Source organism: Carya illinoinensis, chromosome 8 (assembly GCF_018687715.1).
Source record: "Carya illinoinensis cultivar Pawnee chromosome 8, C.illinoinensisPawnee_v1, whole genome shotgun sequence".
NCBI classification, from domain to species: domain Eukaryota; kingdom Viridiplantae; phylum Streptophyta; class Magnoliopsida; order Fagales; family Juglandaceae; genus Carya; species Carya illinoinensis.
This window is the reverse complement of record NC_056759.1, coordinates 29,904,751-29,976,839: the sequence shown is the minus strand read 5'-3', so window position 1 is coordinate 29,976,839 and position 72,089 is coordinate 29,904,751. Positions and strand designations below refer to the sequence as shown.

The 72,089-nt window shown below is 36.0% G+C and overlaps 1 protein-coding gene, 2 long non-coding RNA genes and 1 other non-coding gene across 5 annotated transcripts; 3 read left to right on the top strand and 1 right to left on the bottom strand.

Moving 5' to 3' along the window:
- Positions 1 to 5,196: 5,196 nt before the first annotated feature.
- On the top strand, positions 5,197 to 5,304 carry LOC122274918. Its single transcript, XR_006228454.1, has one exon. It is a non-coding gene; the product is annotated as a small nucleolar RNA R71 (small nucleolar RNA).
- A 31,310-nt stretch (positions 5,305 to 36,614) lies between these two features.
- Positions 36,615 to 37,210, top strand: LOC122317767. Its single transcript, XR_006244638.1, has 3 exons — positions 36,615 to 36,878; positions 37,012 to 37,052; positions 37,171 to 37,210. It is a non-coding gene; the product is annotated as an uncharacterized LOC122317767 (long non-coding RNA).
- Positions 37,211 to 43,273: 6,063 nt separating this feature from the next.
- Positions 43,274 to 44,415, top strand: LOC122317766. Its single transcript, XR_006244637.1, has 3 exons — positions 43,274 to 43,641; positions 44,039 to 44,148; positions 44,274 to 44,415. It is a non-coding gene; the product is annotated as an uncharacterized LOC122317766 (long non-coding RNA).
- Positions 44,416 to 44,513: 98 nt separating this feature from the next.
- Positions 44,514 to 52,018, bottom strand: LOC122317765 (metal transporter Nramp1-like). Of its 2 annotated transcripts, none has more exons than XM_043134760.1 (10): positions 51,702 to 52,018; positions 51,528 to 51,568; positions 51,331 to 51,409; positions 50,072 to 50,176; positions 49,569 to 49,678; positions 46,684 to 46,865; positions 45,453 to 45,522; positions 45,177 to 45,350; positions 44,769 to 44,873; positions 44,514 to 44,640 (listed from the first exon to the last, which is right to left on the bottom strand). In XM_043134760.1, the coding sequence occupies exons 1-10, from the start codon at positions 51,805 to 51,807 to the stop codon at positions 44,545 to 44,547; spliced, it is 1,068 nt and encodes a 355-aa protein (XP_042990694.1). In that variant the 5' UTR covers positions 51,808 to 52,018; the 3' UTR covers positions 44,514 to 44,544. The 2 variants fall into 2 exon arrangements, with proteins under 2 accessions (XP_042990694.1, XP_042990695.1); XM_043134761.1 differs by having other exon boundaries at positions 51,341 to 51,409; positions 51,702 to 51,805.
- Positions 52,019 to 72,089: the final 20,071 nt, after the last annotated feature.

Below are 72,089 nucleotides of genomic sequence, written 5' to 3'. Positions count from 1 at the left end.
TTTTTTTAAATTGAAAATGATAAAACAAAATAAAGAAAATGCAAATTCAAATTCCACACCTAGTATACACTTGGAAGTAAAAAGGGTAGAAAAATCAATATATAGGCTATACTCTAAGGTGGAGAGGTATGGATGATATGGGCATATGAAAAGAAAAAGCTACATGTGTTTATTGGCTCAAAGTTGGCTACCATGGGTCTATGATGGAAATTGTTAGCTTGAAAGGCTCAACGTTGATCCTAAGTTGACCTTCATCATATCCAAAGTATATCCACCATCTTACTATAAACCATGTAATGATACTCTCAAAAGAAGTGCTCAATTCAACCGATCAATAAATGCTTATCACAATTTACTGCATTTGTAGGTTCTCAATCCTCTCCAAACTCACATGAATACTTAGTAAAAGAACTCTGTAGAATGTCTTTTACTTCCAAAACTTACCCATCAATTAATACTTCAAGGTGTTGACCATTTACTTTAAAGATCCAACCATCCTTAGGATCTTCTATTTCTATCGCTCCATTTGCAAAAATATTTTTCACTACAAAAGGGCTAGTCCACCTAGACCAAAGTTTTCCTGGGTGCTTATGGAGTCTAGAATCATATAAGAATACTCGATCATTAGGTTTAAACGTTTTTCTCAAAAAATTTTATCATGAAATGCTTTCATTTTAGCCTTATATATTCTAGAGTTCTCATAAGCATCATTTCTCAAATCCTCTAACTCGATCACTTGAAATTTTCTAGGCTTACCTGCTTCTCTCAGGTCAAAATTGAAATGCTTAATGGCCTAATAAACTCAATGCTCGAGCTCCACAGGTAAGTGGCAAGGTTTTTCAAAAACAAGCCTATAAAGTGACATGCCTAAGGGAGTTTTGAAAGCTGTATGTAGGCCCAAAGTGCATCAACTAGTCTTAAAGGCCAATTTTGCGATTTGGATTGACTGTTTTTTCTAAAATTTACTTAATTTTCCTGTTTACAAGTTCTACCTGTCCACTTGTTTGGGGGTGGTAGGAAGTAGACATATTATGTACCACCTAATAGTTTTCATCAAAGCCTCAAAAGAACGGTTGCAAAAATATGTACCCCGGTCATTAATGATAGCACATAGTATTCCAAATTGAGGTAACACATTATCTTTGAGAAATAGTATTCCAAATCGAGATAACACATTATCTTTGAGAAATTTAATTACTATCCTATTATTATTGCTCCTCCAAGCTGCTGTCTCTACCCATTTTAACACATAATCTATTGCCACAAGAATATATTGATATCCAAAAGAAGGAGGAAATGGTCCAATAAAATCAATACCCCAACAATAAAAAATTTCAATAACAAAAATTGGATTTAAGAGCATCATATTATGACGGGATATAACACCTGACTTTTGACACTTTTCACATGAGCGACAATAGATGTTTGCATCCTTAAACAACGTGGGCCAATAAAATCCACACTGTAAAATTTTTGCTGCGGTTTTCTTTATTGAAAAGTGGCCCCCACAAGCTTGGGGGTAACAAAATTTCAAGACGCTAGCAATTTCTTCATTAGGGATGCAATGCCTTAAAATTTGGTCAAGACAGTATTTGAAAAGAAAAGGGTCATCTCAATAGAAATTATGTATCTCAGTCATGAACTTCCTCTTATCCTGAGTACTCCAATCCACCGGTATCTCATTTGTAGCCAAATAATTCACAATATGAGCAAACCATGGCAGAGAAGTAATAGATAGTAAATGCTCATTGGGAAAATCATCCCTAATTGACAGGTAGTCAGAGGTGTCCTCAAATGTGAGCCTCGAGAGATGGTTAGCCACTACATTCTCCACTCATTTATTGTCCTTGATGGTGATGTCAAATTCCTAGAAAAGTAAAATCCATCATATTAGTCGTGCCTTAGCATCCTTTTTTCTAAGAAGGTACTTAAGGGCTGCATGATTTGTGAAAATAGTAATAGGAGAACCAATCAAGTAAGCACGAAACTTATCCAAAGCAAACACTACTACTATCCAAAGCAAACACTACTACTAGCAACTCTTTTTCAGTGGTGGAGTAATTCATTTGAGCACTATTTAGAGTTCTACTAGCATAGTAAATGACAAAAGACTTTCACTCCTTTCGCTGTCCAAGTATAGCATCTACAGCAAAATCACTATCATTACAAATAATCTCAAAAGGTAAAGTCCAATCAGGTGGCTGCATTATGGGTGTTGAGGTAAGCTTGCCAATTAGTATTTTAAAGGCCTCTTGACAATCTTGTGTCCACTCAAATGGGGCATCTTTAGCTAGAAAGTCACATAGTGGTCTAGATATGGTGGAAAAATTATGTATGAACTTCCTATAAAACCACGCATGACCAATAAATGATCTCACATTCTTTACTGTCCTAGGTGTAGGCAATTTAGAGATTAATTCAATCTTAGATTGATCAATCTCTATCCCCCTAGAAGAAATAATATGCCCTAAGACAATAGCTGAAGGTACCATAAAGTGGCATTTTTCCCAATTTAAAACCAATTCATTCTCCTCACAATGAGTTAACACCCTCTCTAAATTCAATAAGCATGCATCAAAAGATAAAAAAATAGTCAAGTCATCCATAAAAACTTCCATGTAATTTTCAACCATATCACTAAAAATACTCATCATGCAATGTTGAAAAGTAGCAGGTGCATTACACAATCCAAATGGCATTTTATGAAAAGCATAAGTACCAAAAGGACAAGTGAAAGTGGTTTTATCTTAGTTTTCTAATATAATTTCAATTTGATAATAACTAGAATAACCATCCAAAAAACAATAAAAAGGATGACCAGCCACATGCTCAAGAATTTGATCAATAAAAGGAAGAGGAAAATGGTCTTTCCGGGTGATAGGATTCAATTTTCTGTAATCAATGCACATCCACCACCCAGTCACAAGTTTTGTAGGGACTAACTCGCACAAGTCATTTTTTACCACAGTAACACCTGGCTTTTTTGGAACAACCTGCGTGGGACCTCCCCATTTACTATCAGCAATAGGATATATGATTATAGCATTTAATAGTTTCAATACTTCATTCTTCACCCCTTCTTTCATAGTGGAATTAAGCCTACGTTGGGGGTCTCTACGAGGGCTAGTTCCTTCCTCCAAATTAATTTTACGAGAACAGACTAGGGGACTAACACCTTTTATATCAGCAATGCTCCAACCTTAGGCTTATGCTCACTTAGGTTTCGAATTAATTTCTCACCTTGAGACTCAGACAATTCAGATGAGATAATAAATGGACAAGTACACTTGAACCAAGGAAAGCATGCTTTGAACCCTTAGGCAGAGGCTTCAATTCAACTTTAGGTGCTTCCACACTTGAAGGAATTTATTTTTCACTTTTCTCAAGCAACTCCTCAAACTTCGGTTGCCATGCCCGAGTGCCATAATTTAGAGTTCTATAAAAAATAGCACAAATATCAACTACATCAGATGGATCACTGATAGAATCAAACTCAGAATTAACTAGAAAATACTCAAGGGGATCAAAATCATGAGCTAAAGAAACTCCCCTATCCATGAGTGAGCCAATCAGGTATGTCTTTTGGCTCTCGTCATCGTCTTCTGGCTGTTTTGTAATATGAAAGATATTCACCTCGAGAGTTAATTTTCTGAAAGAAAGCTTCATGAGCTCATTTCTGCAATTAATAAGAGCATTAGCAGTAGTAAGGAAATGCCTACCTAAAATCACAGGAATATTTGAAGTAGTGTCAACAACAGAGTTAGTGTCAAGGATTAGGAAATCAATAGGATAATAAAATTTGTCAACTTGAATTAGAACATCCTCTACCACACTCTGGGGTAATTTGACTAAACAGTTAGCCAATTGCAATACCACAGTGGTTGGTTTAATTTCTCCCAAACCCAACTGCAAATAAATAAAATATGGCATTAGATTCACTTTAGCTCCTAAATCTAGCAAAGCTTGCCCAAACTCATGATTTCCAATGTTGCATGCAATAGTTAGGCAACTAGGATCCTTGTACTTTGGAGGAATCTGCTACTCAATTAGAGCACTAACTTGCTCTGTCAAGAATGTTGTCTTCTTCACATGGTGTTTTCTCTTAACTGTACACAAATCTTTAATAACTTTTGTATAAGTAGGAACTTGTTTAATAACATGCAAAAAATGAAGGTTAATTTTTACTTTCTTGAGGTTCTCCATTAGTTCATTATTAGGATTCAAAGTGCGCTTATTCAGTTTTAAAGCTTGAGGAAATGGTACCTTAACTGGGCTCTTTATTACCTCGGCTTCTTTGGGCAGCTCGGCACCACTATTGCTTTGATCCTCTTCCACATCCTTTGATTTGTTCATTGTTGAGATGTGTAATGACTTACAACTTCATGTCACAATGACATTCACATTATTCAAATTCTCTTATGCCATGTGTTGACCATGGGGTATAGACTGAGCTTGAGAAGGGAACTTTCCTCGCTCATTCACTATCAAGGAGCTCATTAATTTGGACATATGACTCTTTATCTCTTTGTTTTCTTCAACAACCTGCGTAATCAAATATTCAAACTTTTGGTTAGTTTTACCCTGTGCCTCAATAAAAGCATGGAAAGTGTCTTCTAAAGGACTCCTAGAAGATAAAGGTGCAAGATATAATCTAGGGGGTTGTGTAGGCAGTTTGTTTTCAGACTTCCAGCTAAAATTGGGGTGATTGCACCACCTCGAATTATAGGTGTCAGAGAAAGGTGTAAAAGGTACCTAAGGCATTACATTGTTCCTCATACATTCCTCTCATCTTAGCAAGTGTGGGACACTCTTGGGCGAGGTGATCTATCCTGTCACACTCGAAACATGATCTAAAAGACTCTGCATGATTAGCCACGTGTGTTGGCTTTAAGTCTTTATTCTTCAACACCTCTAACTCCCTAGTGAGCATTTTAACTTTAGCCTTTAAGTTATCCTCTTTCTTGAGGTGGTAAATACCACCACCATCTAGGTTTCTTGTAGGTTGTGACCTATTTGTACTCTCAATAGCAATAGGTCTAGTCTAAGTGTGAGCTTTTTTCAACAAGCTCATTGAGGTATTCTATGGTCTCATCAGGATCTTTATGTAAGAACTCACCATTACACATTGTTTCCACAAATTGGAGCTCTCTAGGTGTAAGTCCCTCATAAAAATAGCTCACTAAGTGCCAATTCTCATACCCATGGTGAGGACACATGCTTAATAACTCCTTAAATCTCTCCCAAGACTAATATAAAGTCTCACTATCCTTTTGTGCAAAGGTGGAGATTTACCTTTTTAAAGCATTGATCTTATGTTGGGAAAAGTATTTATTAAAGAAGACTTGAGTCATCTCATTCCATGACCTAATAGATTGTGGTTTCAGTAAGTATAGCCAACTCTTAGCTCTATCATTCGAAGAGAAAGGAAAGAACTTAAGTCTCACAATGTCATCAATTGCATTTTGACTATGAAAAGTCGCAAATACTTCCTCAAACTCCCTAATGCGTACATATGGATTTTCATTTTCCAAACCATGAAAAGTAGGGAGTAATTATATCATCCTTGTTTTAAAATTCAGTTGGCGAGTATTAGCTAGAAACATGATACATGATGGTGTGGCTGTGCATGTAGGGTGGAGGTAATCTTGAAAGATCCTAGGGGGTTGATCTCCATGTTCACTCATTTCCTCAGAGTTAGAAAAATTATCAAACAAATGATTAGAAAAATTAAACTTTGACTCTGACTCTAACACAGGTCTACAAGCAAACCGACCTTAGTCGTCTCTATACCTGTGAATGCAAGGTAGAGAAAAACGCAACACTAAAAAAAATAAACTATAAAAAAAATAAAGATGCAGCAGCCTAAAAGAGGCAACGACACCAAAATTTGATTACGCCCAAAGAATAATGCTGTAGTTATAGCACAACTTTTAGGTGTCGATTACACAAGGAGACAAATTAAAAAAATAGCAAAAGAAATAAAGAAACTAAAGAAAAATGTTAAATGATTAATGGAGAATAAAGATTAATTTTACATGCAAATTGAAGTGAAGCAAAGTTATTAACAGAAGAAGTACTCAAATTTGACGAACAGTAAAGCATTGGAAATCCCTTGCACAAATCTGATATTTTAATTATTATTAATTCATTGAATAACTCAATTGAGAACTCAATTTCTGAAATTTCCAATCGGAAGGTATAGATTTATAAACCAAATGTAACCCTTTTGAAAAATTATTCACCACTTTTAAAATACATAAATTATTATCGCTATTGAGAAAATCCAACGACGACAAGATATTCAGGGAACGATATTGTAGCAAAGAATTAAATCAATATAGATAAATAATTGATCCAAACATAATCAATGAACTAATCCATTCAATAGAAAAAGCATGACTGAATCTATAAACAGAATAAATTATATGATTATTAGGAGAAGAAAATATCAACAATGAATTGAGAATGATAAAACAAAAGAGTTTTAGTAATTAAAAATCAAATACATAAATTAAAAATAAATTAAAAATACTATCTAATATGCAAGTTCATCCCTAACCCTACTTGAGAATTTAGTTACTCATAAATATAATTGACAACAAAAATCTCCAGAGAAAAATAAAGCAAATGGCGGCCATAAAAGTGATTTTCTCCTCTCTTCAAATCTGTCTCTTGTGCCTCTCCTCCCCTCCTATTTTGTGCTAATGATATGCTTATATAGGGTAGGAAAGAAACCCTAATGTCTTCATAATTCTCGCATAAAAAAATCACCTAAATTTTAGGACTAATATTCGCAGCCATGTACGTGCTTCAGGAATTTGAATTTGGGAATCCTTATTAGAGACAAATTTATATCCCTTTAAGATAGCTTTCTAATGTATCAATAATTGCATCAATCTGATATGTGAATAGAAAGTTACGGTCAAAATACTAAAATATGTCGAGACTGTCTTCTAGCAAATTTCATATTTGGACTTCTTGCAGTTTCCCTTTGTAATTTTTTTTTCTTTTTTTCCTTGATCCAAATTGCTCTTAGACCCCATGAAAGTCCTCCTTTGAATTTGATTGGGTTTTGACTTGCTCTTTTATAAACTCTGAAATTAAATATAAAAAACTTCTTAGAAGTATCCCAACATAAATAGAAACTCAATTCAAGAATACACATTAATTCCTATGATTTCTATTCACATTTTAGCATCTTAATCCAATAATAGGATATTTAGAGTGCACTTTTACACACTCATTACCTGCCTTGTACAAGAGATATGTAGTCTTATGTTACATGTCCCGGTACTTCAGTCACCGTTCAATCCCAAACTGGGGCTGAGGGATGGGGACACCACACTAAAGAAGTGTAGGATATGTTTATTGAAATGAATTGGTAGATATTTTCGTTTACATACAAGGTTACTTGGGTAATTTCATGAACTATTACAGATAGAATGCCTAATAAGAGATCATTTTCCTATTTTTGTGCTTCCTCTATATTGCACCTTCCACTTTTAGTTGGTGAACATTGATAAATTTATTTTTTCTAGTTGGTGAGTAATGATAATAACATACCCAAAAAGGCATCTAACAAAGATTTTTAAGTTGTACCCTTGATATGCATCTATCTTCTCATAGTATCCAAGGGATAGTATTTGATTGTGTCAAGAGAAGCTAACACCACAGTAGTTAGTAGAGTTGTTTCCATTCTCTTTTGATGTTTCTATGGCAAAGCCTTTTGCACTCTAGAATCTAGAGAAAATGAGAATGTCTAACATATAAAATTCAACTGCATTTTCCTAAAATATATAGAAAAAGGAACTAACAATAGACTCACAAATAAAAAACACAAAAGTTCACTGCATGTAATATAAGGAGATATTCTAGTAAGAGAAGGTCCAAGACTATAATGCAACGAAGCAAGTTCTTCCTCTCTCAGCATGTTTAATGCTACTTGGAGACAACATATCAAAATTCATATTTGTGAGGAAAGTTCATCTTGTCATACAAGCAATTAAAAACTAACCATACCTCAGACATAGTTCAATATTGCACCTGTGGCGCCCTCGACTCTTGCTTGTGATTTGGTAGAAGTCGTGATACTGGGATGCTAGCCTTAAGGTCCATACATCCTCAGCGCATATTGACATCAATTGTGTGCATACATGTAATACTATAGTGTGTAGTTAATTCGTAGAGGAAAAATAAAGGATAGTCATTAAATCTAACAGTACCAAAATCTAAAGCTACATCCCTAAACAAGAATCCATAAGCCGTAGGTTTTCACATACCGGCATTTAAATATTGCAATCATCTAAATAAAATTAAACCAACCAATGATATTTAAAAAGAAAAAAAAAAAGATAAAGAAAAAGAAAAAAGGTCCCCAGATATTCACTCTTCAAGCAGAATTAGACCTCCATGCTCATAACTTCATTTGCATCAAAGTCTATAGTTTCACAGAGTGGAATCACGGGTAGGGATACCATAGTGAGATTTCACAAAATCTCAACAAGTGAAACCAAAACTAATGATCAAAATAAAATTGGTGCGTACGTGACCAGACCAGGCATCCTCTAGCCTTCACTAGGAGAGAGGCAATGGAGTTGACTTGATAGCATTATCGTCTCGCCTAAGCCATTGTCACCTAGCGACAACCCAATGTACGTCACTCAATTTTATGCTCTACTGAGATAATACCCTATCTTAGCTCGGGGTCATGTTATGCACGCACCCATAAAATCATTTGATTCCAAAAACCACCTGTTACATATATCAGTTTACATATAATCAGAGCACAATTATAGAATATTAATGACAAGTAAACAAGTATAATGGAGACAATCACTGCCACCATTTGCTTCACCAATACCTCTAAGCCCTTCCCTAGCCATCCCAAGTTTTAGTTTGTTCCCATTCAAAATTTGGCCTTTTGAGACCCATGGCCATAGTCCAAAATACACTATTACGTTGTTGTGCCACCACCTCTTGCACCTCCTTGATCCTTCAAAAATTATATTTCATCACTGTAAGTAATTTTTCAAAGGGTTTCTTGAGATTTAAATATATTTTTACACTAATATATTTTTTACAGTTTGTTTGGTTGTACTGAACTTTGAGTCCAATGAGTATCGGGGTTGGGCTGGATTTGAGGATGGGTTTGTTTATTGAGATGAATTATGCTTGCATGTATTATGCTGTGTTTTGGTGTCATGATATTTTATTGCATTATGGCATGCATATTCATGTGTTGTAAACGTAAACTGGGTTTTTATGTGAGAAGGCTTTTGGGTAGTTTCATGATGAATGATTGGAAAGGATTGAGAGAGAGAGGAAAAATAAATTGTAGGGATGGTGATAAGCAAGGACGCTGGAAGAGTCCCGCCAACAATTCTCACCTACAGCACTTTGATAGGTACCCATTGTATGGAAAGGAACTATAGGGCTGGTAGTAAGTTGGGATGATGGTAGAATTCCACCTATGATTCCTACCTACGGTGCACGCGGTAGGGATATTGGTAGTCCTGCCTACGATTCCCGCTTATAGTAGAAGTTGTAGAATGGTGGTAAGAAAAGATAGTGGTAGTCCTGCCTATGATTCTTGCTTACAGTGCATGCGGTAGGGATGATGGTAAATAAGGATGGTGGTAGAGTCCTGCCTACGATTCCCTCCTACAGTGCTAATTAGTTAATAGGCCATTTCCTAGAAAAATGATGGTATATGATTAAATGGATACGAGCACCATTTTCTTGAAAAATTGTGGATCTTATGATTGGGCCATTTTCTGGGAAAATGGCAAGTAGTTCTTTTTTGGGGAATAGTTTTGGGTCACATTCATGTTTCATCATGTGAACACATGTTTGTTGGTTGCATAAATGTATTTTTATCTCTTGGATTGTTTTAGTTGATTACTTACTTAGACTCATAATCTCAAGCAGTCGATACCTTGTTATATCGTTTTATGTTACCATAGATTTTGTTACAGAGGAAGATTTTGAGCCAGAGGGATAGGCTTTGCTGGAGGAGTGGCATGTGGTCACTTTGGATCACGGGTTGTGTATCACTTTTTGGCTATGTAAATAACGGTTTTTACTTTACTTTCACTGGATAACTGTATAATATTTGAAATACTTTTATTTTAATATGCGTGTATTTAAATTTTTGGTACTTAGATGACTTCTTTATTTATCTACTACGTTTTTATTGTACACATTTGCATGTTGCATATACCTTGAGCACTTATCGTTGGGATGTGTGACCCGTGTTGTCATCATCTCAACATCATGATTCTCGCATTTCTGTATGTGAGAGTCAAAGTGTCATAGATGGTATCAGAGCAGTTTAGCTCTAGGTAAAACCACATGTCCCGTAGGTGCAATACCAGAAAATTTTAGAGGTTTAATTTGAAATTATTCATATTTAATCTGAATTTATTTTATTTTATTTGATTTATTTTTTAAATTGAAATTATGTTATTTCATTTATGGAATTTATTTTATTTTATTTTATTTTGTTTTGTTTTGTCCAGAGTTGAAAAGTGGGTTAAGGGTTAAGTTATGGTAGGAAGATAGTATGACCAAAAATGCCATTGATAGGTATGAATATTTAGTGAAGTAGGTCTGAACTCTTATCGACTTGGGTTGCTTTTATAATATCAAGGCTTGAAACGAACAACATGGTTTGGGTGTGATACCCTTTATTTACATGTATTTTAATTAAGTAATTATTGCATTTCTTAGGATTATGGCCTTTTTTGTTTTAAATTTTAGATGTTTTATGTGGTATTATTTTACGACTTTTAACTATGAAATTTAATTCAATATGCTTTATTGTTATTAATTATTCATCATTATTTGCAATGCTCTTTATTTTATATTAGTTTATTATTGATTTTTTATTTTATTTTATTTTACTTAGTCACTGTGTCTAAATTAGATTTATTTATATTCCAATTTGAATTTATTTTCGTTGAATCAATTTTTAGACCCAAGATGAAAAGGCTAGATCATTTCTTTCCATTTCTTTTTCTTTTTTCCCCTTTCTCTTTTTTTTTTTTTCCTTTCTTTTTCCCCCTGTCTCCTAGCCCGTCTGCAACCTCCCTCTGTTCTTTCTCTCTGGTGTGTTCTCTCCACCAGCTTGCCACCGTAAGTCGCCTTTTGGCGTCAACGCCCACCTCGCCAGCTCCACCTCACTCCAGCGACCACTCCCCTCCAATCGCAGCAGTTGCCTCGCCGCCATCTTCCCCCACTCCCACCTCAAAGTCGTGGCCCCGATTTAACCCAACGTCGTCGTCTGTCATTTTTAGGCCACTGCACCACTGCCAATCACCTCCTTCCTCACCGGCGACCTCCCCCACTAGCGACCTCCCCCTAGCCTCCCCATGTCACCCTGAAGCCCCTAGACACCACACTTTCCCTCACTCTCTCACAGTTTTCCTCTCTCTAGTGAGGCTGAGATCAGCCAATAGGCTTGCCGTGGACCGCCATCTCGAGCCACCATCAGCTCCACCGAACCAGCTTCAGCCACCTCTATGCCTAACCATGGTCTCCCACACCTTTCCCTCTCTCAACCCGAAATGGGTTTTTGTGCACGGGTCCGCCATGACCCATAGCCAAGCTCTGTCACCCACGGCTCCAAGCCACCACCATGAACTCCACTGACCTTCATAAGCCCTTCCATGGCCAACCCAAACCTCCCGTAGCTCCCCTTTGAATTTCTCTATTTTTGACCCATGACCAACACCGGTAAAATCACTGTCTGCTGCTGCTTTGCCTCTTTTGGCATGACTTTTGATCTTCCAAAATGCCTTTCATCATTGTAAGTAACTTTTCAAATAACTTTTTGAGATTTAAATATATTTTTGCACGAACGCATATTTACTAGTGCCGGACTGAGTCCAAGGAATAAGGGGGTCGGTTTGATAGGAGGATTGAGTTGTTTGTGAGATTGAATTATGCTTGGATTGTTGGTTGTTGAATATTTGTGTCGTGTCATATACATTGCATAATTACATGCATGTTCATGTGTATATTTGAAAATTGGGTTTTCATGTGAGAAATTATTTTTGGTGCTTGTGTATCACGACCCCAAGCCAAGATGAGGCATTATCTCAGTAGAGCTCCTCTGGTTACTCGAGAGCGTAATATACTGAGTGACATTCCCTGGGTTTCCATTGGGTGACAACAAGATTGGACGGGATGATAATGCTCTCGTGCTGACTCCGTGGCGTATATTCTGGCGAGGGCTAGAGGATGCATGACCACGAACGCACTGGGCAGGAAACTAGGCATCGCTCGTTATGAAGTCACACGCACAGTCATTACCCGTAGTGTGACGAAAGGAGCCAAAGTGTGCGGATGGTCCCTAAGGGAGATCATGATACATACGATAAATGGATATTGGGCCATTTACTGTGAAAATGGTGGGTTTTTTTATAAATGGATCTGTGGACTAGTTTCTGGACAAATTGGTGATTTCTACGTGGGCTGTTTTAGGAGAAAATGGCGGGAAATGTTTTAATGGAATATTTTGGGCCAAAATGAGATTTTGGCATGCATTGGAAAATGTTCATTTTTGGGAAAAATGATGTTTTAGGTGTAATACATATTTCATCATATGCATGCATATTTGTTCGTTGTATTAATTCATTTTTATCTCTTGGGCTGTTTGAATTGTTACTTACTGAGATTCATATCTCATGTGGTATTCTTACCCTGTGGTACAATTTTATGGTATTGTAGATTTTGACATAGATGAGGATGTGGAGCCTAAGGAATTGACTCCACCGGAGGAGTGACATGTGGTAACTTGGGATTATGTGATTTATGTTCCCGCTCATTTATGTGTTTTGGTCTTTGTATTATATTTTTTGGGATAATTGTATAACTCTTTTTAAATGTTTTATTTAAATAAATCTATCATTAAAATCCTAGTACTTAGTTAATTGACTTTAATTTAACCGCTGCATTCTTGCTGTACACTTTCTGCATGTACACACACTTGGCACTTATTGTTGGAATGCGTGACCCATGTTGTCATCATTCCAACGTCACGAGTCCCTCATTTCCATATGTGGGAGTCGGGGCATTACACTGGGTGATCTCTTTGGGGAGTAGGATAATTGAGGTCTTAGGTTCCATGATGAAATAGTCTATAGTGTAGGAGGTTGTAAGTTCAATGAAATTCAAGGATAGATTTATGAGAATTTCACCAAAGGTTTAAGGTTTTGTAAACTTTAGGAAATGATTTTTCATCATTTAATGTTTTACATTTTGAAAGCTTCTATCATTGGTTGTCGATTGTTTTATTATTGGATATAAGTTCATTGATCTTACAGATTTTGGAAAAATGATTCTTATATAATTTAAGGTTTTAGAATTGCAGATTTGAATGACTGATTTGTAATAAGATTTGAGTTTTTAATTCTGCAGGCTTGGTATGTTAGCTTGATCTGTTCTGGAGGTTGATTAGTTTGTAACCATTAGAGTTGAGCTATTGATATGAAAATTTTTCAGGAGAGTATTTCTTTTGGGATTGAAGGTAATGATTTAGTTTATGTATTTTTCTAAGGATTGAAGATGTTGATCTAGATAGGAAAATGATTGTTTTTAACTCGAGGTTATAGTGGTAGGTTTAGGATCTGATTTATATCAATTTTAAAGATAATAAATGGTGCGGATTTAGAAAATGATTCTTGTTGAATTTAGGGATATGGGTCCAGGTGATGGAAACGGTAGGAATGGATCACTTGTACATTAGAGGAGTATTGGTTTTGAATAAGGATGCACGAGATTGACGCGTAATAGTTGTGAGTGTATGGATTTGGAGAGTATAGGTCCTTGTTCCATTTTGGCTTGGAAGAAGTGGTTTCGGTAGGTGTTAATCTATGAGGACATAATTTTATGCATGCGGCAAATTATAAGAGTGGCAAGTGTAAGCATGATATTTTGTGTTAGTTGGGGGTTCAAATTTGTACCCATTTTGAGGAATTAGTGGCGATTTGAAATTTTAGTGGGAGATTAAACATTTGGTTGTGCAAATTATGCTCATTGATGGTTAACTTTAGAAGTGGTTAACAGGTTACCAACTTGTAGAATACAATGAAGGTTTGTAAGTTTTGGCATAGGAGTCGATTGAGGTTAGCACAGTTGTGGTATGAAAATAATAATCGAAATTTATTGAGTGTTGTATTAATATTTTTGTGAACATAGAGATTTCGGATTACATGATCGCCCTAGAAGTACTACACATGATGTGCCACTGGGAGATTAATGCGAGTATGATGGAATTGCCTATGGGGGTAGACTTGAGAGCGCAATACCTATATTTGTTTGGACGTCAATGATGGTGTTTGTCTTAAGCGTGTGCTAGGTTGTATCTTGTAATTGCCTTAGCATTGATGTTTGACCTTGCAAATTTCGAGGACAAAATTTTATTTTAAGGGCGGGAGGATATAATACCCTGTATTTACGTATATTTTAAGTAAATAATTATAGAAATGATTTTATTATTGGTCCTCTTATTTTAAAATTTATGAGTTTTGTTATACTATTTTATGATATTTTAAGTTGTGAAATTTATTTCAATGTGTCTTTCTTGTTATTAATTATTTTTTATTATTTACATTGCTCTTTATTTTAAATTATTTTATTTTTAGATTTACTATTTTATTTTATTTGGTTACTATGTTTTTAATTTAAGTTATCGTTTTAAAACCTTTTCATTCAATCAGTTTTGAGACCCAAAATGAAAAGATTGGATCTCAATTTTATCATTTTTTTCTCTTTTTCCCTTTTTCTTTTTCTCATCTATTTCTTTTCTCTTTTTTTTTTTTTCTTTCCCTACTTTCCTTTTTCTCCTTTTTCCCATGTTTTTCTTCCTCTCGGGTGTGACGACCCGCTTTTACGTGTATTTTTCCTGAAGGGTTGTTTTTAATTTAATTAATATATTGATTTAATTTTAAATTATTGCGTTTAAATTGGTTTTTATTTATTTTCTGTTGTGTTTTATTTATTTAGTCATTTTACGGTTTTTAATCTCGTTTTCGGCGGATCTGTTTTGATTTCCGGAGTGAGGATTGGACCTCATTTCTTTCCTCCATCTTTTCTTTTCTCTTTTTCCTTTTTCTCTTTTTTCTCTTTTCTTTCTTTTTTCTTTTTCTTTTTCCTTCTTTTTTTTCCCTTCCCTCCCGCGCGACCCCCTCCCCTGTCCGTCTCTCTCTCTCTCTCTCTCTCTCTCTCTCTCTCTCTCTCTCTCTCTCTCTCTCTCTCTCTCTCCTCTCCTTCACGCCGAATGCACCATCAATAGGATGATGACCCATGATGTCATCATCCAGACGTCTCGATTTCCCCGTGTCCGTGCATGGGGATTTGGGGGCGTTACAGGTGGTATCAGAGCGGTTTGGCACTGGGTAAAACCACATGTCCCGTAGGTAGTACCAAAATGTTTTTAAGGTTGTGTTTTAAAAATTATGTTAAGTAAAGTTGTTATTTGATTTGTTTTATTTGTTTGAACTTTGTTACTTGTTTTTATTTATTTAGTTATGTTTTTGCAAGCTGGTTTCTTTTTGTTTCTTGTTATGTGGTGTTGGTTTTTTTTTGGGTTTTGTTTTTTTTGTTGTTGGTTTTATTTGTTTTTGTTTTCTTAAAGGGGGTCAAAGGTTGTGGTGGCAGGAAAAATGGTGAGACCAAGGAAATCTACTCAGGAGTCACGGGACAATACATCAAGAGATGACTCCATAGCCCAAGCAATACGACAGATGACAGAGTTTATGCAACAGAATTTTAAGCCACAGCAGACAGGGCCTTGGCCACAACAAGGAGGGCCTTGGCCACAAAAAGGGGGTCCCTGGCCATAGCAAGGAGGGCCTTGTCCACAATAAGGAGGGCTGTGGCCACAACCAGGAGGTCCTTGGCCACATCAGGGAGGGCCTTGGCTATACCCAGGAAGATCTAGTAGCATGGTGCAAGCCGAATGCACCTATGAGCGCTTTCTGGCGCATAGAACTCCACACTTCACTGGAGAAGAGGATCCACTTTAAGCTGGAAAGTGAATCAAAGACTTGGAAAGAACTTTTGAGGTGTGTGGTTGCACCGAGGCACAATAAGTACTCTACGCCAGCTATCTGTTGCAAGGCACCGCTTCTAATTGGTGGGATACCAAGAGGGTGATGCTGGAATCAGAATTGAGATCTTTCGCCGCTGTGACCTGGCAGCGCTTCAAGAAAGAGTTTAATGATCACTTCTTTCCCGCTTTAGTAAGGAAGCAAAAGGCAAGAGAGTTCTCAAATTTGGTCCAAGGGAGCACGACAGTGGAACAGTATGCCCGAAAATTTATAGAACTTGGGCGATTTGCTCCCCACCTCATCGCCACAGAGGAGATACTAGCTGAGCGTTTCCAGGATGGACTACGCCCTGATATATGCCGTATGGTAGTCAGTCATCGGATATCCACTTTTCAGGACTTAGTGGATGTGGCCACGCTTATAGAGCAAGAGAATAATCTGAGTATGGGCTCCCCTCCGGGTCATAAGAGGCGGAGTTTTTTTGGTGAAGGAGGCAGCTCGGGTTCGCCTCAGAAATTTATTCAGCGGACCAGAACTCGACCTCAAGCGTTCTCAAGTGTTCGTATGGGAGGACGAGTGCCAATTTGTGGAGCATGTAATAGAGCTCATGAGGGCGAGTGTCGGCTGAGTGGTGGACCCAAGTGTTACTGATGTGGCCAAGTGGGACATATTGCTCGTGAGTGCCCCGTCAGAGTTCAAGGAAGCCTTGGAGGTAGACGCGGTGGAAGAACAAATCCAAGACAAGCAGTGCAAGCCCAGGTTTATGCTATCACATCTCCGGAGATGTGAATGATGAGGCACCAGCGACCCATGATGCTTGAGTAATTACATATATGGATTTAATTTAATTTTATGTTGAATTTAATTTTTGGTGTATTTGGTTTCTCCTTTGTTTTTTGGATTTCATGGGTTAATGTGTTGGGTTCAGGAAGAATCTGTTTATATGAGTTTTATGCTTGCACTTTATTTGATTCTGGTACGTCACAGTCGTTTGTATCTTCCACGTTTACGCTGATGTGTAATTTGGTCATGGAACCTTTGCCAAAGTCATTGGTAGTGGCTCTACCCAATGGAGAAATGGTGTGGTGTTCCAAGGTTGCTTTGGGATGCCCGTTAAATTTTGATGGAAGGTTCTTGGATGCTGATTTGGTGGTGTTTAAGCTGTTGGGTTTTGAAATTGGATTCTTTGCTTTGTGGGATGAGAAGGCTCCTTATTGAAAGTTCACAGCAAGAAGAGATTTTATCTTCAGTTCTTGATATTCAGGTAACTGATTTTGAAGAATTGAAGACTCTTCAAAGGAAGGATCCGAAGCTGCTGAATATCAGAAAAAGAGTCAGAAAATCTCGAGGGCTGTTGCACTATAGTATGGATAAATATGGAATACTTCAGTTCCGAGATCCCAGAGTGGTCCCCAAAGATTCAGAATTCAAGGAGCGGATCATGGCAGAAGCTCATGCGGCCCCTTATTCAGTTCATCCCAGCAGTACAAAGATGTACAGGGACTTGAAGAAAAATTATTGGTGGGATGGAATGAAGAGGGATATTGCCTTGTATGTTGAGAAATGCCACACATGCCGTCAAGTCAAGGCTGAGCATCAAAGACCCGTAGGTATGCTTCAAACCCTCCCTATTCCTGAGTGGAAATGGGATGACATGACGATGAACTTTGTAGTGGGCTTGCCTAGGACGCCTAGTGGAAAAAATTCTGTCTGGGTGATTGTTGACCGGTTAACGAAGATTGCTCATTTCTTGCCTGTTAATAACACTGATTCCTTGGGTAAGTTGACACACTTGTACGTGAAAGAAATAGTGCGGCCGCACGGCGTACCAAAGAGTATAGTGTCGGATCGAGACCCAAGGTTCACGTCGCAGTTCTAAAAGAGTTTGTAGGCAGCTTTGGGTACTAAGTTGAAGTTCAGTACTGCATATCACTTGCAGACAGACGGCCAATCAGAGCGCACCATTCAGACCCTTGAAGACATGTTGCGAGCATGTGTCATGGAATTTCAAGGGAGTTGGGAAAACCATTTGCCGCTCATAGAGTTTGCATATAATAATAGCTTCCATGTGACCATTCAGATGACTCTTTGCATATAATAATAGCTTCCATGCGACCATTCAGATGGCTCTCTATGAAGCTCTTTACGGGAGGAAGTGCAGATCGCCCTTGTGTTGGGATGAAGTTGGGGAGAGTAAGATTATTGGAACCGAAATGTTGAACCCAAGATTTCAAGTTTTGTGTAATTATATATTTACACATGGATTTTGATGATAACAAATGAATTCAAAGAATAAAGAAGTCTCAAGCTCAAGTTGTCTACACAATGGAGTCAAGCACATCAAAGAAACAAGCATGAGCAAGAAGGGAACAAGTTCACATTAAAATTATAGAGTAATGTTGTAAATCTCTTCAAAATTTGAAATTAGGATTAATGCTCAAAATTAATATTTTATCATAAAGCATTAAAATACATTTTCCACATGTGCATGAATATTTTTGAAAATTAAATTTGAAAATTTTGAAAGATGATTGATTGTCATCTTTTGCATGTGCATGCCTTTATTAAAGGGTTGAACTTTGAAAATATTAAAGATGATTGATTGTCATCTTTCACATGTTCATGTTTTATTTGAATATTTTCAAAAGTGATTGATGCTTTTTTAGACTTATACAAAAGGTAGATGATTTTGTTTGAAAAATTTGAAAAGTAAAGTGTGTTCATTTTGTCATATGCAAAAAGTAAAAGATTAGGTTTGAATTTTTTGAAAAGGAAAATGTGCTCATTTTGTCATATGCCAAAAGTAAAAGATTAGGTTTGATTTTTTTGAAAAAGTGAATGATGTTGTCTTTGACAATTGAAAAAGAAAAACCTTTTATTTGAATTTTTTGAAAAAGTGAATGATGTTGTCTTTGACATGTGAATCTTTTTAAATTTGAATATGAAGTCTCATATGCCTATAAATAGATCATTTGAGAGTTTCACATTCACAACATCAAGAGCATACAACATTCATTCAAAGCTTTCATTCTCTCTTCTCTAAGCATTGAACCTTAATCCTTATTCATTTTGAGAGATATAGTTTGCGCTGTATTGTTCTTATTTCACTCATTGAGGAGTGTTTTCTGATAACCTACCCACTATCAGCTCTTGTATCAGAAAAAGGGTGTGTATAACCCTTGTGTGTGTAGAAAGTATTCTACACGGGGAATAGTTGAATCACCACGTGTAAGGTGATTGCAAGTGTAGAGGGTGTTCTACACGGATCCTTTGTAGCGGTGTTGTTCAAAGGTGTAATAGGTTTCTATCTCCACCTGAAGGAGGTTGAATAGTGAATTTGGGAATCCTCAAGGGGTAGCTTGAGCCGAGGACGTAGGCAGTGGGGCCGAACCTCGTTAACATACTGAGTTTGCTTCTCTCTTATCCTTACTCTTTATATTTATTGTTATTTCATATTTTGTTTATATTTTATATTATATATTTGATTTATAATTGTTATTTTTTTTTAATACAAATCAATTCACCCCCCCTCTTGTGTTAGTCATCTGGGCAACAATTGGTATCAGAGCTAAAAGCTCTATTATAAGATTAACTATCTTTTGAGTTAAGATCTTATGGCTAACATTGCAGCTTCATTTGGTGAAGGTCAATCTAGCAGTCGGCCTCCACTCTTTTGTGGAGATAATTACTCATTCTGGAAAGTTAGAATGAGAATATTTCTTCAAGCTCAAGGTAGAGAAATCTGGAAATGTATTGTAAATGGACCTTATATTCCAACAAAAGTGGTTGATGGAGTAAAGGCCAAAAAGGAAGAAGAAGAGTTTGATCATGAAGACGATAGACTTTATACTTTAAATTTAACTGCTATGAATTTATTATATAATACTCTTAATGGAAATGAGTTTAATAGAATAATGAATTGCGCTACGGCAAAGGAAATTTGGGATAACTTGGAAGTAACTTATGAAGGAACTTCGCAAGTCAAGGAATCAAAAATTTATATTCTTACTCATGAATATGAAATGTTTAAGATGAATGATGATGAATCTATTTCTAGTATGCACACTCGTTTTACTAACATCATAAACAGCTTGACAGCTCTTGGCAAAGTTTATTCCAAGGTGGAGATAGTAAGAAAAATTCTCAACTCTTTACCAAAACGTTGGGAATCAAAAGTTACAGCGATTCTTGAAGCTAGAGACCTCAAGAAGCTCGAAGTTAATGAACTCATCGGGTCACTTATCACCCATGAGTACACATTGAAAAGAGGAGAAGAAGAAGGAAAGCCAAAGAAAAGCTTAGCACTTAAAGCTATTCCTCATGAAAGTGAAAGTGATGCAGATGAGGAAAATGACGATAAAGATGAAGAAGTTGCGATGATAACAAGAAGAATTCCGAGGTTCTTGAAGAAAAATAGAACTCCTCCGAGGAAATCCTTCAAAAAGTTTTCCAAGAAAGATTCAGGTAAAAATGACACTTTAATTTGTTATAAATGCAATAAACCTGGTCATATCAAACCAGATTGTCCTCTGCTAAAGAAAGATCGAAACAAGGGCAAGAAAGCAATGAAAGCTACATGGGATGATGATTCAAGTAGTTCAGATAGTGAAGCAAGCAATGGAGAATCAGCAAATCTTTGCCTTATGGCTAAACATGACATTGAGGTAACAAATCTTGATAATATTGAAGATCCTTCATATGAAGAATTGCAAAATATTTTAGAAGAGGTATATGAGGAATTTGAAAAATTGGAAAAGAAAAATTCTTCTTTAACAAACGAAATTGAAATTTTAAGAAAAGAAAGTATCATTTTGAAAGATAAAAATCTTGAATTAAATAAGAAGAAAACCAATTTAGAAAATATTGTTGAAAACTTTACGAATGGAAAAAGAAATTTTGAAAAACTTCTTGGTAGTCAAAGATGTGTTTTTGATAAGGCAGGTTTGGGATATATGCCAAAACAAAAATACAAACCTTATAAAAATTATTTTGATAATCATTCTACATCAAAGACTAATATTCAAAATTCTTTTCATAAAAATAATTTTGTCAAAAAAGGATATTATTATAACCATTCAAGTTTTTCATATATGTCACATGCTATTTGTAATTTTTATAATAGAAATGGTCATAATTATCATACTTGTCCTATTAAAAGAAATCATACAATGACTATTAGGGCCATATGGGTACCTAAAAATCTTGTTTTTTCTAATACTAATAAATAAAGGACCCAAAGAACTTGGGTACCAAGAAAAATCATTTTAATTGTTTTTATAGGTATGCATGAAGTCTTCCACAAGCAAAAACAAATGGTTTTTAGATAGTGGATGTTCAAGACATATGACGGGAGACAAGACTAAGTTCTTTGATCTTAGATTTAAAGAAGAAGGACATGTGACATTTGGAGACAACTCGAAAGGGAAGATCGTGGGAATAGGTAAAATTGGTAATGAATCTTCTTTCATAATTGAAGATGTTCTACTTGTTGAAGGTCTAAAACATAATCTTTTGAGCATAAGTCAATTATGTGATAAAGGATTTACAGTTACTTTCAAAATGAATAAATGCATTATTTTGAATGATCATGATTGTAATATTTGTTTTATTGCTTTTAGAAACAATAATGTTTATACAATTGATTTTGAAGAAATTACCTCACAAGATGCTATTTGCTTTTCAGTTCAAAATGAAACTAGTTGGTTATGACATTGAAGATTAGGTCATGCCAACATGGAACTTATTTCCAAACTTTCAAAAAATGATCTTGTGAGAGGTTTACCAAAAACAAATTTTCTTAAAGACAAAATTTGTGATGCATGTCAATTTGGTAAACAAACAAAAACTTCTTTTAAAACTAAGAAACATATTTCCACTACTAGACCATTGCACCTGATACACATGGATCTTTTTGGACCAAATAGAGTTGCAAGTCTAGGAGGAAAATATTATGCATTTGTTATTGTTGATGATTTCTCTAGATATACTTGGGTCATCTTTTTTGCTCATAAAGATGAGGCACATAATGCCTTTACCAAGTTATGCAAGAGAATTCAAAATGAAAAGGGCTATACTATTTCAAGTATCCGAAGTGATAGGGGAAAAGAGTTTGTTAATAAAAATATTGAAACATTTTGTGATGAAAATGGTTTTGTGCATAATTTTTCTACTCCTCGAACTCCTCAACAAAATTGGATAGTAGAGAGGAAAAATAGATCTCTTCAAGAGATGGCAAGAACAATGCTCAATGAGAAAAACTTGCCTAGTTATTTTTGGGCCGAAGCGGTAAGTACTGCATGTTATGTTATAAATAGAGTTATGCTAAGGTCTAAGTTAGATAAAACTTCCTATGAGCTTTGGAATGAGAAAAGGCCCAACATTGGTTACTTTCATGTATTTGGATGCAAATGTTTTATTTTGAATGACAGGGATAATTTAGGCAAATTTGATGCAAAATTTGATGAAGGTATCTTTCTCGGGTATTCTACTAATAGTAAAGCTTATAGAGTATTCAATAAAAAGACTTTGACTGTACAAGAATCTATGCATGTAGTATTTGATGAATCTAATTCTTCACTCTCCAAGAAATCTATTGATGAAGAAATAGAAGGTATAAATAATACGGAAAGTCTCAATCTCAACAAAGAGAAAACAATAGAGGAAGTTCAACATGGTGCCATCAGGAAAGATCATCAAAATTTAATACAAGATGCAACCAAACAGTGGAAATTTGTGAAAGATCATCCAGTGGAACAAATTTTGGGAGAACCTTCACAAGGTGTAAGTACTCGATCATCTCTTAGAAATATTTGCAATCATACTGCTTTTCTATCTCAAATTGAACCCAAAAATATTGATGACGTACTTCTTGATGAATCTTGGATTTTAGCTATGCAAGAAGAGTTAAATCAATTTGAAAGAAATGATGTTTGGACACTTGTTCCTAGATCCAAAAATCATACTATTATTGGAACAAAATGGGTTTTTAGAAACAAGAAAGATGAGTCCAGAGTCATTACTAGAAATAAGGCTCAACTTGTAGCCCAAGGTTTTAATCAAGAAGAAGGAATTGATTATGATGAGACATATGCACCTGTCGCAAGATTAGAAGCTATTCGAATGCTACTTGCATATGCTTGTTATAAAGATTTCAAACTTTTTCAAATGGATGTTAAAAGTGCTTTCTTAAATGGTTTTATAAATGAAGAGGTATATGTTGAGCAACCTCCAGGTTTTGAAAATCATATTTCTCCAAATCATGTTTTCAAACTCACAAAAGCATTATATGGACTTAAACAAGCTCCTAGAGCTTGGTACTAGAGACTCAGTGATTTCTTGATTGAAAAAGGTTTTTCAAGAGGAAAAATCGATACAACTCTTTTCATTAAATATGAAAATGATGATATTCTTTTGATTCAGATTTATGTTGATGATATAATATTCGGTGCTACTAATGAAAATATGTGTCAAGTTTTTGCTAAGACTATGCAGGAAGAATTTGAGATGAGCATGATGGGAGAACTTACATTCTTTCTCGGATTACAAATTAAGCAAGCAAAAAGTGAGACATTCATCAATCAATCAAAATATATTAAGGAATTACTGAAGAAGTTTGGGATGGAAAATGCTAAGGAAATTGGAACACCAATGAGCCCATCAACTAAGCTTGATAAAGATGAATCCGGTAAGCCAGTTGACTCGAAGATATATCGAGGTATGATTGGTAGCTTATTATATTTAACAGCCAGTAGACCAGATATTATGTTTAGTGTGTGCTTATGTGCACGCTTTCAATCATCTCCAAAAGAATCACATTTAATTGCAGTTAAGCGCATTTTTAGATATCTTAGTGGTACAATTAACCTAGGATTATGGTACCCTAAGCACACATCTTTCGATCTAATCAGTTACACAGATGCAGATTTTGCTGGCTGTAAAATAGATCAAAAAAGTACTAGTGGAGCATGTCATTTCTTAGGTCATGCATTAGTTTCCTGGTTTAGTAAAAAACAAAATTCTGTTGCACTATCTACTGCTGAGGCAGAATATGTTGCTGCGGGTAGTTGTTGTGCTCAAGTTCTCTACATGAAGCAACAACTTGAAGATTTTAAACTTATGTATAATCACATTCCAATCAAATGTGATAATACAAGTGCTATAAATCTTTCAAAGAACCCAATACAACATTCTAGAACTAAGCATATTGAAATAAGGTATCATTTTCTTCGAGATCATGTGCAAAAATGTGATATAATATTAGAGTTCACAAACACACACGATCAGTTAGCAGATATTTTCACAAAACCTTTACCAGAAGATAGATTATGTATGATCAGAAGAGAAATAGGAATGATGCATGCTATGAATATCTCTTAAAAGATAGACCAGAGTCAATAAAAATAGAGATAGATTTTTTAAATACTTTTACATAAACTTGAGATTCTTAGCCTCATGTTTGAGACGCTCATTCTCTTCATACAATATCATGTCATTCTTATCCATGGGAACTGGCAAGCGGAATGAAGAATCTAATAAAGATTTCAACTGTTTATTCTTCTGCCGAATGATTCCTTCCATTGTGTGAGACTCTTGAACAATTCGTTGAAGTACAACAATTTGTTCTTTGAGCTTTTCAACTTCAAGATTTTTGGCTTGTAGCCGCTGAGAAAAAGCAACAATAGAGGAAGAGTAGCGAGTCCCAAGACTCACCAAGTCATAAATAGCATCAGAATCTGACTTATTAGTCAGATTATTATTTTCCTGCTGCAACATGGCACCAATGGCAGCTGCAGAAAGGACAGGAAGTTGAGATGCAGAATGCCTCATGGATGGATCTAGAGAAATGTTAGAAGAATGAGCCATTGAGAAAAGAATAGAAGGCTTAAAACGAGAATGTTGAAGGAATGCAGATGAGTTATAGAGATGAGATGAAAACTTGATGCGGATTGGATGAACTTCAGGATTGATTTTATAGAGATAGCATAAAGAATAAGACAAGCTATCATCCAAGTCAAAGAGCAATGTATTTTTTCCCGATCGGTGAAAATGACATTTTTTAGAAACTCGGAGCCTTCAATCTCGTTTGTCAACAACATCAGACGATTTTTTCAAATCTCTGGCCGCACTTGTCGGGTCACGGATGGATGAAATTTATTTATTTATTTACAGTATCTACTAACGCACCGTTTTCTTCAGGTCCATTTACTTGTTGCAGATCCTTTTTAATGATGCCAAAAGGGGGAGAAGTGTTAGACTAGAACATTAACATTGTTTGAATTGCTAAACTTATTATATATATTTGGAATTATATTTATACTTTTGCGTGAAAAACTAACGCACATTCTCAGGGGGAGCTTAAGTATTAATACAGGTTTCAGGTTCTATCAAGTATTTGTCATCATCAAAAAGGGGGAGATTGTTGAACCCAAGATTTCAAGTTTTGTGTAATTATATATTTACACATGGATTTTGATGATAACAAATGAATTCAAAGAATAAAGAAGTCTCAAGCTCAAGTTGTCTACACAATAGAGTCAAGCACATCAAGGAAACAAGCATGAGCAAGAAGGGAATAAGTTCACATTAAAATTATAGAGTAATGTTGTAAATCTCTTCAAAATTTGAAATTAGGATTAATGCTCAAAATTAATATTTTATCATAAAGCATTAAAATACATTTTCCACATGTGCATGAATATTTTTTAAAATTAAATTTGAAAATTTTGAAAGATGATTGATTGTCATCTTTTGCATGTGCATGCCTTGATTAAAGGGTTGAACTTTGAAAATATTAAAGATGATTGATTGTCATCTTTCACATATTTATGTTTTATTTGAATATTTTTAAAAGTGATTGATGCTTTTTTAGACTTATACAAAAGGTAGATGATTTTGTTTGAAAAATTTGAAAAGTAAAGTGTGCTCATTTTGTCATATGCAAAAAGTAAAAGATTAGGTTTGAATTTTTTGAAAAGGAAAATGTGCTCATTTTTTCATATGCCAAAAGTAAAAAATTAGGTTTGATTTTTTTGAAAAAGTGAATGATGTTGTCTTTGACAATTGAAAAAGAAAAACCTTTTATTTGAATTTTTTGAAAAAGTGAATGATGTTGTCTTTGACATGTGAATCTTTTTAAATTTGAATATGAAGTCTCATATGCCTATAAATAGATCATTTGAGAGTTTCACATTCACAACATCAAGAGCATACAACATTCATTCAAAGCTTTTATTCTCTCTTCTCTAAGCATTGAGCCTTAATCCTTGTTCATTTTGAGAGATATAGTTTGCGCTGTATTGTTTTTATTTAACTCATTGAGGAGTGTTTTCTGATAACCTACCCACTATCAGCTCTTGTATCAGAAAAATTGTGTGTATAACTCTTGTGTGTGTAGAAAGTATTCTACACGGGGAATAGTTGAATCACCACGTGTAAGGTGATTGTAAGTGTAGAGGGTGTTCTACACGGATCCTTTGTAGCGGTGTTGTTCAAAAGTGTTATAGGTTTCTATCTCCACCTGAAGGAGGTTAAATAGTGAATTTGGGAATCCTCAAGGGGTAGCTTGAGGCAAGGGCGTTGGCAGTGGGGCCGAACCTCGTTAACATACTGAGTTTGCTTCTCTCTTATCCTTACTCTTTATATTTATTGTTATTTCATATTTTGTTTATATTTTATATTATATATTTGATTTATAATTGTTATTTTTTTAATACAAATCAATTCACCTCCCCTCTTGTGTTAGTCATCTGGCCAACACGAAATAATTCAAGAAATGCAAAGCCAAGTTCGGATCATCAGGGATAAAATGGTGGCAGCTCAGAGTCGCCAGAAAAGCTACGCTGATACCAGGAGGAGTGAGTTATCTTTGGAAGAAGGTGATTGGGTTTATCTCAAAGTCTCTCCCATGAGAGGAGTTAAGCGTTTTGGTAAGAAGAGGAAACTGGATCCGAGGTATGTCGGCCCTTTTCAGATTCTGGAGAAGGTAGGGTCCGTCGCCTATAGAGTTGCTTTGCCAGAATATTTTGGGGATTTTCATGATGTCTTCCACGTATCATCCCTGAAGAAGAGCTTTGGACACCAAGAGCCACGCTTTATCAACCTAGAGAGTGTTCAGCTGCAACCGGACCTTACTTATGAGGTTGTTCCATCGCAGATAATGGATTGGAAGGAGTAACAGTTGAGGTCCAAGACGATACCTTTGGTTAAGGTGGCATGGGGAGATCCGTTAGCTCAAGACTTCCCTTGGGAGCGAGTAGCGGACATGAGGGAGCAATACCTATACTTGTTTGGGTAAAGATAGTACGTTTCTTAATCTTGGTCACAGGTGGTTTATGTGATATTATGTAGCTTGTTTTAAGTTGGTGGTTGATCTTACAAATTTCGAGGACGAAATTTGTTTTAGAGGGGGAGGATGTGACGATCCGCTTTTACGTGTATTTTCATTGAAGGATTGTTTTTAATTTAATTAATATATTAATTTATTTATTTTAAATTATTGCATTTTAAATTTATTTTTATTTATTTGATGTTGTGTTTTATTTATTTAGTCATTTTACGGTTTTTAATCTCGTTTTCTGCAGATCTGTTTTTGTTTCCGGAGTGAGGATTGGACCTCATTTCTTTCCTCCATCTTTTTTTTTTCTCTTTTTCCTTTTTCTCTTTTTTCTCTTTTCTTTGTTTTTTCTTTTTCTTTTTCCTTCTTTTTTTTCCCTTCCCTCCCGCGCGACCCCCTCCCCCGTCTGTCTCTCTCTCTCTCTCTCTCCTCTCCTTCACGTAGAACGCACCATCTGCCCAGACCCACCGTTGCTGGCCACCGTGCGGCACACCACCCCCACCATTTTCTTCCCCTCCCTCCGGTGAACCACCCCACTAAGTTTCATCCCAACTGTGCCGCCGTTTAGCCGGAAAAAGCCCATCAAGCCACACTGTTTTTGCTTCGATCTGCCGCCGTCGCTCCACCTCCGGCCACCACCTCTTCACCACTTCATCACCGACTTCTTCCCATCCTAACCCACCCATTTCCGGCCCCTAACAATCACCGGAACAACTCCCACGAGCTAGTTTCTGTTTTGAGCGTTTAAGCCCTTCTTCCGCTGTTTTCGCCACCACCCACGGCCAAACTCCAGTTTCCTTAACTTCATAAACATCCTTAGACCCTTCTCTATCAATACCAAGCCTTGGTTTGTCCCCGTTCAAAAGTGGGTATTTTACAACCCACGGCCACAGTGAAATTTCACTGTTACGTTGCTTTTCTTCTACCGTTTGCAACGCCGGGAGCTTTCTAAAAATACCATATAGCGCTGTAAGTATTTTTCAAACTCTACTTTTAGATTTAAATATATTTTACTCATTCAATAAATTATTATCTGTTGGTTGGCTGATTCCGGACTGAGTCCGAGGAGTTCGGGGGTTGGATGGATGGAGGACGGAGTTGCTTGTTTTATTAATTTATAGTTGGTTGGTTGTTTTGTGCTTTGAATTTGCATTTACATGGTGCATGCATGTGCATTTTAATTAATTTGAGAAAATCCTGTTTTATTGGCGTAAGTGGATTTTCAGGTGTGTGTGTATCACGAGCCCAAGCCGGGATGGGTTATTATCCCGGTGGAACTCCTCTGGTCACTCGGGAGCGTAATATACTAAGTGACGTCCCCTAAGTTGTCGCTGGACTACGACGGGAGCGGGGGCTAGGGGATGCTTGGCTACGAACGCGCCGGGCGCGGAACCGGGTATCGCTCTACACACCGACTCCATGGCCCTTCGGTGGCGAAGGCTAGAGGATGTTTGGCTACAAACGCACGGGGCGTGGAACTGGGCATCGCTCGTTTAGGTGTCACATGCGTAGTCGTTACCTGCGATGTGACACTAGAGCCAAGGTGTGCGGATGACCCCTAGGAAAGGTCATGGTGTCATACGGATTAATTGGTTAATAGTTTGAGTTTGATATGGGCCAAATGTGACTTTTGGCGTGATATTTGGAAAGGTTATGTTTTTGGGCCAAATGAGATTTTTGGTGTGCGTGGAAAGATATGATTTTATGGGTTTTGTGCATTGGCATCTTTTCATGCATATTGTTTGAGTTCTATATATTTTTATCTGGTGGTGTTTGGATTTTACTTACCTGCGGCACCATTTTTAGTACCGTAGATTTTGGTGCAGAGATCGAGGATGAGGAGGAGGAGGCTGAGCTCGAGGATACGGCTCTGCCGGGGTTCTGAAGTTTATGTTTTGTATTTAGTTTAAAACTATATTTTTGTTTTGCAATATTTATTTATGTATGTTTTGAACAGCTTTGTATTAAACAAGAAAAATTCTTGTACTTAGTCATGACTTTCGTTATCCGCTGCGTATTTCTTTTTGCACATTTGTTGCTTTTACACACACTTGACACTCGTCGATAGGATGATGACCCGTGATGTCTCCGTGCATGGGGATTTGGGGGCGTCACATCGGGCACGACTCACCTCCCCTCTCCCCTCGTTCAAATTTTTATCCCATCTAGTGCTGCCTCATGATGGCGTGGCCACCACTGTCCCTCTCAACCTCTTCCCCTCCGACCGGCGACCTTCCCCTTCCATTTTCAGCTCCTCCCTTGCTGCCGTTAGCCTCCACGTGTGGCTCCAAGCCGCAGCACCCATTCGTTCCAGCTCCGCTATGGCGCCACCTTTGGCCACATGTTTTCACCACATCACCGTTGGCCCTTCAACTACCTAAACCACCCAACCTCAGCTCCAATTTGCCACCATTTGCTTCACCAACACCTCTAAGCCATTCCCTATCTATCTCAAGTCTTAGTTTGTTCCCATTCAAAATTTAGCTTTTAGAGACCCACGACCATAGTCCAAAATACACTATTACATTATTCTGCCACCACCTCTTGCACTTCCTTGATCCTTCAAAAATTATATTTCATCACTGTAAGTAATTTTTCAAAGATTTTCTTGAGATCTAAATCTATTTTTGCACTAACATATTTTTTACAATTTGGTTAGTTGTGCCGAACTTTGAGTTCGAGGAGCATGGGGGTTGCGCTGGATTTGAGGATGGGTTTGTTTATTGAGATGAATTATGCTTGTGTGTATTATGTTGTGTTTTGGTGTCATGATATTTTATTGCATTATACCATGCATATTCATGTGCTGTAAATGAAAACTGGGTTTTCATATGAGAAGGCTTTTGGGTAGTTTTGTGATGAATGATTTGAAATGATTGAGAGAGAAGAAAAAGGGACTATAGGGATGGTGGTAGAGTCTCACTTGCAATTTCCACCTATATTGCTCTGAAAGGTACCCCTTGTGTGGAAAGGAACTGTATGGATGGTGGTAAGTAGGGACGATGGTAGAGTTCCGCCTGTGATTTCTGCCTACGGTACATGCAGTAGGGATGATGGTTGTCCGACCAGCGATTCCCACCTACAGTGATTGCTATAGGATGGTGGTAAGCAAGAATGGTGGTAGTCATGCCTGTGATTCTCACCTACAGTGTATGTGGTAGGGATGGTGGTAAGCAGTAATGGTGGTAGAGTCTCGCCCATGGTGGTAAGGGACTAGATACAACACAGAGAGAGAGAGAGAGAGAGAGAGAGAGAGAGAGAGAGAGAGAGAGAGAGAGAGAGAGTAGGGGGGCCGGCCGGTTTCCATGCGCGCAGTGTTCTTTTTCTAACGTGCCCAAATGGGCTGAGTATGCATGTTACTGCAAGTCCTAAGTGAGATGGCAAATGATGTTTCACATCAACTAGCTAGCAAGCTAGTACTAGCAAAGGAAGCTCTAAAGTGTCATTTGGATGAAGTAGAATTAGAAGAAGTTTTTCCTTGTATTCAGCCTATTATAATGGTTTCAAAATTATATTTGAAATTCCGATGGGGAGAATAATTAAAATATAATGTATGTTAAAATATAAACGTCCATGATGATCTTAAGCCATTTAAACTATTTTTATATACTTTTAAAAAACTTTAGAGAAGCAAAGTCTGGGACCAAGCAAACAAACTATGTTTTGTTTCTTTAAAAATAGAACAAACAAAACAAATCTTTATTCCCTGGGACCGAAAGATGTCAGTTCTTTGGTCCAGTACTCTCCAAATGATGCTCGCTCACAAAAAATGGCATGTTTCTTTGATGTGTGCAGTACTTAAAGTAGAATGACGGAAGGAATAGATCGGAGTACCGCCTAAACTTTGTCTTTGAAGCATTATTTTTCCCGGTTCTGACAATTATCCAATTAAGTATATGAACGAAGATAATGATGAAGGCAAGTTTTATGGTTAATTTTCCCTACTTATGTCACAAGAACGGATAAGTCATGAATCATATCAGCAAGTTGCATGCTCGGGTCACCCTCAATGCACGATTGCACATGCATGGTACTTATGGTCCTAAAAGCTTTCATGTCTTAAAGCTCATATATATATATATATATATTTCCTGCCATTTTGGCCCCTAGATGTACGTTTATTGATATTTATCGTGATCGTATATCTTTTAGATGTGTCGTTTCAATCAAGTATTTATTGCTACGGAAAAAGACTAATGGAAAGAATGTACGTGTACGCCTGAATTACCTCATTTTTTTTCCTTCAATTAATTTGCATCTTTGGCAATTCAAGTTTTCAATTTGTAAATCAAATCATGACCAGGACATTAATTTGTCATTTATCACCTCCATTAAAGCGATGCAAAGTCTTCAAAATTTCTAGGAGCTTGACCCAAATCTACACTGATGGTGCGATCACTACATCAGACGCGCTCTTTTGGGACGTAATTTCCAAAAGAGTGGGATTTCATCCCAGGAGATAATTAGGGGCAAAAAAATTCCATCCCTATTACGTCTCAAAAGGTCTGTCGCAAAAGATATTTTGAGATGAGAAAAAAATTTTATCCCAAAAATTAGAATATAACTTTTGGGACAGAATTTTCCCAACCCAACCAAAGTTTGAAAGGGATGCGAGGTCGTTTGAATATTGAAGACATGCCTATTCGAATAAGATTGACTTCCATTCGAATGTCGAGACCATATATGAATTGAAGATGTGCAGTTACAATTTGAACAATAACCCGACTTATTCAAATAAGAAAGTTCCTAATTCGAGCGATGTTCAAACGATGTGATCGTAAATGGTTCAAATGTATTGCCTTTTCGTTTGAACATAATCAAGTAACGCTATTGCTTTTCGAATAGGACTGATGAGCATTTGAGTGCTTTGATATACTTGTTCGAATGAGCATTCGAAGATGGATTTAATCCATTCGAATATTGAACCATATGTAGTTCGAAGAATTTATGTCACGCTTCGAACTTTATTTTGGTCAAAATATTTATGTTTGAATATAGTGAGTTTGTCTGAATAAAAAAGGTACGGGTTCGAATGGAATGACAACTTGTAGTTTGTACTAATATTGTAATTGTTTGAACATCCTATATTATTACTATACTATTCTAATAGCAATTAGATTGTTCCGAACATAAAATATCATATGCGTTCAAGCAAATGAAGTTTCGTTCGAACAGTAGGCAGTAAACATGAAATTCAAACATAATATATAATCCAACAATTGCTCATGAAAATGTTATGAGACTACAATCAAACTCTAAGTTAGGGTCTTGGAACAAAATATTAAAAAATATTAGTAAATGTTTGAAATGGAACTGGAGGCATAAAATGTCGGAACATCATCATTTAAATCTCTTGAAGCATTTCTTTACGCTAAATTTGTAATCGCATTTCTATGTCAGATCTCCAAACTTTACCTATTTATTTTTTTGACAAGACTCATACAATAAGAAACAAAATTAGATAGATAGTATAGCAAATAAGAAAAATGAATGGAATTAATATAATGAAATAATGCATTACCTGGTATACCAACTCTTCAGTATTGCAAAGAAAGTTTTGTCTGTACGATAGAATTTTACTTATTCTTAAATGATATTTCTATTTCCACCCAAGTAATTTAAAAAATTGATATAAATGTTCAAATGCCAAAATTATCAAGCAATCACTTCTCAAACTTTAGACCGTCCACTCATTGTTATCACCTTTGTTGAGGTCCGAGAGACTATATAGTAAAGTAATAGTGAAAGTCACACATTTATTCAAGATAATTATCCGTTCAAACATTTGCAAGACTGGAAACCGGTATAGACTTATTATTAGCCTTCTTCTAAAATTTTAATACTAATAATAATAAGTTTATACAAGATTCCAATCTTGCAGAGAATGAACTGAGAATTATCCTAAAGAAATGCGTAGCTTTCATTGTTACTTCCCTTGACAGGGTTTGAGAGACTGTGTAGTGAAGTAACAATGAAAGCGAGACATTTCTTTAAGATCATTCACCGATACAACCTATCCAAGATACAATGTAAACCTATTATTAGTCGTCTTGTAACTTTGTAAGACAGATAACAATAAGTCTATACAAGCTTTCAGTCTTGTGGAGATCTTACGAGGAGTGATCCTGTGATCCTAAGAAATAGCGAGACATTTCTTCAAGATCATCCACCGATACAACTTGTGCAAGATAGGAAGCCAATATAAACTTATTATTAATCATCTTGTAACCTTGTAAGATGGAAAACAATAAGTTTATACAAGCTTTCAGTCTTGTGGAGGTCTTACAGGGAATGATCCTGAGAAATACCTACTTTCATTGTTACTTCACTTTTCAAGGTCGAAGAGACTATGCAATGCAATAACAATGAAAGCCCGATCACTTCTTCAAGATAAGTATCCATATATTCTCTACAAGACTGTAAGCCTGTATAAACTTATTATTACAGGTCTTGTAAGCTTATAAGAAGAATGATAATAAGTCTATACAACCTTCCTGTCATGCAAAAAATGAAAGGAGAATTATCTTGAAGAAGTGATCGTCATTTCATTGTTACTATACTACACAATCTTTCCAATCTCTCGATGTGATTGGGAATTTTGGAGAATAACTGTTTAGTTCGATTCTTTAATTGAATCAGGAGGGAAAATAATCATAGTTTAAGAGTTATAATTGAAATTGTACGAAACTAAACTTTCATTGAACATAATTATGCATGCAGAGTGATAAATCTGACTGTCTTATCAAACTGTTCCTTAGACATCACTGTTGTTGATTGGAAACAGTTTATGTGTCCTGAAAAACGACAAAAATTTCATCACTCAGAATAGTTGAATTAGGTGCAAATTCAAACCCATATTACATAACACTTGCATCAGAGGTATTTTATCTTATTCCAATTATAATTTTAATCAATGGTATTTTATTTGCTTAATAATTAAAACTAGCATGTTTATGTTATTAAATAATTAGAAATAATAATTTAATTATAATGATCAAAATAGTATTTTATAGTATTTATATTTTTATCATGTACTAACAATTGCATCCTTTTGATTTTATTCTAATTATAATTTTTATAACAGTTGTTACTTCCTTAACTAAGTATAACTAGTATTTATTTGATTAACTAATTATAACTAGCTAGTATTCTAAATTATGAGAAAATTAGGGAGATGGTGTTTTTTTTTTTTTTTGTTTTTTTGGTTGATGGAGTAACACTTATACTATATCGAACCGTGCTAGGTAATCAGAGGGAACATTGTTGACTGCATTGAATTGCCCGCCCAGGCTAATACTTATTGAGAGGGTCGTTAAGCTCTGTGACTTCAATGACATCATTTGGAAGGGCAAGACCCTAGAGTCTATATTCCCTAATAGGGGATGAGGTCCCATCTATGACCAGTTGGGGGTTGTCTATCCTAACCCAGTGTACGAGTTCTATCAGGGAGTCAGTGAGATGGGTGTCGCAAATGAGGCATTCACCTTCTCTATATAGGGGGTGAGTATCATATTCTTAACTGACAAGATAGCTGAGATTCTCACATCACTTGTAAACTCGGTGCATATTCTGCATTGAAAGTGGTTTAGCAAGAGGATGGAACCGAGGAGCTCATGGAGCAAACTATTCCAGAGGATTAGCTTTCCGATTAGGAGGTATGTCGATTGATGGTCGAGGATACAACTCCTCCTTATCATGGTAACAAGGCCATCAAGCAGGTTGACTGCACAATATTCTTTCAAATGTTGGCCCTAATCATCTTAGATAACATAGACTCGATGAAGCATACAATGAGTCTCAACAATTATCGGGCTAGATTCATATTACGATTAGCGAGAGGCTATCCGATTGATCTGACCCACTATTACATGTCCAAGATCAGAGATGAGTCCAAGTACTTGTCCAGGTGTAGTCTTCCATTTGCTCTGACAATCTCTAAACTACTTTTGTCAATGGAAGTAGAGGTCATTTTGTCTGAGCGTCGACAATCACAAATTTGCTTGATAAATATAGTCACCTTGGGCAAAAGTGTGGGCCACCTCTATACTAGGCAGCAATCAAAGTTTATTGAGCACACGAGTGTTCCACCCTCAGGGAGACATATTATTGCCACCGCATGCGCTGCATGTATAGAGATTCGTGTGACACTTACTAATAGTGTGCACATAGAGGTATGTGCTAGCATTGCTAATATTCTACCTACAAAGATCCGTGCAGCAATTTCTGAGCTGTGGACAAGCCTTATCGCTAATATTGAGATCAGGAGCATGACGCCTCTTACTGATCGATATATAAATAGGGTGGACGCTCGTTTGAAGGAGATAGAGGTGATTGTTAGGACTATATGCATGGACTAAATTAACTACTAGACATTAACTTCTATTTTATGACATGTTATATATTTTAATATAGTTTTTTTTTTTAATCTAGTTAATGGTTTTTAAAATGTGCATCATGTAAAAATGTTTATACATGATCTATTTTTATATTTAAGGAAACTAAAACTTTGTAAGTTCGAGCAGGCACTATGAGTTGAAACAGAATATTTTCATTCGAACAACATCGTCTACGTTCGAGTGAAAACTTTTTTATTCCAACAGCGTCCAATACTTCACGCCAATGTGTTGCATCAGTTGACAAGTCTGTCGATTATAATTTATATACATTTAAATAAAAGTTTATGATAGTTCAAACAATGTACGTTCCGTCAGTTCAAACAATAGATTGGTTTGGGGATGATATAATTTTGTCCCAAATTATTCCGTTTGAATGTCACGTTTCTTGTTCGAACAATAATCGGACTATTGGGACTTTCTAAGATGAACAAAATATTCCGTCCCTAAAAGTGACCTTCCTTTTCGTCCTAAATGTTTTTGGTCCCAAAAGATAATACTTGTTGCTACAGATTTGTAAAAGGAGGTTGTTTAAGATTTGTAAAAGGAGGTAATTGTTTAGACTTTAGAGTAGTAGTGTAAGTTGACAGGTTTGTCGTTTGTGGTGTAAATTAATTAAAAAACGATGGCACCTTAGGACCACTGTAAATTTTGTTCGGATCACCAGACTGTTATTTGTGGATGAAGCATATCATGTCATGTGTTGCATTCATGTGATTATTATATATGTAGATCAGTACGTACTCTTGGCCAAAAACTGATCTATCGGAAATTATTTGCAGCTTTGAATACCCAGGAAAAGAACAAGACCTAATTAAGAACGACCCCATTTAGTTAAATATTTTATAAGGTTCTTCCTAAAGGTTTCCTTCTTAACAGAACTTAATTATTGTATATATGTACCCAATATTGTATTCTCGGCTTTATAAATTGGAAAATATATAAGCATTTTGAAAACACTCCGGTTTCGTAGAAGACAAATTAAAGAGTGAAACATGTCGACTCTGGTTCAGATACAAGAGACCCCTAGATGGAAGAAGCTTTTGGGTCATGTAGGACCTGGTATTCTCGTTTCTGTAGGCTATCTTGATCCCGGAAACTGTAAGCTAAATTTCTCTCTCTCTTTCTTTGATTTTCGTTTTGCTTGTTTGTTTCCTCTTCCTCATGCAACGAGAAAGAATGTTTTGTTGTACTTCCTGAGTTCCTACTTTGTTTGTTACGTAAATTGATGCAGTGGAATCAGACCTACAAGCTGGTGCAGATCACAAATACGAGGTCTCTAATTTCCTTCTTATTTTCGGATGATACTAACACTTGTTGATCTTGTCCTGTGGGTTATTCTCTATCTGTACGTCTCATGCATATATGAATTCTCTCTATAATGTATAAGCAGTTGCTATGGATCGTGCTTCTCGGGCTGACCTTTGCTTGCAGCTTGATCAAGAGCTCTCTTGGTCCACATTTGCTGCAGAATTACTGTGCCTAATACAACAAAGAAAGAAACAGTGCACATGTGCAGCCCTTCATACTTGGGTTGATTCAACAATCACCCCCTCCACCCAAGTGTGCCATACTAGGCTGCTTGTAAACTGATTCATTCTTCAAATGAATTCACCTCTTTCTTTGAATGCTTGTCAGCCATGAGAGATCCGCTATCACATGCATCTTCAGGTACGTCTTCAAATGGATATCCAGATGCCTCTCCAAATGCATCTTCAAATGCATCAGCATAGTCTACATCCACGGAGCTTGCAAGAGATTTTCTTCAGAGGAGATTTACCAGTGCTCAATTGCACAATCTCAACTCTCTAGGATTCTTCTTTTGCTCGAGTCCATGAGTCCGCACTCATGTACACCTTGAGCAAACTGAGCTTCGCTCTAGGCTCATCCGAACGAACAATCTGCTTCGCTCTAGCCACATCCGAGCGAACAATCTGAGTAAACTGAGCTTCACTCTAGGCTCATCCGAGTGAAAAATCTGCTATTGTTAAATCAACCCAAGTATGAAGGGCTGCACATGTGCACTGTTTCTTTCTTTGTTGTATTAGGCACCGTAATTCTGCAGCAAATGTGGACCAAGAGAGCTCTTGATCAAGCTGCACCGAAATACACTTCCCTCTTGGTCAAGAAACGTGGGAGCTTTGTTCCCCATGGTTCTCCTATAAAAGGAGATGAGTTGTGAAAATAAAATTCATCCTCACTGAGGTGAGAGATCAGGCAGAGGGCAGAGGGCGAAAATGGGTTCTGGGGAAACCCAGAACGGAGGCCATTTGAGAGAGATAGAGAGATGTTGTGAGTGTTTGTAAAATTGTACAAACATATTGAAAAATCAAATTTCTGCTTCAGTGGACGTAGGCAGTTGCCGAACCACTTAAATATTGTCTCTATCTATCGTGGGTGTGATTTCTGGGCGGCCGGAGGCGCAACAAATGGTATCAGAGCTTCGATTCGTGTTATCCGGAAAATTACAGTTGTTCAAAATCAATTTTTGATCAGTCCAGGCTGTTCCTCGCATCGAGACGAATCTGTTGCCGCAAACGGAATCGAAAACGGAGGTCGGAGGAGCCTACACGCGCTCCTAGAAGGTCCGCGCGTGCACTACTGTCATCCACGCGCCCCCACGCGCGTCGGAGGAGGAAGACGACTGACATACACACGCCCACGCGCCCTCACGTGCGGCAGAGGTTGAAGACGCGTGACGGACACGCGCTCACGCGCCCCCACTCGCCCTACAGAGGCTCGGCGCGTGACCACCACGCGCCTCACGCGCTACCCACGCGCACAAGCTACTGTGGCGCGTGTTGTCCACGCACCAGACGCGCCTCAGACGCCCTACTGCGGCGCGTGTAGTACACGCGCCAGAGAGATCTAGACCATCCAATTTTCAGATCTTTGTTGGGCTAGATCTAAGCCATCCGGAGTCCGATTTCAACGATCAAATAGTGCTTTCCAACTATTTGGATTATTCCGGACTCATCCGTATGGTGGAAATGTTAAGATTCGCCATCAGTACTGTCGATCTGAACTATCAATGTGTTGCAGATCATTTTGGGCTAGATCTACGCCGGTTGGAGTTCAATTGTGATGATCAAATAGTGCTGACAAACTATTTGGATCATTCTGAACTCATCTGTACGGTGGGAATGTGGAGATTAGCCATCGGTACTATCGATCTGAACTGTCGAGGTGTTGCAGATCATGTTGGGCTTGATCGTAGCTAGTTGGAGTTCCATCGCGATGATCAAATAGTGGTGACAAACTATTTGGATCATTCCGAACTCATCGGTACGGTGGGAATGTTGAGATTCACCATCGGTACATTTGATCTGAACTGTCCAAGTGTTGCAGATCAGTTGTGGGCTTGATCGTAGCCAGTTGGAGTTCCATCGCGATGATCAAATAGTGGTGGCAAACTATTTGGATCATTCCAGACTTATCGGTATGGTGGGAATGTTGAGATTCGCCATCGGTACATTTGATCTGAACCGTCCACGTGTTGCAGATCAGTTGTGGGCTTGATCATAGCCAGTTGGAGTCATGATGGACTCATTGGTTTTGAGCTTAATTTAAGCCAATTGGGATCGTGAAATTTGATGGAGCAAATTTCAGATCATTGGACAATGCTGATTAACTTGTTATATCAGCAGATTTTGGCAGTCATACAACTCATGGAGCATATTGTTATTAAGAGGAGAACCGCATCGGATCTCGTTGTGGCTTTCTTTGAAAAGCCAGTTACAAATAACAAAGTGCAGATGAAGCTTTGGTGTGGTAGTGTGGATACGTACAGTCTAAGGAGGTTCTGTCTAGGAGATTGGAAATTTTAAGTGTGTCCATTGTGACCCTCCAATCTTTCCTGGGAACTGACTTAGTGAGGTACTATTCATTTCTATGGTAAATTCATTAAAGCAATGTCAGGAAGTAAGGCTTCAAATCTTGTCAGATTTGAGGTGGAGAAACGGTTCAATTTCAGATAAGGCAGAAGGTACTATTGTTGCCCAATAGCATTTGGCGTTGTGGTCAAAAGGTTGGGAGGTCATGAGAATGGCTATGAGTAATTCTGCAAAGAGGTCAAAGTTGAAGTTTCTCAATGTAAGAGATCTTATCCTGGATGAGGAGGTGCGCAGAAGAGATTCTGGCAAGATCTCGAGTTGTTAGTCCTAAATGTTGATTGTAAGGACAGAGGCAAGTCAAGATCTGGACAACAGATGACTCGCTAGAAATTGTGGCAAGACAGACCACAAGAGACTGCTAAAATCAGGAGAAAATTGAGAATGATGCTGTGAATATGGTGACTGAAGAAATACATGGCGTTGCATTTCTTGCAGTGCACAATGCTGTTAAAGACAGCTTGAAGACAGCAGTCATTCAGCAGTGTTTTCTCAAAGGTGTTGAAGGGCAAATCAATCCCTGAAGTCAACAGTGATACTAGCGACTGGTGAAACGGCTAGTACAAGGAGCAGTTTCGGCAAGTGGCTCCAAGTCAGTAAATGGAGATACTAATATTGATGCTAATGTTGTGTCTCTCTCCATGAAAAAAGAGACATGTATATCCTCATGGCATGCCGCTAATTCCCAGAGTTGCCATGATAGAGGATGTGTTAATGTTAGCAGGTCCACAAGTTTACACACAAGCATTGGTTTGGCATTAATGCAGGGTGTGTAGTGGAAATTCATGTCGATGGCTAATGAACTTCCAGGAGAGCCAAACGTGGAAGTTACACCATAGTTTTTAGCAAGGTTATTTTCGACATGGGCCGAAGTGAAATGCTTGGAATTAGTTTATTCTGAGTGGATATGCTTTTATGGTGAAGCATGATAGCGGGAGCTATGAAGATCTTCATTGAGGTGGAGCTTGGCTGTGGGACCAGTCAAAGTCACAAGGTGGAGATTGTTGCTATTGTTGCCAATAGCATTTGGTGTTGGAAGGTCAAGAATGATTAATTTGTCTTGGCTCGTGATAATTGTCGTGTGAATTAGATGAGAAAGTAAAAGGAACCTAGTTTTACTTTTCTAAAGAAATCTCCCTAGACCACGACATGAAGTACATGTGTGAAAGATGGGAACAAAACGTCAGATGTTCCAGGGATATCTACACCTACAGTTGGTGATCACATAACTGCCAAGACGATCAGACCTCCATGGTGGTTACTACCTTAAACTATATCCTGCTGAATGAAGGTAGTAAACTACGGTATGAAGAAAAATCTTGCAAGAAGGGAGATTATGCAAGTCGGAGACTGCACACAAGATGGGCACATGCGACTGAAGATAGCAGCAGGATGAAGGGTCAGTCACCCAGATCAAAGATGAGACCTCAGCAACAGGTTCTCTGATATGTGTCAAGGTCTCTGCGAGACCATTGATTCCCAGTGCAGTGGGAGATGTGTTGCCCTATGTAGATGTGTTGATTAAGGGCATTGTACGTGATGAACTAAAGTTATGCATCACTTTAGTTAGTCTTCTAAGTTGAAGACATGAGCTGTAAAATTGTATAAGGGATCATGCTGGAGATAGAGCTCGGCATGTTGAGAACCAGTCTCCAAGTTGGAGATTGGTGTGATTGTAGGATTATGGAGCCTGGTTTGAAAGCTGTAAAGGCACCAAGCAGATTGTTCGCACGGATGAGCCTAGAGCGAAGCTCAGTTTGCTCAAGGTGTTCGCTCGGATGTGGCTAGAGCGAAGCAGATTGTTCACTCGGATAAGCCTAGAGCGAAGCTCAGTTTACTCAGATTGTTCGCTCGGATGTGGCTAGAGCGAAGCAGATTGTTCGTTCGGATGAGCCTAGAGCGAAGCTCAGTTTGCTCAAGGTGTACATGAGTGCGGACTCATGGACTCGAGCAAAAGAAGAATCCTAGAGAGTTGAGATTGTGCAATTGAGCACTGGTAAATCTCCTCTGAAGAAAATCCCTTGCAAGCTCCGTGGGTGTAGACTATGCTGATGCATTTGAAGATGCATTTGGAGAGGCATCTGGATATCCATTTGAAGACGTACCTGAAGATGCATGTGATAGCAGATCTCTCATGGCAGAGAAGCATTCAAAGAAAGAGGTGAATTCATTTGAAGAATGAATCAGTTTACAAGCAGCCTGGTATGACACACTTGGGTGGAGGAGGTGATTGTTGAATCAACCCAAGTATGAAGGGCTGCACATGTGCACCGTTTCTTTCTTTGTTGTATTAGGCACTGTAATTCTGCAGCAAATGTGGACCAAGAGAGCTCTTGATCAAGCTGCACCGAAATACACCTCCCTCTTGGTCAAGAAACGTGGGAGCTTTGTTCCCCATGGTTCTCCTATAAAAGGAGATGAGTTGTGAAAATAAAATTCATCCTCACTGAGGTGAGAGATCAGGCAGAGGGCAGAGGGTGAAAATGGGTTCTGGGGAAACCCAGAACGGAGGCCATTTGAGAGAGATAGAGAGATGTTGTGAGTGTTTGTAAAATTGTACAAACATATTGAAAAATCGAATTTCCGCTTCAGTGGACGTAGGCAGTTGCCGAACCACTTAAATATTGTCTCTATCTATTGTGGGTGTGATTTCTGGGCGGCCGGAGGCGCAACATTGCTTTCATAATCCAGTGTTGTTCTGCAAGTTTAGGGGTAGCGATAGGTTTTCTCAATTTGTTATGCTCAATCACGTGCATCTGTTGTTATTCTAAACGATTTCATGCAAACACATGCATGCATACTCATACATATGTTAATTAGAGCACTCTCAACGTACGACTCATGCATAATACAAAAAATGTAAAATATTTGAAGGAATGTTCATAAAATAAACTTTATCCTATTAGGTAAAAGATTTTATAAAATACAAGTTGCTACAATAACCCGTTACATGTAGCGGCCGGAACTGTTCATCATTCAAATAATTTTTTTATTATTTATATTTCATTTAATCCTTTATTTCCTTTTATTTTTTTTACATTTCAATACAAATCCTTTTTATTGTTCATAATTTAAAATACCTCTATTTTATTTTTTTCTAAAAAAATCTTAGAAATATTATTTATCCAATTTTTTCATATTTGATTTTAATTTTAACTTTTATTTAGCTTATATAATTTTATTTTGTGTTTGTAGTACTGAATTATATTACATTATATATAATAAAAAAACATTTTTATTGGTAGAAAGGAAATGTTTAAAAAAATATTATTTAAATGATATGAAGAAAAAATAGATAAACTTATGTATGACCTATTATAAAAGTCAGTATGTCAAATAGAAAAAGTGAATTTTGTTGATTTATTTTAAAAGATGAGATGAAGGAACCATTGGGATTGCTCTTAATTGCATGCAGTACTTCACTTTTTTCACCCGAGGAAATATCATTAGAGTTAGGCTGCGAATTAAGTAGTTGGTTAAAAGTAACATATATATATGTAGTATATATATATATAGTAATGCTATATACAATTGTGAAATCATAAGTATCGTGCAGTCATTTTGAAAAAGAGTGAGATCTACTATTAAAAAAGTAATTTTTTTGTGTAAGTCCTGTATTTATTCACTTTTTTCAAAATGATTGCACAGCGCTTATGTAATCGCAACTGCAATTATCATTTCTCATACATACATATATGCATTGATATTGCAATGAATCGATGCACAATAAATTATTTATACCAAAATTCAGCCTTGGCTAGCAGCTTATAACAGAAGCAAGAGCATGAACAAACCCATGCATGATTTCTCAGTTATGTGATCTTTTCTTCCAATCTTAAATAAACCAAGTACCAACAACTTGATTGCAGGAAAGCATCTCGCTGAGCATTGCAAGGCAGAGTACCCAAGTCCAGTGAAATACTGCCTGTGGATACTTGCTGGGGTGGCCGTTATAGCAGCCGACATCCCAGCAGGTATAATGTGTAGACAATAGAAAAAATCTACACAACCTCCCAACACCCCAACATTCCACATTTTTTCAATTTTTTAATATTTTTTTTGAATTTATTCTTTTTAAATTAATTTAATTATTTTATTCATTATTTATATATTAAATATTTGATAAAAAATAAAATAATAAAAATTAAAAAAAAGGTGGGGTGTTGGAGTGTTGGGAAGTTGTGTAGCAAAACCCGTAGACAATATTGTTAATTACTCATCATCATCATGTGTTTGCATGGAACAGTGTTTTGCAATAACTTCCCGGCCAGCACAGTACTTCTAAAAAGAGAGATCATGCTCAAAGCTAATACACAAATCGATCATGTAATTATTAATATTTGAGACTTGGGCTTTAATTAATTTGTGCAGTACTAGGAACGGCATTTGCTCTGAACATACTCTTCAGAATACCCATGTGGAGCGGGGTCCTGCTGGCTGGATTGAATACTCTCCTTCTCCATGGGATGCAACGATATGGTGTTAGTATATTATAACACCATATACAAATTAAGTGTCTCTTTTTTTATTATTAATTAATGAGTGATCATGATATAATGCTAATAATAATATTTCTCATATCTATATATATATGATTAATTGATAGATAAGGAAGCTGGAGGGTGCGATTGGTATGCTAGTAATGGTGGTGGGTGGCTGCTTCTTTGCTGTAATGATAAAGGCCAGCCCGAGTGCAAAGGAGATGGTGACCGGAATGTTCGTTCCCAAATTGAATGCGAAAGGAGCCACCATAGACGCCATTGCTCTTTTAGGAGCTCTGATCATGCCGTAAATTAATTTATTGCAATATTAATTATTAATAATTGCTAGCTAGCTATATGTACTAGTTTTCTAACTTCAAATTATAGGCTTTTAACTCATGAGGGGAGCCATTGGTCCAAACTTGGACCAATGGCTATGCACCTAGTTATTAAGTTTCTCAACCAGAGTTCCATCTTCAAATCCAAAAAACCCTGCAAAATTAACATGCCATTCATGCTTAATGCTTCATTATTAGGCTCTCTCAGTTAAAGCTTTTCACGCATCTCTGTAGGTAAAGCAGGAAATTAAGGTACTAGCTAGTATATGAATAAGCAAGCACCTGCATAACGTACTGGCCTGCGTAGGTTCCTGCAACAGTTGAGCTCTGACCAGAAGCAAGCATGGATATGGCATGTAGCTTTGGACTCCAGTTGCCAAGAGCATTCTAATCACATTAACACGTGATCAAACGATCAGGAAAATAAACCATTGACCCTATGGTAATGCTATCTCTGAAGGTTACTGAGAAGTACTCACATAGAGAAATGTTTGTTGTACTTACAAAACTAATTACAAAAAAATTACTTTACCTATATAGATCTGATGTATTACAGTAAGCTGCTATATCAGAGTTTAAACGTACTAATTCTTCTTATAGATCAATTAATACATTTCTTTTCCATGCATATGCATTTTCTTGTTTAATGTTAGTTGCAAATTAAGGAAGAAGGACTGAGACATATATGACCTTAAACAAGAAAGCCGCAGACTCGAGAGTGATATCCTTGCAATGAGCCTTGCTCTCTACAGATGTATTTGGATTGGAGCACACGCTGGCACTAACAGATACGACAACCACATTGATGAGGAACGCTACGACTAGTGATAGCCCACTTTCTATAAAGAAAAACTTGCTTGCACTCTGAAAGAAAGAGGAGAGATCGGATCATGTTTCGTTTAATCGAACCAGCTTAATTGTCATTAATTAGTGAAAGGAAGATGGTTGAAGACTGTAGTAACTTACATTGATGCCCTCAAAGGAGTGAGGGAACTTTCTCGATATGACCAATGCTGAATGAAGAAAAAGATTGTGCCTGCAGTTTGATTTTTATATGAACGTTGAGATGAGGGTCTATACTATGCTACACATATGCCGGTATATTAACATACTAATTATAATGTGACCTAGTATAACTTTAAAAAAATAAAAATGCCAAAATGTTTTTAGCACAACTGATGTGGAAGTTTTCCACATCATCAACAGTGTGTTGGGTGTATAAAAAATAATACTTATGAATAGATTTTCTCAGTTATGATCTTTTATATATGGCTCTACGGCAACATATAATTCCAACACATGAATATTCTATTGATCAAAGAGCTCTTTGAAAACATATAAATTACTAGTAATGTGGTTGAAAAAATATAGAGATTATCATTTGTTGAAAAAATTGGATAGGAATGTGGTTGAAACTTTAAAGTATTTCAAGCCTCCGGCCCCGACATACATGATTAGTATATATTATCATTAAGGACTCCATGTTCTGCCAGGAAGTTAGGCCAAGGTAGCCAATATGGTTTCAGGTTATAAGGGGATTTTTCTCCTCTGGCCAAAGGCCTAGAATGCAGGCCTAAATATAGGGAAACTAGGCAGGTCGGATGGCCTATCGCCCATTAAGAGCCCCCATGCATCCACAAAGCTGAGGTGATACTGACTTAAGTATTGGAAACTTCCTGACCTATACGAAGGCCCTCGACTCTCTGTATTTTCTTTGAGTGTGCAATCTCATCCGAATTGCTGGATCTTGGCCCAAAGGTGTGTGGAGGACTGCGTTAACACATATAGCTAGCTAGGAGTTGCAGTGCCAAAATAAATGAGGAATTTGGACAAAGTTTTCCTTCAAACCCAACCCAGGCATTTAAAAAATTATCATGTATCCTTGAGCATTTGAGAAGTAGATAGTTTTTAAATGAAGAGATAAATGAAAATCTTTTAACATGGATGTTTAAACAAAACTTGTGATTTTTACGTGCTTAACGGACACTTGTCATTTTTTATATATGGGTGGGAGGAAAAACTCTTAGCTGAGGAATTTATACCTGATCGATCATTAATTTATACATGTGCGTAAGTACTGTGTATATTTATGCTCGATCCCCTCATGAGTTAAAAGCCTATAATTTGAAGTTAGAAAACTAGTACATATAGCTAGCTAGCAATTATTAATAATTAATATTGCAATAAATTAATTTACGGCATGATCAGAGCTCCTAAAAGAGCAATGGCGTCTATGGTGGCTCCTTTCGCATTCAATTTGGGAACGAACATTCCGGTCACCATCTCCTTTGCACTCGGGCTGGCCTTTATCATTACAGCAAAGAAGCAGCCACCCACCACCATTACTAGCATACCAATCGCACCCTCCAGCTTCCTTATCTATCAATTAATCATATATATATATATATAGATATGAGTAGGGCTGCAAATGAACAGAGCCGCTCGTGAACAATTCGAGATCGACTCGTATAAACTCGACTCGGACTCGATTCATTTAATAAATGAGTTGTTCGTGAACATTAATATTGGTTCGAATATTAAACGAGCAAAACTCGTATAATCTCGACTCGATTCGGTTTAGGCTCGTGAACAATATTCGTATAAACTCGATTCGACTCGTTTTGAACTCGTCACAATACTCGTAATATTTATATATATATATATATATTTACATATATTATTCTTTTATTATATATATTTTATATGTTATGTATATTATTTTTTATACTTTGTATAAGTAATATATATAAAAAATAATATATGTTGTTATTTTAAGTTAATGTATAAGTAACATGTTTTATTATTTTACAATAATAATTTATCTAGTTCATAAAAGAATTATTGAGTCAAATATAAAAATTTTATAAAAATAAACAATTCTAATTGATTGCGACACTTTCTTAACTAATCATATTTTGATTATTTGGCCATATTTAATATTACTAGTAAAGGCAACGTTCTTTGGACGTTTGGCTAGTGCAGTGCATAATTTAGACTTGAAACTAAATTAAAAAAAAAAAATTTAACAGCATTTTAAATTTTATTTGTTTATATTTTTAATTCTTAATATAATTTTATATAAATTTCATATATGAATTGAAACAATTTAAATGAAGTATATGCTAATAGTTAAATAATGAAATTTTTTTATAAACATTATCATTAAATTTACAATAATTATAATTATTAATGTATGAATTAAAACAAATAAAATTTTACAACATTTCAAAATTTTTTTGATGTTTTAAATTCTTAATATAATTTTATGTAGAATTGATATATTAAGTAGAAAAATTTAAAACTTAAATTTAAGAGGAAAAAAGATTTTAAATTTTTAATAAAATTTTATTTAAAATTTAGACATTAAGTGAAAAAATTTAAACGAACTATATACTAATAATACATGAGCAATGATATTTTTTTATAAATATTATTATTAAATCTGTAATTAATCATCAATATATAAATCAAGAGAAATAAAATTTTACAACATTTTTAATGTAATTTCAGATTTTAAATTGTTAATAAAACTATAGTAAAATTGAAATATTAAGTGAAAAAATTTAGATCAAAACGGGACCGTTTTAAGCAAGTGCCACAACGAAAACGCTGCCGTTTAAACCCGTTCAACCCACCTCGTCCCTACCCAAAACGGCGCCGTTTTGACACCACCAAAACCCTAACTATAAAAGCAACATAAACACATCTCTCTCCCTTCCAGATTTTTCTTCCCCGCCCCCCTTCTCTCTCTCTCTGTTTCTCTCACTTTCTCTCTGTTTCTTCTTCCCCTCCCCACCTTCTCCTCCTCCTCTTACATTTTTTTTTCTTTGTTTCTTTTCCTTTGTGTTTACATGTTTGTTTATTTTTTCTCTGGTTGCTTTGCCCTTTTTTTCTCCTTCCCCACTCCCCCTTCCGTTCTCTCTCTGTTTCTGCTTTGCCGTGCACTCCCCTCTTCTTCTCCTGCTTTTACATATTGTTTTGTTTGGTTTTTGTTTGTTTTTTTTTTTTTTGTCCTTTGATTTCAGATCTGTGGTTGAAAGTTGGGATTTTTTTCGTCATTTGGGACGGTTTCGATGGTTTTTCTTGTCTTCTTGGAGTCTCTCTCACAATTTCTCAGTGTTTGTGAAAAATGAAGCCTTTGTTGGTTTTTATTGCATAAGAGGATAAGATTTTGTTTTTGGCCACTGATATGGTTCGAAAATTTTCTTTTTTGTGCTTAGTTCCGTCTTCATATTTTGGCAGACCTTAGAGAGATTAGGTCTTGTTTGGTTGCTGAGAAACGGTTGGTAGGACGAGGAAAGAAAGTTTATTTGAATCGATTTGAGTGTTTGGTTGCCGAGAAATTTTTTTTTTTGTGATTTTTTTCTTAGACTTTAGATCTGAACATATGTTCACAGATCTGAACACGTTCTTTGGTTTCTATTTCAGATCTGTCGAAGAATTTTTTTTTTCTCGTTTGGTTGCTGAGAAACGATTGGTAGGACGAGGAAAGAAAGTTTATTTGAATCCATTTGAGTGTTTGGTTGCCGAGAAATTTTTTTTTTTTGTGATTTTTTTCTCAGACTTTAGATGTGAACACAGATCTGAACACGTTCTTTGGATTCTATTTCATATGTATTGGAAAGTGACAATGAATCAATACATTGATATCTAGTTAAAATTGATTAAAAGAAATAATCTCATTTATTTATAAAAAAAAAAAAAAATCTCATTTGTGCTTCAATCAATTAAAAATAAAATAAAATTGTGAATCAGATTTTAACCGAGCTCGAGTCGAGCTACTCGAGCTCGTATAAATTCGTATATTTTTTGTACTCGAGTTCGAGTCGAGTTCGATCATCATTTATTTTATACGAGCCGAGCTCGATCAGAAATTTTCAATATTTTTCGAGTTCGAGTCGAGTTCGAGCGGACATATATGCTAAACGAGCTCTTGACCTCCTGCTCGAATTCGACTCGATTCGGTTCGTTTGCAGCTCTAGATATGAGAAATATTATTATTAGCATTATATCATGATCACTCATTAATTAATAATAAAAAAAGAGACACTTAATTTGTATATGGTGTTATAATATACTAACACCATATCGTTGCATCCCATGGAGAAGGAGAGTATTCAATCCAGCCAGCAGGACCCCGCTCCACATGGGTATCCTGAAGAGTATGTTCAGAGCAAATGCCGTTCCTAGTACTGCACAAATTAATTAAAGCCCAAGTCTCAAATATTAATAATTACATGATCGATTTGTGTATTAGCTTTGAGCATGATCTCTCTTTTTAGAAGTACTGTGCTGGCCGGGAAGTTATTGCAAAACACTGTTCCATGCAAACATGATGATGAGTAATTAACAATATTGTCTACGAGTTTTGCTACACAACTTCCCAACACCCCAACACCCCACCTTTTTTTTAATTTTTATTATTTTATTTTTTATCAAATATTTAATATATAAATAATTAATAAAATAATTAAATTAATTTAAAAAGAATAAATTCAAAAAAAAATATTAAAAAATTGAAAAAATGTGGGATGTTGGGGTGTTGGGAGGTTGTGTAGATTTTTTCTATTGTCTACACATTATACCTGCTGGGATGTCGGCTGCTATAACGGCCACCTCAGCAAGTATCCACAGGCAGTATTTCACTGGACTTGGGTACTCTGCCTTGCAATGCTCAGCGAGATGCTTTCCTGCAATCAAGTTGTTGTTACTTGGTTTATTTAAGATTGGAAGAAAAGATCACATAACTGAGAAATCATGCATGGGTTTTGTTCATGCTCTTGCTTCTGTTATAAGCTGCTAGCCAAGGCTGAATTTTGGTATAAATAATTTATTGTGCATCGATTCATTGCAATATCAATGCATATATGTATGTATGAGAAATGATAATTGCAGTTGCGATTACATAAGCGCTGTGCAATCATTTTGAAAAAAGTGAATAAATAAAAGACTTACACAAAAAAATTACTTTTTTAATAGTAGATCTCACTCTTTTTCAAAATGACTGCACGATACTTATGATTTCACAATTGTATATAGCATTACTATATATATATATATATATACTACATATATATATGTTACTTTTAACCAACTAATTAATTCGCAGCCTAACTCTAATGATATTTCCTCGGGTGAAAAAAGTGAAGTACTGCATGCAATTAAGAGCAATCCCAATGGTTCCTTCATCTCATCTTTTAAAATAAATCAACAAAATTCACTTTTTCTATTTGACATACTGACTTTTATAATAGGTCATACATAAGTTTATCTATTTTTTCTTCATATCATTTAAATAATGTTTTTTTAAACATTTCCTTTCTACCAATAAAAATGTTTTTTTATTATATATAACGTAATATAATTCAGTACTACAAACACAAAATAAAATTATATAAGCTAAATAAAAGTTAAAATTAAAATCAAATATGAAAAAATTGGATAAATAATATTTCTAAGATTTTTTTAGAAAAAAATAAAATAGAGGTATTTTAAATTATGAACAATAAAAAGGATTTGTATTGAAATGTAAAAAAAATAAAAGGAAATAAAGGATTAAATGAAATATAAATAATAAAAAAATTATTTGAATGATGAACAGTTCCGGCCGCTACATGTAACGGGTTATTGTAGCAACTTGTATTTTATAAAATCTTTTACCTAATAGGATAAAGTTTATTTTATGAACATTCCTTCAAATATTTTACATTTTTTGTATTATGCATGAGTCGTACGTTGAGAGTGCTCTAATTAACATATGTATGAGTATGCATGCATGTGTTTGCATGAAATCGTTTAGAATAACAACAGATGCACGTGATTGAGCATAACAAATTGAGAAAACCTGTCGCTACCCCTAATCTTGCAGAACAACACTGGATTATGAAAGCAAAGGTCAGCCCCAGAAGCACGATCCATAGCAACTGCTTATACATTACAGAGAGAATTCATATATGCATGAGACGTACAGATAGAGAATAACCCACAGGACAAGATCAACAAGTGTTAGTATCATCCGAAAATGAGAAGGAAATTAGAGACCTCGTATTTGTGATCTGCACCAGCTTGTAGGTCTGATTCCACTGCATCAATTTACGTAACAAACAAAGTAGGAACTCAGGAAGTACAACAAAACATTCTTTCTCGTTGCATGAGGAAGAGGAAACAAACAAGCAAAACGAAAATCAGAGAAAGAGAGAGAGAAATTTAGCTTACAGTTTCCGGGATCAAGATAGCCTACAGAAACGAGAATACCAGGTCCTACATGACCCAAAAGCTTCTTCCATCTAGGGGTCTCTTGTATCTGAACCAGAGTCGACATGTTTCACTCTGTAATTTGTCTTCTACGAAACCGGAGTGTTTTCAAAATGCTTATATATTTTCCAATTTATAAAGCCGAGAATACAATATTGGGTACATATATACAATAATTAAGTTCTGTTAAGAAGGAAACCTTTAGGAAGAACCTTATAAAATATTTAACTAAATGGGGTCGTTCTTAATTAGCTCTTGTTCTTTTCCTGGGTATTCAAAGCTGCAAATAATTTCCGATAGATCAGTTTTTGGCCAAGAGTACGTACTGATCTACATATATAATAATCACATGAATGCAACACATGACATGATATGCTTCATCCACAAATAACAGTCCGGTGATCCGAACAAAATTTACAGTGGTCCTAAGGTGCCATCGTTTTTTCATTAATTTACACCACAAACGACAAACCTGTCAACTTAAACTACTACTCTAAAGTCTAAACAATTACCTCCTTTTACAAATCTTAAACAACCTCCTTTTACAAATCTGCAGCAACAAATATTATCTTTTGGGACCAAAAACATTTAGGACGAAAAGGAAGGTCACTTTTAGGGACGGAATATTTTGTTCGTCTTAGAAAGTCCCAATAGTCCGATTATTGTTCGAACAAGAAACGTGACATTCAAACGGAATAATTTGGGACAAAATTATATCATCCCCAAACCAATCTATTGTTTGAACTGACGGAACGTACACTGTTTGAACTATCATAAACTTTTATTTAAATGTATATAAATTATAGTCGACAGACTTGTCAACTGATGCAACACATTGGCGTGAAGTATTGGACGCTGTTGGAATAAAAAAGTTTTCACTCGAACGTAGACGATGTTGTTCGAATGAAAATATTCTGTTTCAACTCATAGTGCCTGCTCGAACTTACAAAGTTTTAGTTTCCTTAAATATAAAAATAGATCATGTATAAACATTTTTACATGATGCACATTTTAAAAAACCATTAACTAGATTAAAAAAAAAACTATATTAAAATATATAACATGTCATAAAATAGAAGTTAATGTCTAGTAGTTAATTTAGTCCATGCATATAGTCCTAACAATCACCTCTATCTCCTTCAAACGAGCGTCCACCCTATTTATATATCGATCAGTAAGAGGCGTCATGCTCCTGATCTCAATATTAGCGATAAGGCTTGTCCACAGCTCAGAAATTGCTGCACGGATCTTTGTAGGTAGAATATTAGCAATGCTAGCACATACCTCTATGTGCACACTATTAGTAAGTGTCACACGAATCTCTATACATGCAGCGCATGCGGTGGCAATAGTATGTCTCCCTGAGGGTGGAACACTCGTGTGCTCAATAAACTTTGATTGCTGCCTAGTATAGAGGTGGCCCACACTTTTGCCCAAGGTGACTATATTTATCGAGCCAATTTGTGATTGTCGACGCTCAGACAAAATGACCTCTACTTCCATTGACAAAAGTAGTTTAGAGATTGTCAGAGCAAATGGAAGACTACACCTGGACAAGTACTTGGACTCATCTCTGATCTTGGACATGTAATAGTGGGCCAGATCAATCGGATAGCCTCTCGCTAATCGTAATATGAATCTAGCCCGATAATTGTTGAGACTCATCGTATGCTTCATCGAGTCTATGTTATCTAAGATGATTAGGGCCAACATTTGAAAGAATATTGTGCAGTCAACCTGCTTGATGGCCTTGTTGCCATGATAAGGAGGAGTTGTATCCTCGACCATCAACCGACATACCTCCTAATCGGAAAGCTAATCCTCTGGAATAGTTTGCTCCATGAGCTCCTCGGTTCCATCCTCTTGCTAAACCACTTTCAATGCAGAATATGCACCGAGTTTACAAGTGATGTGAGAATCTCAGCTATCTTGTCAGTTAAGAATATGATACTCACCCCCTATATAGAGAAGGTGAATGCCTCATTTGCGACACCCATCTCACTGACTCCCTGATAGAACTCGTACACTGGGTTAGGATAGACAACCCCCAACTGGTCATAGATGGGACCTCATCCCCTATTAGGGAATATAGACTCTAGGGTCTTGCCCTTCCAAATGATGTCATTGAAGTCACAGAGCTTAACGACCCTCTCAATAAGTATTAGCCTGGGCGGGCAATTCAATGCAGTCAACAATGTTCCCTCTGATGACCTAGCACGGTTCGATATAGTATAAGTGTTACTCCATCAACCAAAAAAGCAAAAAAAAAAACACCATCTCCCTAATTTTCTCATAATTTAGAATACTAGCTAGTTATAATTAGTTAATCAAATAAATACTAGTTATACTTAGTTAAGGAAGTAACAACTGTTATAAAAATTATAATTAGAATAAAATCAAAAGGATGCAATTGTTAGTACATGATAAAAATATAAATACTATAAAATACTATTTTGATCATTATAATTAAATTATTATTTCTAATTATTTAATAACATAAACATGCTAGTTTTAATTATTAAGCAAATAAAATACCATTGATTAAAATTATAATTGGAATAAGATAAAATACCTCTGATGCAAGTGTTATGTAATATGGGTTTGAATTTGCACCTAATTCAACTATTCTGAGTGATGAAATTTTTGTCGTTTTTCAGGACACATAAACTGTTTCCAATCAACAACAGTGATGTCTAAGGAACAGTTTGATAAGACAGTCAGATTTATCACTCTGCATGCATAATTATGTTCAATGAAAGTTTAGTTTCGTACAATTTCAATTATAACTCTTAAACTATGATTATTTTCCCTCCTGATTCAATTAAAGAATCGAACTAAACAGTTATTCTCCAAAATTCCCAATCACATCGAGAGGTTGGAAAGATTGTGTAGTACAGTAACAATGAAATCACGATCACTTCTTCAAGATAATTCTCCTTTCATTTTTTGCATGACAGGAAGGTTGTATAGACTTATTATCATTCTTCTTATAAGCTTACAAGACCTGTAATAATAAGTTTATACAGGCTTACAGTCTTGTAGAGAATATATGGATACTTATCTTGAAGAAGTGATCGGGCTTTCATTGTTATTGCATTGCATAGTCTCTTCGACCTTGAAAAGTGAAGTAACAATGAAAGTAGGTATTTCTCAGGATCATTCCCTGTAAGACCTCCACAAGACTGAAAGCTTGTATAAACTTATTGTTTTCCATCTTACAAGGTTACAAGATGATTAATAATAAGTTTATATTGGCTTCCTATCTTGCACAAGTTGTATCGGTGGATGATCTTGAAGAAATGTCTCGCTATTTCTTAGGATCACAGGATCACTCCCCGTAAGATCTCCACAAGACTGAAAGCTTGTATAGACTTATTGTTATCTGTATTACAAAGTTACAAGACGACTAATAATAGGTTTACATTGTATCTTGGATAGGTTGTATCGGTGAATGATCTTAAAGAAATGTCTCGCTTTCATTGTTACTTCACTACACAGTCTCTCAAACCCTGTCAAGGGAAGTAACAATGAAAGCTACGCATTTCTTTAGGATAATTCTCAGTTCATTCTCTGCAAGATTGGAATCTTGTATAAACTTATTATTATTAGTATTAAAATTTTAGAAGAAGGCTAATAATAAGTCTATACCGGTTTCCAGTCTTGCAAATGTTTGAACGGATAATTATCTTGAATAAATGTGTGACTTTCACTATTACTTTACTATATAGTCTCTCGGACCTCAACAAAGGTGATAACAATGAGTGGACGGTCTAAAGTTTGAGAAGTGATTGCTTGATAATTTTGGCATTTGAACGTTTATATCAATTTTTTAAATTACTTGGGTGGAAATAGAAATATCATTTAAGAATAAGTAAAATTCTATCGTACAGACAAAACTTTCTTTGCAATACTGAAGAGTTGGTATACCAGGTAATGCATTATTTCATTATATTAATTCCATTCATTTTTCTTATTTGCTATACTATCTATCTAATTTTGTTTCTTATTGTATGAGTCTTGTCAAAAAAATAAATAGGTAAAGTTTGGAGATCTGACATAGAAATGCGATTACAAATTTAGCGTAAAGAAATGCTTCAAGAGATTTAAATGATGATGTTCCGACATTTTATGCCTCCAGTTCCATTTCAAACATTTACTAATATTTTTTAATATTTTGTTCCAAGACCCTAACTTAGAGTTTGATTGTAGTCTCATAACATTTTCATGAGCAATTGTTGGATTATATATTATGTTTGAATTTCATGTTTACTGCCTACTGTTCGAATGAAACTTCATTTGTTTGAACGCATATGATATTTTATGTTCGGAACAATCTAATTGCTATTAGAATAGTATAGTAATAATATAGGATGTTCAAACAATTACAATATTAGTACAAACTACAAGTCGTCATTCCATTCGAACCCGTACCTTTTTTATTCAGACAAACTCACTATATTCAAACATAAATATTTTGACCAAAATAAAGTTCGAAGCGTGACATAAATTCTTCGAACTACATATGGTTCAATATTCGAATGGATTAAATCCATCTTCGAATGCTCATTCGAACAAGTATATCAAAGCACTCAAATGCTCATCAGTCCTATTCGAAAAGCAATAGCGTTACTTGATTATGTTCAAACGAAAAGGCAATACATTTGAACCATTTACGATCACATCGTTTGAACATCGCTCGAATTAGGAACTTTCTTATTTGAATAAGTCGGGTTATTGTTCAAATTGTAACTGCACATCTTCAATTCATATATGGTCTCGACATTCGAATGGAAGTCAATCTTATTCGAATAGGCATGTCTTCAATATTCAAACGACCTCGCATCCCTTTCAAACTTTGGTTGGGTTGGGAAAATTCTGTCCCAAAAGTTATATTCTAATTTTTGGGATAAAATTTTTTTCTCATCTCAAAATATCTTTTGCGACAGACCTTTTGAGACGTAATAGGGATGGAATTTTTTTGCCCCTAATTATCTCCTGGGATGAAATCCCACTCTTTTGGAAATTACGTCCCAAAAGAGCGCGTCTGATGTAGTGATCGCACCATCAGTGTAGATTTGGGTCAAGCTCCTAGAAATTTTGAAGACTTTGCATCGCTTTAATGGAGGTGATAAATGACAAATTAATGTCCTGGTCATGATTTGATTTACAAATTGAAAACTTGAATTGCCAAAGATGCAAATTAATTGAAGGAAAAAAAATGAGGTAATTCAGGCGTACACGTACATTCTTTCCGTTAGTCTTTTTCCGTAGCAATAAATACTTGATTGAAACGACACATCTAAAAGATATACGATCTCGATAAATATCAATAAACGTACATCTAGGGGCCAAAATGGCAGGAAATATATATATATATATATATATATGAGCTTTAAGACATGAAAGCTTTTAGGACCATAAGTACCATGCATGTGCAATCGTGCATTGAGGGTGACCCGAGCATGCAACTTGCTGATATGATTCATGACTTATCCGTTCTTGTGACATAAGTAGGGAAAATTAACCATGAAACTTGCCTTCATCATTATCTTCGTTCATATACTTAATTGGATAATTGTCAGAACCGGGAAAAATAATGCTTCAAAGACAAAGTTTAGGCGGTACTCCGATCTATTCCTTCCGTCATTCTACTTTAAGTACTGCACACATCAAAGAAACATGCCATTTTTTGTGAGCGAGCATCATTTGGAGAGTACTGGACCAAAGAACTGACATCTTTCGGTCCCAGGGAATAAAGATTTGTTTTGTTTGTTCTATTTTTAAAGAAACAAAACATAGTTTGTTTGCTTGGTCCCAGACTTTGCTTCTCTAAAGTTTTTTAAAAGTATATAAAAATAGTTTAAATGGCTTAAGATCATCATGGACGTTTATATTTTAACATACATTATATTTTAATTATTCTCCCCATCGGAATTTCAAATATAATTTTGAAACCATTATAATAGGCTGAATACAAGGAAAAACTTCTTCTAATTCTACTTCATCCAAATGACACTTTAGAGCTTCCTTTGCTAGTACTAGCTTGCTAGCTAGTTGATGTGAAACATCATTTGCCATCTCACTTAGGACTTGCAGTAACATGCATACTCAGCCCATTTGGGCACGTTAGAAAAAGAACACTGCGCGCATGGAAACCGGCCGGCCCCCCTACTCTCTCTCTCTCTCTCTCTTTCTCTCTCTCTCTCTCTCTCTCTCTCTCTCTCTCTCTCTCTCTCTCTCTCTCTCTCTCTCTCTGTGTTGTATCTAGTCCCTTAGTTAAGTTGTGACAAATTTTCATGATCAACTACCACGTACCCTAATATATATAAGACAACATAGTAACTGACGCACTCAAAGGCAACTTGGGAGGAAATCTTTTAGGGCAACGCTGCTTTAGTGACTACTCAAAGAAAAATCATATCAGACTTGAAAAAAATAGGACAGTAAGATCATAGTGGAGGATTATTGATCTTACCTAGTTAGGATGAGTGCACAACCCACTTTGATTGAGAGAATAAAAGTGAGTCAAGGTGATGATGTGAAATTATTAAGAATTATGAAAAAATAACGCAGTATTGAGGTTTAATCTTAATGTGTTAAAAAAATGGAGTTTTGAGGTTTAAAGGCAGAGTTTGTGTGCCAAATGATTCAGAACTAAAAAGACAGATTTTGGAATAAGCTCATTCCTCTCATTACACGGTACACTTTGAGAGTATAGAGATGTATTGTGAGAAATTAGGAAAACTTATTGGTGGAACAACATGAAATGAGAAATTACCAAATTTGTAGAGCAATGTTTTACTTGCTAACAGGTGAAGATAGAACACTAACGACCTTTGGAAATATTACAACTTCTTTCTATTCTGGAATGAAAGTGGGATCATATACCTATGGATTTTGTATCAGGGCTATCGTTGATGAAAGGCCAAAATGCAATTTGGGTAATGGTTGATAAATTGACAGAATCAACACATTTTCTTCCAATTAAAATGGAGCTATTCTCTTGATAAGTGTGCCCAACTCAATACACAAGTAATTGTATGGTTACATGATAGTTGCTATCATTTTAGGTAGGGCCCCCCATCTACCTCACCGTTTGGCATTAATTACAAAGGGCATTTGCTACAAAATTCAATTTTAATACAACATCCCATCCTAAACGGATGGACAATATGAAAGAATCATCCAAACCCTTGATGATATGCTGAGATATTGTATCATGGACTATAAGGGTAGTTGAATTGATCACTTACTCTTAGTAAAATTTGGCTACAATAATATCTATTAGGCAAGTATTGGGATGACATCTTATAAGGCTTTATAGGGAAGAAGGTGTAGATCATCTCCACCATGTTAGGATGAAGTTGGAGAGAGCAAACTGAAATTGTAGAGTGGACATGCCGTTAATTTGAAGGAGATTGCAAACAGCACAAAGCAGACAAAAGAGTTATGTGGATAAACTGAGAAAAATCTAGGAGCTTAGATTGGAGAGTATTTTTATGAGTCATACTAAAAGAGTTGGTCTAGTTGCATATCAACTTGGACAACTATCTGCCTTATCTAGGATACATAACGTCTTTCATATTTCCATGCTTAGGAAATACGTACCCAACACCTTTCATATATTAGATTATGAGCTATTGCTACTCAGAGGAGATTTGTCGTATGAGGAAACCCCAATTTTGAATTGTAGTTCACAAAAATCAAGTGTTACGCTGTACGTGATACCTTTGGTTAAAGTTGTGATGCCTCGACTCCCACGTATGGAAATGTAGAAATCGTGACATCGAGAAAATGACAACATGGGTCACACATCCCAATAATAAATGCTCAAGGTGTGTGCAACATGCAAATGTGTACAATAAAAAATAGCATATAAATAAAGAAGTCATCTAAGTACCAAAAATTTAACTATACGCATATCAAAATAAAAGTATTTCAAATATTATATAGTTATCCAACAAAAGTAAAGTAAAAACTAATATTTATATATCCAAAAAGTGATACACAATCCATGATTCAAAGTGACCACATGCCACTCCTCTAGCGGAGCCAATCCCTCATGCTCAACATCTCCATTTGCAATAAAATCTACGGTATCATAAAATGGTACCACATCGAATACCATGAGATTATGAGTCTCAGTAAGTAACCAACCAAAACAACCCAAGAGATAAAAATACAGTCGTGAAACCAACAAACATGGGTGCACATGATGAAACATGCATGTGACGCAAAACCATTTCCCAAAAAAGAACCACTTGCCATTTTTTCAGAAAATGGCCCAATCATAAGATCCACAATTTTTCCAGGGAATGGTGCTCGTATCCATTTAATCATATACCACATTTTTCTAGAAAATATCTCATTAACCAGTTAACACTGTAGATGGGAATCGCAGGCGAGACTCTACCACCATTACTGCTTACCACCATCCCTACCACATACACTGTAGGTGAGAATCACAGGCATGACTACCACCATTCTTGCTTACCACCATCCTATAGCAATCACTGTAGGTGGGAATCGCTGGTCGGACAACCATCATCCCTACCGCATGTACCGTAGGCAGAAATCACAGGCGGGACTCTACCATCGTCCCTACTTACCACCATCCATACAGTTCCTTTCCACACAAGGGGTACCTTTCAGAGCAATATAGGTGGAAATTGCAAGTGAGACTCTACCACCATCCCTATAGTCCCTTTTTCTTCTCTCTCAATCATTTCAAATCATTCATCACAAAACTACCCAAAAGCCTTCTCATATGAAAACCCAGTTTTCATTTACAGCACATGAATATGCATGGTATAATGCAATAAAATATCATGACACCAAAACACAACATAATACACACAAGCATAATTCATCTCAATAAACAAACCCATCCTCAAATCCAGCGCAACCCCCATGCTCCTCGAACTCAAAGTTCGGCACAACTAACCAAATTGTAAAAAATATGTTAGTGTAAAAATAGATTTAGATCTCAAGAAAATCTTTGAAAAATTACTTACAGTGATGAAATATAATTTTTGAAGGATCAAGGAAGTGCAAGAGGTGGTGGCAGAATAATGTAATAGTGTATTTTGGACTATGGTCGTGGGTCTCTAAAAGCTAAATTTTGAATGGGAACAAACTAAGACTTGAGATATATAGGGAATGGCTTAGAGGTGTTGGAGAAGCAAATGGTGGCAAATTGGAGCTGAGGTTGGGTGGTTTAGGTAGTTGAAGGGCCAATGGTGATGTGGTGAAAACATGTGGCCAAAGGTGGCGCCATAGCGGAGCTGGAACGAATGGGTGCTGTGGCTTGGAGCCACACGTGGAGGCTAACGGCAGCAAGGGAGGAGCTGAAAATGGAAGGGGAAGGTCGCCGGTCGGAGGGGAAGAGGTTGAGAGGGACAGTGGTGGCCACGCCATCATGAGGCAGCACTAGATGGGATAAAAATTTGAACGAGGGGAGAGGGGAGGAGAGTCGTGCCCGATGTGACGCCCCCAAATCCCCATGCACGGAGACGAGGAAATCGAGACATCCGGATGATGACATCACGGGTCATCATCCTATCGACGAGTGTCAAGTGTGTGTAAAAGCAACAAATGTGCAAAAAGAAATACGCAGCGGATAACGAAAGTCATGACTAAGTACAAGAATTTTTCTTGTTTAATACAAAGCTGTTCAAAACATACATAAATAAATATTGTAAAACAAAAATATAGTTTTAAACTAAATACAAAACATAAACTTCAGCACCCCGGCGGAGCCGTATCCTCGGGCTCAGCCTCCTCCTCCTCATCCTCGATCTCTGCACCAAAATCTACGGTACTAAAAATGGTGCCGCAGGTAAGTAAAATCCAAACACCACCAGATAAAAATATATAGAACTCAAACAATATGCATGAAAAGATGCCAATGCACAAAACCCATAAAATCATATCTTTCCACGCACGCCAAAAATCCCATTTGGCCCAAAAACATAACCTTTCCAAATATCACGCCAAAAGTCACATTTGGCCCATATCAAACTCAAACCATTAACCAATTAATCTGTATGCACCATGACCTTTCCTAGGGGTCATCCGCACACCTTGGCTCTAGTGTCACATCGCAGGTAACGACTACGCATGTGACACCTAAACGAGCGATGCCCAGTTCCACGCCCCGTGCGTTTATAGCCAAGCATCCTCTAGCCCTCGCCAGCGAAGGGCCACGGAGTCGGTGTGTAGAGCGATACCCGGTTCCGCGCCCGGCGCGTTCGTAGCCAAGCATCCCCTAGCCCCCGCTCCCGTCGTCGTCCAGCGACAACTTAGGGGACGTCACTTAGTATATTACGCTCCCGAGTGACCAGAGGAGTTCCACCGGGATAATAACCCATCCCGGTTTGGGCTCGTGATACACACACACCCGAAAATCCACTTACGCCAATAAAACAGGATTTTCTCAAATTAATTAAAACGCACATGCATGCACCATGTAAATGCAAATTCAAAGCACAAAACAACCAACCAACTATAAATTAATAAAACAAGCAACTCCGTCCTCCATCCATCCAACCCCCGAACTCCTCGGACTCAGTCCGGAATCAGCCAACCAACAGATAATAATTTATTGAATGAGTAAAATATATTTAAATCTAAAAGTAGAGTTTGAAAAATACTTACAGCGCTATATGGTATTTTTAAAAAGCTCACGGCGTTGCAAACGGTGGAAGAAAAGCAGCGTAACAGTGAAATTTCACTGTGGCCATGGGTTGTAAAATACCCACTTTTGAACGGGGACAAACCAAGGCTCGGGATTGATAGAGAAGGGTCTAAGGATGTTTATGAAGTTAAGGAAAGTGGAGTTTGGCCATGGGTGGTGGCGAAAACAGCGGAGGAAGGGCTTAAACGCTCAAAACAGAAACTAGCTCGTGGGAGTTGTTCCGGTGATTGTTAGGGGCCGGAAATGGGTGGGTTAGGATGGCAAGGAGTCGATGATGAAGTGGTGAAGAGGTGGTGGCCGGAGGTGGAGCGACGGCGGCAGATCGGAGCAAAAACAATGTGGCTTGATGGGCTTTTTCCGGCTAAACGGCGGCACAGTTGGGATGAAACTTAGTGGGGTGGTTCACCGGAGGGAGGGGAAGAAAATGGTGGGGGTGGTGTGCCGCACGGTGGCCAGCAACGGTGAGTCTGGGCAGATGGTGCGTTCTATGTGAAGGAGAGGAGAGAGAGAGAGAGAGAGAGACGGATGGGGGAGGGGGTCGCGCGGGAGGGAAGGGAAAAAAAAAGAAGGAAAAAGAAAAAGAAAAAAGAAAGAAAAGAGAAAAAAGAGAAAAAAAAAGATGGAGGGAAGAAATGAGGTCCAATCCTCACTCCGGAAACCAAAACAGATCTGCAGAAAACGAGATTAAAAACCGTAAAACGACTAAATAAATAAAACACAACATCAAATAAATAAAAATAAATTTAAAATGCAATAATTTAAAATAAATAAATTAATATATTAATTAAATTAAAAACAACCCTTCAATGAAAATACACGTAAAAGCGGATCGTCACATCCTCCCCCTCTAAAAGAAATTTCGTCCTCGAAATTTGTAAGATCAACCACCAACTTAAAACAAGCTACATAATATCACATAAACCACCTGTGACCAAGATTAAGAAACGTACTATCTTTACCCAAACAAGTATAGGTACTGCTCCCTCATGTCCGCTACTCGCTCCCAAGGGAAGTCTTGAGCTAACGGATCTCCCCATGCCACCTTAACCAAATGTATCATCTTGGACCTCAACTGTTACTCCTTCCAATCCATGATCTGCGATGGAACAACCTCATAAGTAAGGTCCGGTTGCAACTGAACACTCTCTAGGTTGATAAAGCGTGGCTCTTGGTGTCCAAAGCTCTTCTTCAGGGATGATACGTGGAAGACATCATGAAAATCCCCAAAATATTCTGGCAAAGCAACTCTATAGGCGACGGACCCTACCTTCTCCAGAATCTGAAAATGGCCGACATACCTCGGATCCAGTTTCCTCTTCTTACCAAAACGCTTAACTCCTCTCATGGGAGAGACTTTGAGATAAATCCAATCACCTTCTTCCAAAGATAACTCACTCCTCCTGGTATCAGCGTAGCTTTTCTGGCGACTCTGAGCTGCCACCATTTTATCCCTGATGTTCCGAACTTGGCTTTGCATTTCTTGAATTATTTCGTGTTGCCCAGATGACTAACACAAGAGGGGAGGTGAATTGATTTGTATTAAAAAAAAATAACAATTATAAATCAAATATATAATATAAAATATAAACAAAATATGAAATAACAATAAATATAAAGAGTAAGGATAAGAGAGAAGCAAACTCAGTATGTTAATGAGGTTCGGCCCCACTGCCTACGTCCTTGCCTCAAGCTACCCCTTGAGGATTCCCAAATTCGCTATTCAACCTCCTTCAGGTGGAGATAGAAACCTATTACACCTTTGAACAACACCGCTACAAAGGATCCGTGTAGAACACCCTCTACACTTACAATCACCTTACACGTGGTGATTCAACTATTCCCCGTGTAGAATACTTTCTACACACACAAGGGTTATACACACCATTTTTCTGATACAAGAGCTGATAGTGGGTAGGTTATCAGAAAACACTCCTCAATGAGTGAAATAAAAACAATACAGCGCAAACTATATCTCTCAAACTGAACAAGGATTAAGGCTCAATGCTTAGAAAAGAGAGAATAAAAGTTTTGAATGAATGTTGTATGCTCTTGATATTGTGAATATGAAACTCTCAAATGATCTATTTATAGGCATATGAGACTTCATATTCAAATTTAAAAAGATTCACATGTCAAATACAACATCATTCACTTTTTCAAAAAATTCAAATAAAAGGTTTTTCTTTTTCAATTGTCAAAGACAACATCATTCACTTTTTCAAAAAAATCAAACCTAATTTTTTACTTTTGGCATATGAAAAAATGAGCACATTTTCCTTTTCAAAAAATTCAAACCTAATCTTTTACGTTTTGCATATGACAAAATGAGCACACTTTACTTTTCAAATTTTTCAAACAAAATCATCTACCTTTTGTATAAGTCTAAAAAAGCATCAATCACTTTTGAAAATATTCAAATAAAACATGAATATGTGAAAGATGACAATCAATCATCTTTAATATTTTCAAAGTTCAACCCTTTAATCAAGGCATGCACATGCAAAAGATGACAATCAATCATCTTTCAAAATTTTCAAATTTAATTTTCAAAAATATTCATGCACATGTGGAAAATGTATTTTAATGCTTTATGATAAAATATTAATTTTGAGCATTAATCCTAATTTCAAATTTTGAAGAGATTTACAACATTACTCTATAATTTTAATGTGAACTTGTTCCCTTCTTGCTCATGCTTGTTTCCTTGATGTGCTTGACTCTATTGTGTAGACAACTTGAGCTTGAGACTTCTTTATTCTTTGAATTCATTTATTATCATCAAAATCCATGTGTAAATATATAATTACACAAAACTTGAAATCTTGGATTCAACAATCTCCCCCTTTTTGATGATGACAAATACTTGATAGAACCTGAAACCTGTATTAATACTTAAGCTCCCCCTGAGAATGTGCGTTAGTTTTTCAAGCAAAAGTATAAATATAATTCCAAATATATATAATAAGTTTAGCAATTCAAACAATGTTAATGTTCTAGTCTAACACTTCTCCCCCTTTTGGCATCATTAAAAAGGATCTGCAACAAGTAAATGGACCTGAAGAAAACGGTGCGTGAGTAGATACTGTAGATAAATAAATAAATTTCATCCATCCGTGACCCGACAAGTGCGGCCAGAGATTTGAAAAAATCGTCTGATGTTGTTGACAAACGAGATTGAAGGCTCCGAGTTTCTAAAAAATGTCATTTTCACCGATCGGGAAAAAATACATTGCTCTTTGACTTGGATGATAGCTTGTCTTATTCTTTATGCTATCTCTATAAAATCAATCCTGAAGTTCATCCAATCCGCATCAAGTTTTCATCTCATCTCTATAACTCATCTGCATTCTTTCAACATTCTCGTTTTAAGCCTTCTATTCTTTTCTCAATGGCTCATTCTTCTAACATTTCTCTAGATCCATCCATGAGGCATTCTGCATCTCAACTTCCTGTCCTTTCTGCAGCTGCCATTGGTGCCATGTTGCAGCAGGAAAATAATAATCTGACTAATAAGTCAGATTCTGATGCTATTTATGACTTGGTGAGTCTTGGGACTCGCTACTCTTCCTCTATTGTTGCTTTTTCTCAGCGGCTACAAGCCAAAAATCTTGAAGTTGATAAGCTCAAAGAACAAATTGTTGTACTTCAACGAATTGTTCAAGAGTCTCACACAAGGGAAGGAATCATTCGGCAGAAGAATAAACAGTTGAAATCTTTATTAGATTCTTCATTCTGCTTGCCAGTTCCCATGGATAAGAATGACATGATATTGTATGAAGAGAATGAGCGTCTCAAACATGAGGCTAAGAATCTCAAGTTTATGTAAAAGTATTTAAAAAATCTATCTCTATTTTTATTGACTCTGGTCTATCTTTTAAAAGATATTCATAGCATGCATCATTCCTATTTCTCTTCTGATCATACATAATCTATCTTCTGGTAAAGGTTTTGTGAAAATATCTGCTAACTGATCGTGTGTGTTTGTGAACTCTAATATTATATCACCTTTTTACACATGATCTCGAAGAAAATAATACCTTATTTCAATATGCTTAGTTCTAGAATGTTGTATTGGGTTCTTTGAAAGATTTATAGCACTTGTATTATCACATTTGATTGGAATGTAATTATACATAAGTTTAAAATCTTCAAGTTGTTGCTTCATGTAGAGAACTTGAGCACAACAACTACCCGCAGCAACATATTCTGCCTCAGCAGTAGATAGTGCTACAGAATTTTGTTTTTTACTAAACCAGGAAACTAATGCATGACCTAAGAAATGACATGCTCCACTAGTAATTTTTCGATCTATTTTACAGCCAGCATAATCTACATCTGTGTAACTGATTAGATCGAAAGATGTGTGCTTAGGGTACCATAATCCTAGGTTAATTGTACCACTAAGATATCTAAAAATGCGCTTAACTGCAATTAAATGTGATTCTTTTTGAGATGATTGAAAGCGTGCACATAAGCACACACTAAACATAATATCTGGTCTACTGGCTGTTAAATATAATAAGCTACCAATCATACCTCGATATATCTTCGAGTCAACTGGCTTACCGGATTCATCTTTATCAAGCTTAGTTGATGGGCTCATTGGTGTTCCAATTTCCTTAGCATTTTCCATCCCAAACGTCTTCAGTAATTCCTTAATATATTTTGATTGATTGATGAATGTCCCACTTTTTGTTTGCTTAATTTGTAATCCGAGAAAGAATGTAAGTTCTCCCATCATGCTCATCTCAAATTCTTCCTGCATAGTCTTAACAAAAACTTGACACATATTTTCATTAGTAGCACCGAATATTATATCATCAACATAAATCTGAATCAAAAGAATATCATCATTTTCATATTTAATGAAAAGAGTTGTATCGATTTTTCCTCTTGAAAAACCTTTTTCAATCAAGAAATCACTGAGTCTCTAGTACCAAGCTCTAGGAGCTTGTTTAAGTCCATATAATGCTTTTGTGAGTTTGAAAACATGATTTGGAGAAATATGATTTTCAAAGCCTGGAGGTTGCTCAACATATACCTCTTCATTTATAAAACCATTTAAGAAAGCACTTTTAACATCCATTTGAAAAAGTTTGAAATCTTTATAACAAGCATATGCAAGTAGCATTCGAATAGCTTCTAATCTTGCGACAGGTGCATATGTCTCATCATAATCGATTCCTTCTTCTTGATTAAAACCTTGGGCTACAAGTTGAGCCTTATTTCTAGTAATGACTCTGGACTCATCTTTCTTGTTTCTAAAAACCCATTTTGTTCCAATAATAGTATGATTTTTGGATCTAGGAACAAGTGTCCAAACATCATTTCTTTCAAATTGATTTAACTCTTCTTGCATAGCTAAAATCCAAGATTCATCAAGAAGTACGTCATCAATATTTTTGGGTTCAATTTGAGATAGAAAAGCAGTATGATTGCAAATATTTCTAAGAGATGATCGAGTACTTACACCTTGTGAAGGTTCTCCCAAAATTTGTTCCACTGGATGATCTTTCACAAATTTCCACTGTTTGGTTGCATCTTGTATTAAATTTTGATGATCTTTCCTGATGGCACCATGTTGAACTTCCTCTATTGTTTTCTCTTTGTTGAGATTGAGACTTTCCGTATTATTGATACCTTCTGTTTCTTCATCAATAGATTTCTTGGATAGTGAAGAATTAGATTCATCAAATACTACATGCATAGATTCTTGTACAGTCAAAGTCTTTTTATTGAATACTCTATAAGCTTTACTATTAGTAGAATACCCGAGAAAGATACCTTCATCAGATTTTGCATCAAATTTGCCTAAATTATCCCTGTCATTCAAAATAAAACATTTGCATCCAAATACATGAAAGTAACCAATGTTGGGCCTTTTCTCATTCCAAAGCTCATAGGGAGTTTTATCTAACTTAGACCTTAGCATAACTCTATTTATAACATAATATGCAGTACTTACCGCTTCGGCCCAAAAATAACTAGGCAAGTTTTTCTCATTGAGCATTGTTCTTGCCATCTCTTGAAGAGATCTATTTTTCCTCTCTACTACCCCATTTTGTTGAGGAGTTCAAGGAGTAGAAAAATTATGCACAAAACCGTTTTCATCACAAAATGTTTCAATATTTTTATTAACAAACTCTTTTCCCCTATCACTTCGGATACTTGAAATAGTATAGCCCTTTTCATTTTGAATTCTCTTGCATAACTTGGTAAAGGCATTATGTGCCTCATCTTTATGAGCAAAAAAGATGACCCAAGTATATCTAGAGAAATCATCAACAATAACAAATGCATAATATTTTCCTCCTAGACTTGCAACTCTATTTGGTCCAAAAAGATCCATGTGTATCAGGTGCAATGGTCTAGTAGTGGAAATATGTTTCTTAGTTTTAAAAGAAATTTTTGTTTGTTTACCAAATTGACATGCATCACAAATTTTGTCTTTAAGAAAATTTGTTTTTGGTAAACCTCTCACAAGATCATTTTTTGAAAGTTTGGAAATAAGTTCCATGTTGGCATGACCTAATATTCAATGTCATAACCAACTAGTTTCATTTTGAACTGAAAAGCAAATAGCATCTTGTGAGATAATTTCTTCAAAATCAATTGTATAAACATTATTGTTTCTAAAAGCAATAAAACAAATATTACAATCATGATCATTCAAAATAATGCATTTATTCATTTTGAAAGTAACTGTAAATCCTTTATCACATAATTGACTTATGCTCAAAAGATTATGTTTTAGACCTTCAACAAGTAGAACATCTTTAATTATGAAAGAAGATTCATTACCAATTTTACCTATTCACACGATCTTCCCTTTCGAGTTGTCTCCAAATGTCACATGTCCTTCTTCTTTAAATCTAAGATCAAAGAACTTAGTCTTGTCTCCCGTCATATGTCTTGAACATCCACTATCTAAAAACCATTTGTTTTTGCTTGTGGAAGACTTCATGCATACCTATAAAAACAATTAAAATGATTTTTCTTTGTACCCAAGTTCTTTGGGTCCTTTATTTATTAGTATTAGAAAAAACAAGATTTTTAGGTACCCATATGGCCCTAATAGTCATTGTATGATTTCTTTTAATAGGACAAGTATGATAATTATGACCATTTCTATTATAAAAATTACAAATAGCATGTGACATATATGAAAAACTTGAATGATTATAATAATATCCTTTTTTGACAAAATTATTTTTATGAAAAGAATTTTGAATATTAGTCTTTGATGTAGAATGATTATCAAAATAATTTTTATAAGGTTTGTATTTTTGTTTTGGCATATATCCCAAACCTGCCTTATCAAAAACACATCTTTGACTACCAAGAAGTTTTTCAAAATTTCTTTTTCCATTCGTAAAGTTTTCAACAATATTTTCTAAATTGGTTTTCTTCTTATTTAATTCAAGATTTTTATCTTTCAAAATGATACTTTCTTTTCTTAAAATTTCAATTTCGTTTGTTAAAGAAGAATTTTTCTTTTTCAAAGCAGTATACTTGATACCCAATTTTTCAAATTCCTCATATACCTCTTCTAAAATATTTTGCAATTCTTCATATGAAGGATCTTCAATATTATCAAGATTTGTTACCTCAATGTCATCTTTAGCCATAAGGCAAAGATTTGCTGATTCTCCATTGCTTGCTTCACTATCTGAACTACTTGAATCATTATCCCATGTAGCTTTCATTGCTTTCTTGCCCTTGTTTCGATCTTTCTTTAGCAGAGGACAATCTGGTTTGATATGACCAGGTTTATTGCATTTATAACAAATTAAAGTGTCATTTTTACCTGAATCTTTCTTGGAAAACTTTTTGAAGGATTTCCTCGGAGGAGTTCTATTTTTCTTCAAGAACCTCGGAATTCTTCTTGTTATCATCGCAACTTCTTCATCTTTATCGTCATTTTCCTCATCTGCATCACTTTCACTTTCATGAGGAATAGCTTTAAGTGCTAAGCTTTTCTTTGGCTTTCCTTCTTCTTCTCCTCTTTTCAATGTGTACTCATGGGTGATAAGTGACCCGATGAGTTCATTAACTTCGAGCTTCTTGAGGTCTCTAGCTTCAAGAATCGCTGTAACTTTTGATTCCCAACGTTTTGGTAAAGAGTTGAGAATTTTTCTTACTATCTCCACCTTGGAATAAACTTTGCCAAGAGCTGTCAAGCTGTTTATGATGTTAGTAAAACGAGTGTGCATACTAGAAATAGATTCATCATCATTCATCTTAAACATTTCATATTCATGAGTAAGAATATAAATTTTTGATTCCTTGACTTGCGAAGTTCCTTCATAAGTTACTTCCAAGTTATCCCAAATTTCCTTTGCCGTAGCGCAATTCATTATTCTATTAAACTCATTTCCATTAAGAGTATTATATAATAAATTCATAGCAGTTAAATTTAAAGTATAAAGTCTATCGTCTTCATGATCAAACTCTTCTTCTTCCTTTTTGACCTTTACTCCATCAACCACTTTTGTTGGAATATAAGGTCCATTTACAATACATTTCCAGATTTCTCTACCTTGAGCTTGAAGAAATATTCTCATTCTAACTTTCCAGAATGAGTAATTATCTCCACAAAAGAGTGGAGGCCGACTGCTAGATTGACCTTCACCAAATGAAGCTGCAATGTTAGCCATAAGATCTTAACTCAAAAGATAGTTAATCTTATAATAGAGCTTTTAGCTCTGATACCAATTGTTGCCCAGATGACTAACACAACAGGGGGGGTGAATTGATTTGTATTAAAAAAAAATAACAATTATAAATCAAATATATAATATAAAATATAAACAAAATATGAAATAACAATAAATATAAAGAGTAAGGATAAGAGAGAAGCAAACTCAGTATGTTAACGAAGTTCGGCCCCACTGCCTACGTCCTCGGCTCAAGCTACCCCTTGAGGATTCCCAAATTCACTATTCAACCTCCTTCAGGTGGAGATAGAAACCTATTACACCTTTGAACAACACCGCTACAAAGGATCCGTGTAGAACACCCTCTACACTTGCAATCACCTTACACGTGGTGATTCAACTATTCCCCGTGTAGAATACTTTCTACACACACAAGGGTTATACACACCATTTTTCTGATACAAGAGCTGATAGTGGGTAGGTTATCAGAAAACACTCCTCAATGAGTGAAATAAGAACAATACAACGCAAACTATATCTCTCAAAATGAACAAGGATTAAGGCTCAATGCTTAGAGAAGAGAGAATGAAAGCTTTGAATGAATGTTGTATGCTCTTGATGTTGTGAATGTGAAACTCTCAAATGATCTATTTATAGGCATATGAGACTTCATATTCAAATTTAAAAAGATTCACATGTCAAAGACAACATCATTCACTTTTTCAAAAAATTCAAATAAAAGGTTTTTCTTTTTCAATTGTCAAAGACAACATCATTCACTTTTTCAAAAAAATCAAACCTAATCTTTTACTTTTGGCATATGACAAAATGAGCACATTTTCCTTTTCAAAAAATTCAAACCTAATCTTTTACTTTTTGCATATGACAAAATGAACACACTTTACTTTTCAAATTTTTCAAACAAAATCATCTACCTTTTGTATAAGTCTAAAAAAACATCAATCACTTTTGAAAATATTCAAATAAAACATGAAC

Excerpts from the sequence above, each read along its gene's own strand:
- LOC122317765 (XM_043134760.1), bottom strand. The coding sequence starts at position 51,807 with ATGTCGACTCTGGTTCAGATACAAGAGACCCCTAGATGGAAGAAGCTT. Across the intron at positions 51,410-51,527 it reads GTGCAGATCACAAATACGAG|TTGCTATGGATCGTGCTTCT; the intron begins GTCTCTAATTTC and ends ATGTATAAGCAG. Across the intron at positions 44,874-45,176 it reads CTGCGGCTTTCTTGTTTAAG|AATGCTCTTGGCAACTGGAG; the intron begins GTCATATATGTC and ends TAATGTGATTAG.